General features: G+C 43.2%; 2 protein-coding genes across 2 annotated transcripts in view; both read right to left on the bottom strand.

The window, feature by feature from the left end:
- LOC307126931 (stonustoxin subunit beta-like) overlaps positions 1-1,569 on the bottom strand; it is a 19,752-nt gene extending 18,183 nt beyond the window's left edge. The window contains exon 1 of the mRNA XM_079817810.1: positions 1,503-1,569. The gene's annotated coding sequence lies outside the window, so the exon portion shown is untranslated. The remainder of the gene's footprint in view (positions 1-1,502) is intronic.
- Positions 1,570-34,210: 32,641 nt separating this feature from the next.
- LOC307126357 (verrucotoxin subunit beta-like) lies at positions 34,211-52,004 on the bottom strand (the record flags this gene model as incomplete). The annotated part of the gene is made up of 9 exons (XM_079816823.1): positions 34,211-34,263; positions 34,358-34,462; positions 34,547-34,813; positions 39,569-39,604; positions 42,005-42,052; positions 46,079-46,203; positions 46,785-46,905; positions 49,981-51,714; positions 51,914-52,004. The coding sequence occupies 9 exons, from the start codon at positions 52,002-52,004 to the stop codon at positions 34,211-34,213; spliced, it is 2,580 nt and encodes an 859-aa protein (XP_079672949.1).
- Between the last annotated feature and the right edge of the window lie 20,085 nt (positions 52,005-72,089).

Raw genomic sequence — 72,089 nt, 5'->3', positions numbered from 1 at the left:
ATAACCATCTCAAAGCTGAGCTTACTCTGTGTTCATATAGCCAGAATGTCTCAATGTCAAATGTTGTTTAAAGGAAAGGTACAAAAACAAAATCCTCCCTTTTTAAGGACTTTTCAGTGAATCAATGTATTTTTCTTTCTTTCTTTTACAGATCCAGCTGATTATTGGAGATTTGGAAGAGGATTGCTCATTATCTGCTGTGTCTGTCCCTTCTGGTGCAGAATCATGGACCTGTTGTATGTTTGGATTTATATTTCTTATTACACTATATAGCTTGGATTCTGAATTAAAAGGCAAATGTTTGTCCATATATATTATCAGAGCTATATGGAGCCCTCGGGGGTCAGTTGAATATAGAGGAAAACAATATAAAACTTATTTGGAAAATACAAAGTAAATACAAAACAGTAAATGGCACAATTTGTTATTTTGTTATAAGGTGAAATCATGACCTCATCATGATATTAGTAACCCTAACTTACAAGATAAATGCGATTTTTAGTTTTTCAATTCCTCCTGGGGGCTCTGAAGAATTTGTTTACATAAATTTACATCTGAATAATACAAGTTTTAGAATCAATAGTGAATCCGTGACAATCTTGTAAATGTATCAGTTTAGTATTTTTTTTTTCAGTTTGAAATTTTATTCAACTTTAAAAATTTGATGAAACTGTTCCACTGTTACCTGTATTTGAAATGTATTATGTATTGTATTGTTTACAGACTGTATTTTGTCTTCCAAAATAAAACTGTAAATTCAACACTTTATTGAATGTTTTTTTATTGTAATAATCTGTTAAATAACAGTGTTTTTCTGCAGAATTTTTAGTACCATCACTTTATTGAAGCTGTTTGATCATAATAATCTAGGAAAAATCAGTCAAATAACAGTTTACACTGTTAAAAAATGGTAAATGACTGGCAGCAACGGCTGCCAAACAAAAAACTTAAAATTAAAGTAAAATATCTTAATTTAAACAAGGAAAAATCAGTAAAATAACAGTTTAACACTGTATAAAAAATGGTAAATGACTGGCAGCTACGGCTGCCAAACAAAAAACTTAAAATTAAAGTAAAATATCTTAATTTAGACAAGGAAAAAATCTGTAAAATAACAGTGTTTTTCACTAAAACTTTTAATGTAAATTTCTGTAAAATTATTGTTTTTGCACTTTATTTGAATTAAGATATTTTACCTTAATTTTATGGTTTTTGTTTGGCAGCCGTAGCTGCCAGTAATTTACCTTCTTTTTACGATTTTTTTTTTTACAGTGTGGTTATCCAGTAATTAGTAAATTGCTCTGAAAGAATGTTTGCATTAATACCGCTGAATCTTATGATTTGTTTCAGTCTTTTTGAGTGGAACTTCCCCAAACCGGGAGAGCCTCCCATAATCTAACACACAGTCTGGCTCAATCGATATAATCTCATCTAATGCAGACACACACACACATCACAACATCATGTTTGAGTTATTATGAGGAGGACATCACTGAACTTACCAATAATTATGATCTGATGATGTTCACGGGTCTGAAAACGGCTCGTCTTGTCAGAAGATGAAGGAACACTTTCACTTTTGATTTCTTCTTCCTCTTCTTCTCTTGTGAAAACAGCTTTTGGCCACCACTGGACGAGAAGCAGAAATGAGAGTTTATATAATCACAGTTCAGACGTTATAACTCATCTCATAAATCATATTTCTGAGAACCAAAGGTCCGAATTATGAGATAAAAGTCACAGTTACATATTTTTACAAGCTTTGAGACACGTATCTGTGGTTAAACAGTGATGATTCTTTCTTAAGATATTATTAATGTTTGCTGACTGTGTTTAAGAAGACACGCTGCTGATGGTATTACCACACGCTAATGTTTGACTCGTCTGTATTGTTTAATGCTGTTATGACAGCTGCACTAATACATCTACAGCATGTATATTGATTTGGTTTCATAAAGCAAGCTTTAAATAGTTCAAACTTATGCTAGGAAACTCACCTGGTCCAGGGCAGGCTAACCGAGTTGACCCAGATCCTCTAACACTGACCGACAGGAACACAGTGATGTTACCACGGACTCTCTTCCATACCATTATTTGACTTTATTAACCACTATCAGTCCAAGAATACATATACAGTATACAGAAAATCAGCATAAACGATACAAGATCCATGAACCTACATCAATTATATTGTATAACATCAATGTTTATCCATAGCGGTCCATACGGCAGTATAAGAATACATAGGGAATGTGAGGAGCATATATTGAGTGTGTTATGGTACGTGTGTTGATGATAAAAAAGTTATCAGAAGTTATGCCTCTTCCTCCATTATAGAGGTCATCAACACAGCAGCTTTGGCATCTACGCTCTGTTGTGTCGTCATCACTGTCCACCAATCTCTCACCCAAGAGGAAAAATTAGCTGTTGCTGCCAGATCTCCATCACAGAAAAGCACATTGTATTTGATGCAAAACTAACAAGACAAAATCAGGTGAAAAATCATATTTTCCCTTTCGAAAGGGAACTCGCGCTGCGTCAGCTGACGCTACGGGGAACGCCTCCAGCGTGACAGGTGTCTGAACTACTATCGAATCACGGCAATCCTATTGACCGGCGACAGCCAATGATGTCATCAAGGCGCGACCAAGAAGTATATAAGGGCGCCTTGCCAACATGACACCGCTTCTTCGTCTTCAGGGACTGTTTTGTCTGAATTGCTTCGAGTTCAGGTAATCCAAATTCATTATTGTATACACACGAGCTGTGTGTTTCTGCCTGGGATCAAGAGCATGCACAGTCAGCTCTTATCAAGTTGTTTGTTTGTTGTATAATGTGCGCATTTGTCAATCCGAGATCGCTCTGCTCTCGTCTAATTCTCTTCCTGAGGGAAGAGGGTTTGGCATCCGAGACTGATGATGCGGTCCCACTCATGCCGAGGCTGAGCGCGGACGCACATCACGGGTTTCCCGGGCAGAGCCTGCTGAATCGTCACGGGAAGGCATTCTTCCCTTTGAAGATCTGGCGGCTGACAAGACTTGTTTGCAAGTGCTCTAGGGATGGCTGTGAGAAGGAGGATTAATCTTCTCAGCCATCCCGACTGTGTATGCTGAGCCGATGAATGTTATGAAAGGCGCTGCAGGCGGGCTGCGGCCGCCGTGTTGGTGCTTTAGAGGAGATATTGTTCATGTTGGACTAAACGATCGATTTCTCCCCAGCCATAAACATCGACTCAGTTGGGCTTTCATTCCTTCCTGATCTTCCTATTTAGATCGAGAGGGTATGGAATAACCTATATTTGGTTCATATTCACTGACATCAGCGGTATGACATCAGCGGTATGTCGCTGATGTCGGGAGGATAGGAGAATATGGGTATGTGTCGTCGATCCGATTAACGGGATGTGTGCAATTTCCCATCTGGGAAGCTGAGAGCTCCAACCCTGCAACCTAAACGATGTGTCGCTTTGATGGCAGGGCATACACGGCAGCAGGTCAGCCCGGTGCTACTTCTAACACATGGCAGTGTTTCATGCGCACCAGGCCGGTTTGCTGAGGGATCTCGATCAGGGGATGTTTCCCTGATGCGGTGGTTGCGCAACAGGCGGAGACTGGGCCCGAGGGCCAGCATCGTGGAGGAATAGAGTATTTGGCAGCGTCTGAGGACCTGCATACCACTGAGATCCGGGTCCCAGGCAGGCGGGAGGCGTCACAGTCCGAGGACCGGAGACGGGGCTCAAGGGCCAGCATTGCCTCTCGCGTGCCCCCCACAGTCGAGGGTGGGGCACAGAGAGGCGGACTCCCGGCAGAAGTAGGAGCTGTGTATCACAAAACGCAGTCAGCGTTCATGATGGGTCCCTCCCTGAGGGTGAGCTAAGAATTATATTGACCCTCACTCCTCTTCTTCATCATCTCCCCAGGCGCTTCTTACATCCGGCCTAGGTGGGTCCGCGATGATGTGCTAGGGCCCGCCTGGCTGGTCTGTGAGTGCGCCCCCTCTGGCCCATGGTAGTGGTACACCTAAGCATACATGTTGTGAATTAAGCTTGTGGGTGGATATCATGGCGCTGCAGGCGAGCGGGTAAGTCCCCTATAAGAGGGAAAAATATTAATATATTTTCTGACTTATGCTCCCTGTAGAGGGCTTTGGGGATCGCTGTGGATCGTTGGATATTTCTGTAGGGCCTGTAGTGTCCCTGTTAGGATGGCTAGAACGGTCATTATACATTAGTTGCTTGGGCTCCGTGGTGAGCTAGTGTTGCTAGTAGAGAGCCAGCAAAGGATATGAGTCATATTTAAGAGCTGTAACTGCTCGCTGTGTGGAATACAGTTTTTTACCTCCCGGGGTAAAAAAAAAAAAAAAGAGTATCTCTGGGAAGGCATCGCTCATTTCTGCGGGTATGTAGCCAATTTGCTAGGCGTGTATTCTCTCCTAGTTTTAAGCTGGTAACTGGTAGCTGCCTCGGGGTAAGGCGGTTTGTATCCTCTCTCAGTATACGTTTTTTGAGAATGCAGGATCAGACTACGCTAGAACTACAGTTAGTTCTAGAGCCAGATCTAGTATACGACTGGCACTTCTGCCCGAGTGTCCTTTTGTCTGGTGCAATAGGAGTGGCCCTATCGGGCCTCGGGTATAGATCTAGATTGCTCCTGTCTGCCTGCTGTGTCTGTTGCTCTGTAGCTCAAGTCTGTAGCTCTGTAGAGCCTTGCTTACGTTTGAATCTTTATTTTGATATTTCCTCTTTCTTCTACTGCTAAATATAACTTACTCATCACCATACATTGCTTAAAAATTGCCTATCACGTTAAATTTGACATCGCTAGCTTTTAATCTAAATCACCATCACACGTTAGCATTTTGCTAGCCTGTTAGCTTGTTATCTCTGCACCCGGGCCTCCCTTTTTCTGAGTTCATAACTTGGATTAGTAAATTGTGTCCAGCAAACGATTGTGGTAAGTGGTAAATTGGATTAATCAACAAACACGGTAAGTCATGTCTTCTCCTGTCATTATCACCTGCAGTGCATGCCACATGTTCAGTATAGGCTTCTCCGCTGGCGAAAAGGGCTTCACATGTGATAAATGTAAGGAGATAGTTAGGCTGACGGAGAAGATTTCAGAATTAGAAACACGCATCCATACTTTATCTGAGAGTAGTGAGGATGTAACAGCTTTAGACACTGATTTGGATGCGAATAGCTTAGTGAACTCTGTACATTCTTCGGTTCCGGCTGCAGGGCCCTCGCAGCAGGGAAACTGGGTAACAGTGAGGCAGCATAGTCGCAGACCAAAGAACCGCTTTTCCGTTCCGGTTAGAACATCAAACAGGTTCTCCCCTCTCAGTGAAGCACCCACTGAGTATCCTGTTGAAAGTGCCCTAGTCATTGGCGATTCTATTACACGGAACGTGAAGATAGAGACACCAGCTACCATAGTCACTTGTTTACCGGGAGCCAGAGCACCTGACATCAAAGCAAATTTAAAAGTGCTGGCTAAAGCTAATCGTAAATTCTCTAAGATTATTATTCACGTCGGCACTAATGATGTTCGACTTCGCCAGTCGGAGATCACCAAAATTAACATTAAAGAGGTGTGTGAACTCGCTAGTACGATGTCTGAGGCTGTTTTTTGTTCTGGACCGCTCCCGGTAAAAAGGAGTGATGAGATAGTTAGCAGACTATCATCACTCAATGGCTGGTTGTCTAAGTGGTGTCTGCAAAATAACATAGGGTTCATAGACAATTGGAAAAGTTTTTGGGGCAGATCTGACCTGTTGAAGAAGGATGGCATCCATCCCTCTTGGGGTGGTGCCGCTCTTCTATCTAGTAATCTGGCACATAGTCTTAGAGCTAAACCTTGACTCACTAGGGCCCAGGTCAGGAAGCAGACAAACTGGCTAAACCGACCGTCTGCTAGCTGTCTCACGTTACCGGAGTCAGATAAATCCCAGCACATAGAGACTCTTTCACCTAGATATTATCATATAGAGACTGTGTCTGTTCCCCGAATTAGTAAATACAAAAAAACATCAAAACCATTCAACAGTAAAAATTTAATTGACGTCCAACAAATAAACAAAATATATAATACAGATGAACAATTGATAAAGCTTGGGTTGCTGAATATTAGATCCCTTTCCCCAAAAGCGCTTATTGTTAATGATATTATTACAGATAATAATCTAGATGTGCTCTGTTTGACAGAAACCTGGCTAAAACCTGACGACTACATTACCTTAAATGAGTCCACCCCCCAAGATTATTGTTATAAACATGAGCCGCGTCTGAAAGGTAAAGGGGGAGGGGTTGCTGTAATTTATAATAATATCTTCAGTATTACTCAGAAGTCTAGTTTCAAATATAATTCCTTCGAAGTTTTGGTGCTTTATGTAACGCTATGTAGTGTACATGATAAAACCCGTTCAACATTTGTGTTAGCTACTGTATACAGGCCACCAGGGCATAATAATACAGACTTTATCAAAGAATTTGCTGATTTTCTATCAGAGTTAGTACTGGCCGTAGATAAAGTACTAATTGTTGGTGATTTTAATATCCATGTTGACAACGGAAAAGACGTATTGGGATTAGCATTTAAAGACACACTAAACTCAATTGGAGTTAGGCAACACGTGTCAGGAGCCACTCATCGCCATAATCATACTTTAGACCTAATATTGTCACATGGAATAAATGTTGATACCGTTGAAATTCTGCAGCAGAGCGATGACATCTCAGATCATTACTTAGTATCATGTATACTTAATTTAGCTAAGGTTGCAAAGCCGCCCCCTCGCTTTAAAAATGGCAGGACAATCACTGCCGCTACTAAAGATTGCTTTTTAAATAATCTCCCTCATCAGTATCATCTGCTCAGCATCCCAGATAGTATAGAAGAACTCGATGTTGCAACAGAAACTATTGACTCTCTCTTTTGCAGTACTTTAGACACAGTTGCTCCTCTGCGCTTAAAGAAGATTAAAGAAAATAGTCCAACGCCGTGGTACAACGAGCACACCCGGGCCCTTAAAACAGCAGCCAGAAAAATGGAGCGCAGCTGGAAGAAAACAAAATTAGAGGTATTTCGTAATTCGTGGAAAGAGCACATGATCACATACAGAAAGGCTGTAAAAACTGCTAGATCTGCTTATTTCTCAACTCTCTTGGAAGAAAACAAACACAACCCAAGGTATTTATTCGATACAGTGGCTAAATTAACCAAAAATAAAGCTTCAACTTCTGATGATTGTAAACAGCACAGCAGTAATGACTTTATGAACTTCTTCACATGTAAGATTGATAATATTAGGAAAAATTTTTTAACCATGCAGCCGTCTAATACAGCATCACATCAGACAGAGCATTGTAGTGTCACTGAGGAAAAATTACACTCATTCACTGCTATAGGAGAAGAAGAATTGGCTAAACTCGTTAAATCATCAAAATCGACAACATGTATGCTCGACCCTATACCAACTAGGCTATTAAAAGAGATGCTACCAGAGGTCATAGATCCTCTTCTTAATATCATTAATTCATCTTTGTCATTAGGATATGTACCGAAAACTTTTAAGTTGGCAATTATTAAACCACTTATTAAAAAACCGCAACTTGATCCTACAGATTTAGTCAATTATAGACCAATCTCAAATCTACCCTTTCTGTCAAAAATACTTGAAAAGGCAGTGTCTTCACAATTATGTTCCTTTTTAGAAAGAAATGGTATCTGTGAGGATTTCCAGTCAGGATTTAGACCGTATCATAGCACTGAGACTGCTCTCGTCAGAGTTACAAATGATTTGCTCTTATCATCCGATCGTGGCTGTATCTCTCTATTAGTGTTACTCGATCTTAGCGCTGCATTTGATACTATCGACCACAACATTCTTTTGAATAGACTCGAAAATTATGTAGGTATTAGTGGAATTGCATTATCATGGTTTAAATCATACCTATGCGACCGTTATCAGTTTGTAGTAGTAAATGAAGATATGTCACACCGATCGCAAGTTCAGTATGGAGTACCGCAAGGCTCAGTGCTAGGACCGCTACTCTTCACCCTGTACATGCTACCACTGGGAGATATCATTAGGAAGCATGGCGTTAGTTTTCATTGTTATGCTGACGATACTCAGCTCTATATTTCTTCACGCCCTAAAGAAACTTACCAATTCACAAGATTAACGGAATGCATAGCTGATATAAAACATTGGATGACTGGTAATTTCCTGCAACTCAATTCAGAAAAAACTGAATTTTTAATTATTGGACAAAAAAGCTCCACAAGTAGTAACCTAGAATACTGTCTAACACTTGATGGCTGTTCTGTCAAGTCCTCGTCGTCAGTGAGGAACCTGGGTGTGCTCTTTGATACCAATCTTTCGTTTGAAAGCCACGTTTCTAGCATCTGTAAAACTGCTTTCTACCATCTTAAAAATATATCTAAATTACGGCACATGCTCTCAATGCAAAATGCTGAACAGTTAGTTCATGCGTTCATGACCTCAAGGTTAGATTATTGTAATGCTCTACTGGGTGGTTGCCCTGCTCGCTTAATAAATAAACTCCAGCTGGTCCAAAACGCAGCAGCTCGAGTTCTTACTAGAACCAGGAAGTATGACCATATTAGCCCAGTTCTGTCAACACTGCACTGGCTGCCTATTAAATATCGCATAAATTTTAAAATCTTACTTATTACTTACAAAGCACTAAATGGTTTAGCTCCCCAATACTTGAGCGAGCTCTTAACATATTATACTCCATCACGTCTACTGCGGTCTCAAAATTCTGGCCAGTTGATCATACCGAGAATATCCAAATCAACTGCAGGCGGTCGATCGTTTTCCTATTTAGCACCTAAACTCTGGAACAGTCTTCCTAACATTGTTCGGGAAGCAGACACACTCTGTCAGTTTAAATCTAGACTAAAAACACATCTCTTTACTGTGGCATACACATAAAACACTTTTTCAATGAAATGATTGTTAGGCTGCATTAACTAGGTCAGCCGGAACCGGGAACACTTCCCATAACACCTGATGTACTCGTTACATCATCAGAAGAATGGCATCTACGCTAATGTTAGTCTCTCTGTTTTATCCCGAGGTTTACTGCAGTCAGCCGGATCCGGGCCGTATCCAGATCAGATGGTGGACCTGCGCCCAGAGAAGACCAACACAGGACCCCGAAGTGTCTGGGAGACCGTGATTAGACTCCCCCTGAAACTGCCTCATCGGCACGGCATCTCAATAAACCCGTCTCCTGCGTGTTGCCTCCGATCATTCGAATATTGCACCTTAATAATTATTTAATCAACATCATCCTCAATAAACCCGTCTCCAGCATGTTGCCCCCGGTCCCTCGAATATTCTGATCTATTATGACCTCCGAGCTGTAAAACTGCCTGAATAATAATAATAATACGCTGTTTGTTAATTGACCAGAGGAGAACTGGCACCCCGACTGAGCCTGGTTTCTCCCAAGGTTTATTTTTCTCCATTAGGTCACCTAATGGGGTTTTGGTTTCCTTGCCACTGTTGCCTCTGGCTTGGCGTGCTCAGTTGGGGACACTAAATTTTTCAACTAAACATCGAAATACATCTAAATAATAAACTAAATTAACCATTTAAACTAAATTACTGATCAAATTATTGATCTAAAGCCCACACTGTCACTGTATGATACTTGAAATTTTTCCAGAATGGCTATACAGCTGAATAAAATTATGCTGCATTATTTTCCTGTTTAACACTGTAAAGCTGCTTTGAAACAATCTACATTGTTAAAAGCGCTATATAAATAAAGTTGACTTGACTTGACTAGATTGGCCTAGGCTTTCTAGGGATTAAGGAGGCATCCGCTAAATGCGTTGGCGCCCCGGGTAGCTATTCAATAAGTGAATTAGTTTTTTAATATCTCTAATGTAAGCCTCCTCTCATGTAGAGTCGTCCGGCCAAGGCCCACTGCCTTCTCTGCGTTCTGGGGTTTTTCACTAGTAATGCAGGTTGGTGCTGTGCAGAATTGATAGCGACTTAGCCAGTGGTCATGTTTATATGTCCTGGCCAGGTGGCAGTACTCCTCTGATAAGGCAGGGTAGATTTGAGTATCCCACTCCTAGCTCTGTATCATTCTGCCTCACACATGGCTCGGGTTGAGCAGCACTTCGTAACCTTTGTCATATGTTGGTTTGGTAGTGAGCTCCCTTGAAGCCAGAGCATTGCCATGGCTGACGCCCTTGCAGTAATGGTAGGCCGCTTTAATGCTAGGTCCTTCATGAGGTGGGTGGCGTACATGGTACTCCCCCCGCTTAGGGGGTCCAGGGCGTTGTTTTTGCCGAGTACCCAGTCATGAGTAATGTAATTAGGTTCCAGAGCTTGTAGGCGCTGCTGGTAAGACTCCACTGTCATACAGTAGGCCCGAAAGTAGGCCGCTAGGATGGATTAGGCCCAGGTTGAGACATTGGGGAAGCCAGTTGGCTGTGAGCAGCCAACTTGGGCAGTCTGGGCAGTAGACTCCGGGTCAGGTGGTAGGCCTCAGTAGGCCTACCACCTGCGAGTGAGTCCCGACGTTGGGGAGGTTAGCGATTAATAGCTACAACCCTAGATAGGTAGTCAGCCTTGGAAAGTAGGCCTTTTGCAAAGTCGGCCCCTTTTGTATTGCTATATGTGTTTACTCCCCAACGATGCCGGCCTCAAGTAGCAGAATTCCCAACTAATAACCCTTCTTAGTAGTTGGATGTTATCTTGTCAGCCAGCAGAGAAGCTACTGTCAGTCCAGGAGTTATAGCAGCCAGTTTCTCATGCCGCCTGCCACCAGGAAGCCGTCCCTGCAAGTCTTCTGTAAGGTCCACGGACGCCAGTCGCCAGTCAACCGTGACAGTCAGCGTGGATTGTGAGCAGGCAGCAGGCCCCTTCCAGGCCTCCCTGTGGCTCGCCACCGGGTAGTAGGCCTCACCAGGCCTCCCCTGGATGTGAGTTCCTAACCGTCCCTAGGGGTGAGCCCCAGGACCAGGATGCCTCCGGCAGCAGACATGTGGGATTACCAGGTAGTAGGCCTCACCAGGCCTCCCTGAAGGTTTGCCATGGGTGGCAGGCCTCAAGCTGGGCCTCCCCTGACGGCAAGTCCCAGGGCTTCAGTCATGTGGACCAGCATGGACTGTTGGCAGGTGGTAGGCCTCACTCGGCCTCCCTGAAAGCTCATTACCAGGTGGTAGGCCTCACTAGGTCTCCCTGAGGGTGAGTTCTTGAGCCAGGGTGCTCGGGCAGCCAGCCTGGCTTGCTACCAGGTGATAGGCCTCACTAGGCCTCCCTGAGGGTGAGTTCCCGAGTCGGATGCTCGGGCAGCTAGCATAGCCTGCTATTAGGTAGTAGGCCTCTCCAGGCCTCACTTCAGCCGAGTTTCCGAGTTTGGATTCTCGAGCATTTGGCATGTACTGCTATCATATAAAAGAGGGGTTGGGTTCTCAGTTCAGGAACTGTTAACTGGCATATGCTGACAGCTAGTGGGGACCTTGCTGTCAATATCTGGCCCTTATTCGGCAGCATCTGAGGATGGTCTTACCGTAGTGCAACTGAGGTCGCTTCTGATACTTGGTTCCCAAGGGAGGGAATTTAGCCTACAACCTGGCTTACCTACCGGGCAGCCCCTTTTTAAGCTCCCCTCTCTTCGAGGGTCGTCTGTGAGCCCGAAGCTGCCTGGGTCTGATCAGATGGTCATAGGCCCCTCGCGAGGCCTCCCAATTAGATCAGCTTATAGGCCAGTCTGGCCTCCTGAGTGTTTCTACTTGATAATAGCTCAGTAGATTCTAGGATCGAGCTGATTAACTCCCCTCGCTGGCAAGGTAGGAAAGCGCTATGCTGAGTACTGCTCTCCGGGATGCCCGTCTCTGAGATCCGGTCTGAGGAGGACACTGCCAATCTGCAGTCCCTTGGACTGGATGCCTCTCCAGGAGGCGAGTATCCAGAGGCTCTGTTCTCGAACAGACAAGGATGGCCCGGCCGAAGTGCCCGTTGAAAAAGGCACCAAGCTAGGCCTCCTTGGCGGCGTTAGTGGCTGGCTGGGGCGCCCTAGGGCCCCCTAGCCACATTCCCTTAAAGGAGCCCCCTTCTTTTGAATAGGTGGGATCCAGGCCTTTTGAGCGGCCTGAATAGGACCTCGTGCAGCCGCACTAAGGTTCCTGACAAGGCTTATAGCTTGGGCTATGACCGTAGGGAATGCTGTCACTGACAGCCTTGTGTGACCAGAGGGGGAGTGGTTCAGGCAATTCAATGGAATTTGCTTGTCCTGACACTTGTCACTGCCAGTGGGCATGCACTCCCCTCGGCATGGCGTTCCCCGTAGCGTCAGCTGACGCAGCGCGAGTTCCCTTCCGAAAGGGAACGTCTCCAGTTACGTATGTAACCTAGGTTCCCTGAAAACAGGGAACGAGACGCTGCGTCACTTTGCCATGCCTCAGAACTTGCCTGCCAAACAGTCCCTTCAGACGAAGAAGCGGTGTCATGTTGGCAAGGCGCCCTTATATACTTCCTGGTCGCACCTTGATGACATCATTGGCTGTCGCTGGTCAATAGGATTGCGTGATTCGATAGTAGTTCAGACACCTGTCATGCTGGAGGCGTTCCCCGTAGCGTCAGCTGACGCAGCGTCTCGTTCCCTATTCTCAGGGGCCCTCATTTATCAATCTTGCGTAGAAACGGACGTATATGTTGGCGTAAGATTATGCTTACACTCCTCTCACCGCCTGATTTATGAAGCTGTGCGCACCTCTGAAATCCAGGTGTATGCAAAACCTGCCCTTGATAAATGCCACGGCTGTAAACGATCGTCATTAGAATAACACGCCCCTATATATTCAAGTCTCTGCCTCCCCCACGCCCTCATTTTACACCATGGACACACGGAAGACGGCAAAGAAGCGAAACTTCTCTGACGCGGAGATCGAGATCATCACCAGGGAAGTGGGAAAAAAAAAAATTTGTTTTATTTGGGAGTTTAAAGAGTGGGATTAAAGGCGCCCACAAAAAGGTGTACGGTGGAAATCCAGTTTAAATAGCTGTTTGGATGAGAAATTACCTATCACAATTCATTATTTTACAGAACGTGTTTTGAAATAATTATCATTTAATTTTGTATTACGTCACATGTATTGGGGTGTACAATAGTGATGATGATGTGATGTGGAGTACCATTCATTCACATTAATATAATTGCATGACAATTTGTAAGATTCTTATTATTATTATCATGAATTGTATTATTAATGACGCTTATTGTTATTTAGAAGAAGAATGTCGTTATTATTATTATTTATTTTATTATTATTTAAAAGAAGAAGAATGTCATTTTTATTATTTTGTCAGTCTGAATTATTTTCAGTCCCAGTGCGTGCGCAGCTGCCGGGCCTAACCAACATCAGGTAAAGGCACAGGCTCACAACTGGAGGAATACATATGCCTACAAATCAAATGCTTTGGTAAAGTCACACAAATTAAACATTGAAGTCCATGTTGCACAAAAATAAACACTGAAGTTTATAATTACTTCCCTATTCGCACTGGATTAGTATATGTGGGGACCTCTGGTGATTTGTAATAATTGCAGAGAATGTCTGTGATCTTAATCCCGTGCGAATCGGCCATGTCTGTAATATGTAAATGACAGAAATGACACAAATGACCTACCATATATCGCCAAACACGAGGTCCTGTGATAACATTAGTCCCGTGCGAATCGGCATCTCTGTGATTTGGCCGGGATTAAGCGGATCGTATATCATTTTTGCAAGGTTTTTGTGTCCTGTGCGCATTTCTATCTTTATCTTTCATGAAGAATGGAGCTAGGCTGCATATAATGCGCACCGTTATGAATTCCCGTGCGGCCGCGCGGATTATACTACTTTCACTTTAGAATGAGCACCAATTTGCGAGTAAATTGCTTGAATGCTGTGTTTAATATTTTTCTTAATGAAAAACACAAAAACAGAACAGTACAATGACAACTCGCTTAAATGGGCACTTTTACATTTAGCTTTGAAACTGAATCTTCCGTCGTATATTAATTATATTGCTCAGTTACGTTTTTAATTGCGTCTGTTCTCTAACTGAACGAAATTATTTATATTACTATAAAACAATGAAAATGATATCGATACAACTGTTTATAATTTCATACAGCTATATCTATAACGAAAAAACATTTTCAAGTCTTTACATCATATCCGGGAGATAAGTCAGTAAATTCGAGTAAAATCACAGCTTATCCCGTGCGAATGCGCCACGCAAAATTCAGATGTGGGGAGTAATTTCTAAATCACACGAGGTCCCCAGATAGTAGTGTACTTACCCCGTGCGAATAGGGCTTTAATTGTTGTTGTTGTTTTTTTTTTCACAGTGGGTCATAATATAGCATATCTTTGTCAGTGCGTTTTGTGGTGTTAGGAATTGTTTTTCTGCATTTTCGCACTAACTCAAAACGTGCGTACACCACCTCCTGAGCTGGCGTAGGATTTGAGCGTGCCGTACGCCAACGTCCATATTGATAAATCTCAAAGTCACCGTGGTTTTTGGTGTATGCTGGAAATTTGGTGTACGCACTTTTGATAAATGAGTGCCAGGGAACCTAGGTTACATACGTAACCGGAGACGATTTCATAGTTTATATAAACTGTTAAAGACAGACACACTGTCTGTGTAACCTAGAGGTTGTTTTCTTTCTGACTGCAGAGCTGCCAACTCTCACGCATTGGCCGTGAGACACACGCATTTGATTGGTTTCACACGCTCACACGCCACACCCCCGATTTCTCACGCTGAAGTGCCAAACCGGTCTGTCAAATGCCTGAAAGATGAGTTTATCTATATATCTATATCTACATGTTGAGCCGATCATGCTTTCAGGGAGGGGGTTCAAGATAAATGGGCAAATAAATACGGTGTTGCGCAACCTAAAGCTACATTCCGTTTTGGGTTCTGCCGAGAACGAGCCTGTAATGAGCGAAGTGGAGTGCTGTGACGCTCAGAGGTGCGTTTCCCGAAAGTGTCGTTCGCTAACTATGGTCACAAGTTCCGTCATTATAAGCATAGTTAAATGAGTCGTGTTTCCCGAAACCATAGTTCCAACGAACATTCGCAAACAGCATCGCAAAGTTGATTTGCATACATTTTGTTCTTGCACTGATGTTAAATTTGTAGCCATTTTGCACTTGGGCAGCCAGTTTGAGATATAGGCTATATTTGAGTATTGTGTGTAATAATTCTGACAGTTTTTTCCATTGAAATGACGAGGGAAAAGTGTCCCAATAACCCTGAATGCCTATACTCTTTGAAATCATAATTACATTGCATTATGAAGCTTGAAACCCCAAATATTATAACATTCTTCATGAACAATTATTCAGTTATTTGTAACAATCTCATTGTAAAAAAGAAGAAGAAAAAGAAGCATGGTTTCAATGTAGCCAGCTACTTTTTGATAGTAACTTGTAGTGTAGCTATTTTCAAAAGGGTAGCTTGAATATAACTTAACTACTCAAAGTAGTTTTTACTACAACACTGTTTTTTTAGATCAGCCACAGCAAAAAAGAACCACACAACAGACAGAAGAGCAACAGACAGGACAGACAGTTATTTTCCTTTTTCTTTCCTGTAAAAGTATGCTGTAGGTTGATGTATAATCAATTTGTTCTATTTAGACAAAACCATGCCTCTACATAGTGCTTTAAAATTGTGTGTGTGTGTGTGTGTGTGTGTCTATAGGATATACTGTATACAAAGCGTCATATAGATGCATTTTGTCTTAATAGAAATAATTAATTATCAACCTTATCTATCAAAGGCAAAAAAGAAATCAACAACAAAAACCAATACTTGTTTTCTGTGATGTGTGTGTGTGTATATAGCAATTTTTTTTAATATATATATATATATATATATATATATATATATATATATATATATATATATATATATATATATATAGATATAGATATAGCTATTATTATAATATTATTATTTATTTTATTTTTTGTTGCAATTTTTGCTTTGTTTGCGGCAAAATTTTGGTTGGCCCCACCAATTCTCACTCTAAGTTTTTTTGAAAAGTTGGCAGCTCTGTGACTGAATGTTTTAAAATATATGAATACATTTCTCTCTGGTTTTGTTTGGCAGCTGTGGTACATTTTATGGTTATTAGAAGAACCTTAGAACATTTACACTGTATTACAGACATGATAAATAGACTTTTTTATTTCCATTTCAGAGGGATAGGACATTACTCATTACAGTACAAGAACACATTCATAGATGCAAACAAAGTATGTGGTCATAACTAAACAAACACATTCAATGTAACCGGAGAGGGGTCATCAGAACAACTCACGCCTCTCCTTGCTCTCCTTTAGAGCCTCGGACAACACTTGGGCCTCCCAGATCTTTTGCCCTGACTCAACCACATTTGTACAGCCTCTTTGGCATCAAACTCTTCCAAGCTACAGTAGGTCCCTCCATACGGATTCTAATCAGGTCCTCAACTGTGTCTACATGCAGACATCAGATTAAATCCCCTCTCACACACAGCACAGGAGACAGGGAGGATGTGCACAATATTACATTTACATTTATGCATTTGGCAGTTGTACAATATGTAGAACATTAGTTTGATTTAATCAAGAATCTGATTATACCGTTAGCATCTCGCTTAAAGATGACCAAAGAGTTTGCATATGTTTCCTATTTAAAACTGGATTTCACAGAGGATTATAAAAAACAGCTAAAGAGTGAGTTTAATCGTGTTTCATGCATGGTTTATGTTGAGTGACATGTTTATCAGGCTGAAATATTGAGTTCATGTTGTATTGTTTAAAAGTGAAGGGATTGAAAATAATCAAAGATATTTGATATTTGAAATCCAACAAAGAAATTTGCTTTACTGTTGTCAACACATTTGCTTATCAGAAGGGCCTGGAAGACAAAAGACAGGCCTGTAGGCCACAGGGGGTGCCACACCTTTACCGTGGGGGAAGTTTGGTCTGATTGGTCAGTTTGAATGTTATGTGTGAGTTTGGTCTGATTGGTCAGTTTAAAAGAATACATTTGGTTTCAGTCACATGGTCAAGGAATAGAAAAAAGAGGATTGGAACTGTGGCTCTCTCTCTCTCTTTTTCCTCTGGCTCTTGAAGTCTTTGGGGCTTCTTTGCTCTCTTCTTCTCTCTCTCTCCCCTACTCTCTCTCCCTCTCTTGCTCTCTCTCTCTCTCTCTCTCTCTCTCCCTCTCTCTCTCTCAGGTAACATTGTATTCATGCTGTGTACGATTAATGGTATAAGTTTATCATCTCATTCATCCATTTTGAAACTATTTTAAGTGTAACCATAACCAGATTTTGTCATTAAATCCTTTCTATTACGAATACTGTGCTAACTAGTTTTGATTTATTATTGACTTTGAAGTGCTAGACTTTATACTCTCCCCAAAGTCCACCCCAAGTTCAAGGATCGGCCAGGAGTCGAATTTCAAATTAAAAGTATTAATTTATTATGAATAACAACAACGAGTAAAAAAGGTTATCTGAGCTCAGGATTCAGAACAGCAAAGATCAGCATCTCGGCCGTTCAGAATGCCTTCACAACTTTTTCATGCATATTTATATTCTTGATCTTCCGTCCTCATGCATTGTCTCCTCCAATGGGGGTTTTACAGCGTCACCAGTCTCTAGGTAGCATTCTCTATCAAAAGGATAAAACATGCACAAAAGGCAGCATAGCTCTGGTATTTTTCCATACCATAAGTCATACCCTTCTATGGGTTTGTTTATTCATTCTCAGTTCCTTCAGAAGTGGCTATGCAGTTTCTTGGAAATCCCCCACCCCAGCAGTTTCACCTCTACTTCACCCCGTACCATAACCAGACATGTAAACCCAACAACACATATCAACCACAATCTTTCACACCTCCTACGTAAAGTAAATTATAAAGATCAACATCATCAGTAATTCAATTCATAGCAAACAACAACTATAGCAATTTGAATGCATCATAAAACTATCATTTAATACTTTGAGTCTTTAATGCATAATAAAAACATTGTTAATACTTTGAATCATAATGAGAAATAATAAAAATATCCTTCAGTGCAGCAGGTGACAGTGATCCGATCCCAGTAATCAGTGACCACACCTCCAACACAAACACAGAGAGAAAAGAGACGATGAATCTATGAACCGTGACAGTACCCCTCCCTATAGGAGCGCCTCCTGGTGCTCCTAGGAGGACCTACCTGTCGATTGTAATCATCAATAAGGGAGTGATCCAGTATGTCCCTTGCAAGAAACCAACTTCTCTCCTCTGGACCGTAACCCTCCCAGTCCACTAAGTACTGCAATCCGCGTCCCCTCCACCTAGAGTCCAGAATACGATAGACCGTATATGTTGGTTCCCCCTTTAAAGACGCGGCGGGGGAGGAACCGGAGTCGGCAGATTAATATGGTAATGAAAAACGGGTTTTAATTTGGAAACATGGAACACGGGGTGAATCCTCCCGTATGCGGGAGGCAGTTTGAGGCGGACTGCCACCGGACGAAGGATCTAGGTGACAGTGAACAGACCAATGAATTTGGGAGATAGTTTATTACTCACAGAACGGAGAGGAATGTTTTTGGATGAAAGCCACACTTTTTGACCCACAAGGCTTAGACCGGTGGCGATCGGCTTCACACAACTTCAGCTTGGGTCTCACAGGCTCTGCTCCATGTGTGACGACACTTCTGGACGAAGGCGTGAGCGGAGGGAACCGCGACTTCGGATTCCATACTGGGAATAATCGGTGGCTGGTACCCTAAAACGGATGGTACACTCAAACGGAGATAGGCCCGTAGCCGACACTGGTAACGAGTTCTGTGCGTACTCAACCCAAGAAATCAGCTGACTCCATGAAGAAGGATTCTTAGAGACCAAACATCGCAACACTCTCTCAAGATCCTGGTTGGCCCGCTCGGTTTGGCCATTGCTCTGGGGATGGAAACCCATAGACAGACTAACCGTCGCCCTCAGTAATTTACAGAATTCACGACAGAATTTGGATACAAATTGGGGCCCCCTGTCGGAGACCACATCCATCGGAAGGCCATGTAAACGAAAGACGATGTAAACAAGCTACCGCTGTCTCCTTGGCAGAGGGTAATTTGGGCAAGGGAATAAAATAAACCATTTTCGAGAATCAGTCCACAACGGTCAAAACGACCGTCTTGCCCTGGGAGGGCGGTGATAAAATCTAGCGCTATTTGGGACCAGGGTCTCGAAGGAACAGACAGAGGTTGGAGTTACCCATCTGGGGAGCGATTCGACGTCTTACCCATGGCACAAACCGAACACGCCAAAACAAACTCCCGAATGTCGCAAGTCATTCCGGGCCACCAGATTCGTTGCTTAACCAAAAACTTGGTTCTATTAACTCCCGGGTGACAAGCTACATTGGAACTATGACCCCATTGTATAACGTCGGACCTTACTCCCTCAGGCATAAAGTCTTTGGGGCTTCTTTGCTCTCTTCTTCTCTCTCTCTCCCTCTCTTGCTCTCTCTCTCTCTCTCTCTCTCTTTCTCTCTCTCTCTCTCTCTCTCTCTCTCTCTCCCTCTCTCTCTCTCAGGTAACATTGTATTCATGCTGTGTACGATTAATGGTATAAGTTTATCATCTCATTCATCCATTTTGAAACTATTTTAAGTGTAACCATAACCAGATTTTGTCATTAAATCCTTTCTATTACGAATACTGTGCTAACTAGTTTTGATTTAGTATTGACTTTGAAGTGCTAGACTTTATACTCTCCCCAAAGTCCACCCCAAGTTCAATGATCGGCCAGGAGTCGAATTTCAAATTAAAAGTATTAATTTACTATGAATAACAACAACGAGTAAAAAAGGTTATCTGAGCTCAGGATTCAGAACAGCAAAGATCAGCATCTCGGCCGTTCAGAATGCCTTCACAACTTTTTCATGCATATTTATATTCTTGATCTTCCGTCCCCATGCATTGTCTCCTCCAATGGGGGTTTTACAGCGTCACCAGTCTCTAGGTAGCATTCTCTATCAAAAGGATAAAACATGCACAAAAGGCAGCATAGCTCTGGTATTTTTCCATACCATAAGTCATACCCTTCTATGGGTTTGTTAATTAATTCTCAGTTCCTTCAGAAGTGGCTATGCAGTTTCTTGGAAATCCCCCACCCCAGCAGTTTCACCTCTACTTCACCCCGTACCATAACCAGACATGTAAACCCATCAACACATATCAACCACAATCTTTCACACCTCCTACGTAAAGTAAATTATAAAGATCAACATCATCAGTAATTCAATTCATAGCAAACAACAACTATAGCAATTTGAATGCATCATAAAACTATCATTTAATACTTTGAGTCTTTAATGCATAATAAAAACATTGTTAATACTTTGAATCATAATGAGAAATAATAAAAATATCCTTCAGTGCAGCAGGTGACAGTGATCCGATCCCAGTAATCAGTGACCACACCTCCAACACAAACACAGAGAGAAAAGAGACGATGAATCTATGAACCGTGACAGTACCCCTCCCTATAGGAGCGCCTCCTGGTGCTCCTAGGAGGACCTACCTGTCGATTGTAATCATCAATAAGGGAGTGATCCAGTATGTCCCTGGCAAGAAACCAACTTCTCTCCTCTGGACCGTAACCCTCCCAGTCCACTAAGTACTGCAATCCGCGTCCTCTCCACCTAGAGTCCAGAATACGATAGACCGTATATGTTGGTTCCCCCTTTAAAGACGCGGCGGGGGAGGAACCGGAGTCGGCAGATTAATATGGTAATGAAAAACGGGTTTTAATTTGGAAACATGGAACACGGGGTGAATCCTCCCGTATGCGGGAGGCAGTTTGAGGCGGACTGCCACCGGACTAAGGATCATGGTGACAGTGAACAGACCAATGAATTTGGGAGATAGTTTATTACTCACAGAACGGAGAGGAATGTTTTTGGATGAAAGCCACACTTTTTGACCCACAAGGCTTAGACCGGTGGCGATCGGCTTCACACAACTTCGGCTTGGGTCTCACAGGCTCTGCTCCATGTGTGACGACACTTCTGGACGAAGGCGTGAGCGGAGGGAACCGCGACTTCGGATTCCATACTGGGAATAATCGGTGGCTGGTACCCTAAAACGGATGGTACACTCAAACGGAGATAGGCCCGTAGCCGACACTGGTAACGAGTTCTGTGCGTACTCAACCCAAGAAATCAGCTGACTCCATGAAGAAGGATTCTTAGAGACCAAACATCGCAACACTCTCTCAAGATCCTGGTTGGCCCGCTCGGTTTGGCCATTGCTCTGGGGATGGAAACCCATAGACAGACTAACCGTCGCCCTCAGTAATTTACAGAATTCACGACAGAATTTGGATACAAATTGGGGCCCCCTGTCGGAGACCACATCCATCGGAAGGCCATGTAAACGAAAGACGATGTAAACAAGCTACCGCTGTCTCCTTGGCAGAGGGTAATTTGGGCAAGGGAATAAAATAAACCATTTTCGAGAATCAGTCCACAACGGTCAAAACGACCGTCTTGCCCTGGGAGGGCGGTGATAAAATCTAGCGCTATTTGGGACCAAGACCAACACACACTGGACAGAATATCACTCAGCACAACCCACTGTAGATAAACACACATTATATACACATTTATTTATCATACAGCATCTATTGCACTTTGGATTTCAATTTTTCAATCTGTGAATAATATTTTATACTGTACATTGTATATTATTATTACTATTATAGCGTAATGTATATTGTTTAGTGTATGTTTAGTGTATATTGTTTAAAGTATATGTATATTGTAAGTATGTGTATATTGTTTAAAGCTGTGAGAACTACACTCACATTGTGTAAATTATTTATTGTTTATTGTAGAGTTTACTGTGCTGTGAGTAATTGTGGGCGCATCAGTGTAATCTGATGCTGCTTTAAATGTTGTACATGTCATGTCATGACTACCATGTTGCTCGGAACTGCACCTAAGAATTTCACCTACTGTTGCACTTGTGCATATGTAGAGTGACAAATAAAGTGATTTGATTTGATTTGATTTGATTTGACCAGGGTCTCGAAGGAACAGACAGAGGTTGGAGTTACCCATCTGGGGAGCGATTCGACGTCTTACCCATGGCACAAACCGAACACGCCAAAACAAACTCCCGAATGTCGCAAGTCATTCCGGGCCACCAGATTCGTTGCTTAACCAAAAACTTGGTTCTATTAACTCCCGGGTGACAAGCTACATTGGAACTATGACCCCATTGTATAACGTCGGACCTTACTCCCTCAGGCATAAAGTCTTTGGGGCTTCTTTGCTCTCTTCTTCTCTCTCTCTCCCTCTCTTGCTCTCTCTCTCTCTCTCTCTCTCTTTCTCTCTCTCTCTCTCTCTCTCTCTCTCTCTCCCTCTCTCTCTCTCAGGTAACATTGTATTCATGCTGTGTACGATTAATGGTATAAGTTTATCATCTCATTCATCCATTTTGAAACTATTTTAAGTGTAACCATAACCAGATTTTGTCATTAAATCCTTTCTATTACGAATACTGTGCTAACTAGTTTTGATTTAGTATTGACTTTGAAGTGCTAGACTTTATACTCTCCCCAAAGTCCACCCCAAGTTCAATGATCGGCCAGGAGTCGAATTTCAAATTAAAAGTATTAATTTACTATGAATAACAACAACGAGTAAAAAAGGTTATCTGAGCTCAGGATTCAGAACAGCAAAGATCAGCATCTCGGCCGTTCAGAATGCCTTCACAACTTTTTCATGCATATTTATATTCTTGATCTTCCGTCCCCATGCATTGTCTCCTCCAATGGGGGTTTTACAGCGTCACCAGTCTCTAGGTAGCATTCTCTATCAAAAGGATAAAACATGCACAAAAGGCAGCATAGCTCTGGTATTTTTCCATACCATAAGTCATACCCTTCTATGGGTTTGTTAATTAATTCTCAGTTCCTTCAGAAGTGGCTATGCAGTTTCTTGGAAATCCCCCACCCCAGCAGTTTCACCTCTACTTCACCCCGTACCATAACCAGACATGTAAACCCATCAACACATATCAACCACAATCTTTCACACCTCCTACGTAAAGTAAATTATAAAGATCAACATCATCAGTAATTCAATTCATAGCAAACAACAACTATAGCAATTTGAATGCATCATAAAACTATCATTTAATACTTTGAGTCTTTAATGCATAATAAAAACATTGTTAATACTTTGAATCATAATGAGAAATAATAAAAATATCCTTCAGTGCAGCAGGTGACAGTGATCCGATCCCAGTAATCAGTGACCACACCTCCAACACAAACACAGAGAGAAAAGAGACGATGAATCTATGAACCGTGACAGTACCCCTCCCTATAGGAGCGCCTCCTGGTGCTCCTAGGAGGACCTACCTGTCGATTGTAATCATCAATAAGGGAGTGATCCAGTATGTCCCTGGCAAGAAACCAACTTCTCTCCTCTGGACCGTAACCCTCCCAGTCCACTAAGTACTGCAATCCGCGTCCTCTCCACCTAGAGTCCAGAATACGATAGACCGTATATGTTGGTTCCCCCTTTAAAGACGCGGCGGGGGAGGAACCGGAGTCGGCAGATTAATATGGTAATGAAAAACGGGTTTTAATTTGGAAACATGGAACACGGGGTGAATCCTCCCGTATGCGGGAGGCAGTTTGAGGCGGACTGCCACCGGACTAAGGATCATGGTGACAGTGAACAGACCAATGAATTTGGGAGATAGTTTATTACTCACAGAACGGAGAGGAATGTTTTTGGATGAAAGCCACACTTTTTGACCCACAAGGCTTAGACCGGTGGCGATCGGCTTCACACAACTTCGGCTTGGGTCTCACAGGCTCTGCTCCATGTGTGACGACACTTCTGGACGAAGGCGTGAGCGGAGGGAACCGCGACTTCGGATTCCATACTGGGAATAATCGGTGGCTGGTACCCTAAAACGGATGGTACACTCAAACGGAGATAGGCCCGTAGCCGACACTGGTAACGAGTTCTGTGCGTACTCAACCCAAGAAATCAGCTGACTCCATGAAGAAGGATTCTTAGAGACCAAACATCGCAACACTCTCTCAAGATCCTGGTTGGCCCGCTCGGTTTGGCCATTGCTCTGGGGATGGAAACCCATAGACAGACTAACCGTCGCCCTCAGTAATTTACAGAATTCACGACAGAATTTGGATACAAATTGGGGCCCCCTGTCGGAGACCACATCCATCGGAAGGCCATGTAAACGAAAGACGATGTAAACAAGCTACCGCTGTCTCCTTGGCAGAGGGTAATTTGGGCAAGGGAATAAAATAAACCATTTTCGAGAATCAGTCCACAACGGTCAAAACGACCGTCTTGCCCTGGGAGGGCGGTGATAAAATCTAGCGCTATTTGGGACCAGGGTCTCGAAGGAACAGACAGAGGTTGGAGTTACCCATCTGGGGAGCGATTCGACGTCTTACCCATGGCACAAACCGAACACGCCAAAACAAACTCCCGAATGTCGCAAGTCATTCCGGGCCACCAGATTCGTTGCTTAACCAAAAACTTGGTTCTATTAACTCCCGGGTGACAAGCTACATTGGAACTATGACCCCATTGTATAACGTCGGACCTTACTCCCTCAGGCATAATCTACGTTACCCCTTCTAAGGCCGCTTTGACCTTCGATTCGACCTCCCATGTAAGTGTAAAGATAATAAGTCTCTCAGGAAAAATGCACTCTGGAGTAGACGGACATTCGGAGCGGTCAAAAACGCGAGATAAAGCATCGGTAGGGCTGGGTGATAAAACAATAACGATATGTATCGCGATAGACACGTAGTCGATATCAATAAAAAATGCGTTCGATAAAATGTTAAATTATTATTTTTTTCTTTGTCGGAAGAAACCAGAGGTTGCGAAGCAAGTTTGGTTGCATGAACAAAGGCACTCGCTCTCTGGTAACCAAGCAACGTAGGGAGTGACAGGCTAACAGCCAATCAGGTAACTGTATCATGTCTGGTTGCACCATATCGTTGTCTCATGTTGGATTCATTCTTCAGTTAACAGAACTGGTGTGGAATGATAAGTGGAAAATGAGTGCTGCAGTGAATGGGGAAATTGTTGATAAAACAGGAAAACAAGTCAGCTCACCAGTATGGCCATTTTTTGGATTTTATAAGTCTGACCGTCGCCCCCATCAAGACTGGTCAGTGCAAGCCTCCGCTGACAGCGCGCGCACCTCGTTCGTTTGTGCTATTCTTTACTTTGGCTGAATCCGAAATCGCCCCCTAAACCCTCAATCACTATTCCCTACTTTAGTCCACTGATACAGTTCACTTGAAGGAGTGAATGTAAACAAGCGAGCGAATTCAGACAGCCGTTGTGTGTTCATCAGCTGTACACTCGTTATTGCGGTGCAAAGTGGGATAGAATGAGTGCACTCAATAACGTCCACTATTGTTTTGGACACCACTACAAATGGCTTTCCCTTCAAATAGCGCCCTATTTTAGATTAGATTAGATGATTAGATTCAACTTTATTGTCATTACACAAGTACAAGTACAAGGCAACGAAATGCAGTTTAGGTCTAACCAGAAGTGCAATAGCAGCAAGTGCAGGATATACAATGGTTGCATAAGTGCAGGACGTGGAAATATACTGAATATATATAAATATATATAAATAGAGAGATGGTTATTACTATAAACAGAACTGAATTTACAGGTGAGTATGTACAGTGAATTAATATACAGATGGCTATTACTATAGACAGAATTTACAGGTGAATATGTACTATGAATATAATATACAGATGGCTAGTACTTTAAACAGAATTTTTACAGTTAGAGGTATACAATAATATGTTCGGCAAGATGAGGAATATAGCAGTGGATTAAGGTAGTGCAATAAATTATGGACAGAGCTATCCGAAAAAAAGTGTAAAAGTGCAGTGGAAAGTGGTTGCATATTACAGTTAGAAGTACGGTGCAAAATGCAAATGTAAACATTGGTACTATAAATACAGTCGGCAGTGCAAATGAGCATAATCCAGTTAAGATATGGTAGTGCAGAATGCATAAGTAAACAGTTGTTACTGTAATAAAGAGTCGGTAGTGCAAATAACAAAGTGAAGGCAGATGTGAGGTAGGAGAGTTATCAGTATATGAGGGAAGTGGATCAACGGGGGTTTGAGTTCAGTAAAGAGACAGCTCTGGGGAAAAAACTGTTCTTTAGTCTGCTGGTTCTGGTCCGGAGAATCCTGAAACGCCTGCCGGAGGGCAGGAGAGAAAACAGTCTGTGGGCTGGGTGAGAGGAGTCCTTGAGGATGCTGCGAGCTCGATGCAGACAGCGTTTCCTCTGGATGTGCTCGATGGCAGTGGAGTCCCTGTGATGCGCTTGGCAGTTTTCACCACCCGCTGCAGTGCCTTGCGCTCCGCAACAGAGCAGCTCCCATACCACACTGCCACACAGTTGGTTAGGATGCTTTCTATTGCGCAGCGATAGAAGTTCACCAGGATAGCCGAGGAGAGCTGATTCTTCCTCAGTGTCCTCAGGAAGAAGAGGCGCTGGTGAGCCTTCTTGACCAGGCTGGAGGTGTTGGTCGTCCACGACATGTCCGCCGAGATGTGGATCCCCAGGAACTTGAAACTGGAGACACGCTCAACAGCCATTCCATTGATGTGGATGGTGTCGTGTGTGCCTCTTGACTCCTTCCTGAAGTCCACGATGAGCTCCTTCGTTTTGGTGGTGTTGAGGAGCAGGTTATTATCAGCGCACCATGTGGCCAGGTGCTGGATCTCCTCCCTGTAGGCAGTCTCATCGTTGTTGCTGATGAGCCCAATCACCGTAGTGTCGTCCGCAAACTTGACGATGGAATTAGATCCATACACAGGCTTGCAGTCGGCGGTGAAGAGGGAGTAGAGAAACGGGCTTAGCACACAGCCCTGTGGTACGCCAGTGTTGAGTGTGATGGATGTGGAGCAGGTGGATCCTGATCGAACATTCTGGGGTCTGTCAGTTAGGAAGTCCAAAATCCAGTTACACATTGAAGTGTTGATGCCCAGGTCTCCAAGTTTGGCTATTAACTTGGTTGGGATGACAGTGTTGAATGCTGAGCTGAAGTCAACAAACAGCATGCGTAAGTGTTCTTATTGTCCAGATGAGTGAGCACAGAGTGCAGTGCCATGGAAACTGCATCCTCTGTGCTCCTATTGCTGCGGTAGGCAAACTGGTGTGAGTCCAATGTGGATGGTAGAGAGTCTTTTAGGTGTTCTAGGACCAGCCGCTCAAAGCACTTCATAACGATGGGTGTGAGTGCTACAGGGCGGTAGTCATTAGGGCACCTCGGGCACTGGCACAATGGAAGTGCGTTTGAAGCATGTTGGTACAGCTGCTTGGGCAAGAGACAGGTTGAAAATGTCCGTAAACAATTTAAGGGTATAGGGGGCGATTTCGGATTCAGCCTTTGAAACTACATGGAGAAGTAATGTTACTCTGCATCAGTGCCTTATGACAAAGCATCTAAATGGTAACCGTTACAAAGAAATAACGGAGGCACTGCGCCTTAATGTTAAGAGATAATTGTTAAGTGTTCATTGTGATTTTAGACTTGTGTTTATATTTTAATTATTTGAGTGTTTTCCATGGTTGTGTTGACCTTTCTGCCTTTATAACTGAGGGGATTATAATCACGTTTTTTTTACGTTTAAAATAAAAATGTTTAAATGTAAAATATTTTTCTCCTGGTCCTTATTTAAATGGGTCATAAAACATAAATAATTATCGATATCGACCGATATGATATGCTTGTATCGTGATACAGTTTTCAGCCATATCGCCCAGCCCTTAGCATTGGGTTTGATGTTTTTAGAACCCGGGCGATACGAAAGAGAAAAATCAAAACGTCCGAAAAAAAGAGTCCACCGAGCCTGCCTGGAATTGAGTCTTTTAGCAGATCTGATGTAATCCAGATTCTTATGATCAGTCCAAACGATAAAAGGAATCCCCGATCCTTCTAACCAATGACGCCATTCTTCCAATGCGAGCTTGACTGCCAACAAGTCTCTGTTACCAATGTTGCAATTGCGTTCGGCTGGCGACAATCGATGGGAAAAAAATGTGCAAGGATGCATCTTCTCGTCTGAGGAAGAGCGCTGGGAAAGAACCGCGCCTACCCCCACCTCTGACGCGTCCACCTCCACCACAAACTGACCTGATGGATCATGGGGCGACAAGAATGGGTGTATCTAAAGAGTCAAGCCGGGTTGGTGCGCCATACTCTGGGCATAGAGAGGTCCCAGAGGGCCTCTTCTATCTCCACTGTCCAAAGCTCCTGGGCTCTTCCAGTTCCAAGATACGGCCACTTCCTGTCCAGCTTTGGCTGGCTATAACTCGGGAGCCAAACCAAATTTGAGCTGCAAACTCTGGGTGTGTGGAGGTACCTATAGGTACGGTACCATACTCCATACGGGAGTCAAGCCCGTATGGAGTATGGAGCCCCAACTCGGCTTGGTACCTGAGATACATCCAGTCAAATTTCCATCTTGGACCAACTGTGATGCATCCCACCTGTGACCTAATTGACATGTAAGCCATCTCTGGAGAGGTCATTTTTAGGACTCCATTAATAATTTTATCTGACTCCAATTTTTACATTACATTTACATTTAGTCATTTAGCAGACGCTTTTATCCAAAGCGACTTACAAATGAGAGCAATAGAAGCAACTACAACAAGAAGCAACTACAATTTTATGTGACTCCATAAAGTGTGTTACGTTTAGAGTTTATCAGCTGATTTTAAGATTAGTTGCGATTTAATTTAGATCGTTGATTTGTCTTAGTATCACTTATTTTCAAATATTCGTTCCTCCATGGGACCCGGAACCGCTCAGAGGCTAGTGTCGCGACCCACTAGCTCTCACGACACAAATTAGTTAGTTCTGATATTACAGAGGATTTGCAGAGTGAACTATTTTAACTTTAAATGAGTCCCACAGGTTTACTCATAACAAAAATGTATTTATAGCCACGAAGCTGCAATGGCTCAATGCTCCCGCTATGGAGTCCTCAGTATATTCTGTCCCAACAGAGAGATTTGCAGTAGCCCCCTCTTACTCCTCATGTGACTCTACTAAAATAATGATTTCAGAAAGATACAGAATAAATCAAGATTAACATTTATTTTGGCCAGACAGGAAAATTAAATAAGTAAACAAGAATCCATGGTACACAACTGATCAGCGTAAAAACATAAACACAATCGCAAAGTAAGATGCAAAGAGTCATCATGTCTGGCACAATACATGCAATGTGTGTGTGTGTCCCAAAGACACTCACACAGACTGCATGGGGGTTCTGGTTACAGATTTTTTTCCCACTGAAAGCTTGGTTACCCTGCCTTAAATACACCAACTAGAACAAAAGGGTTGTAAATATTTGCAACACAACCACCTGGTTTTGGGGGAGTGGATAAGATATCTTTGAAGATACTCCTCAAAAGGAGAACTGAATTCTCCTTAGTTTTCAATCTTTTGTAAATTTCCACCCACTGGCTCAAATTTCGAAATCCAGCAGCTGATTGAAGGACTTCTGCGTGTAAGCCTTTTCAGCCTTTCGGTGAAATTCTCTTAATTTATTGATATCTAATTTTTAATCTGACTCCATTAATAATTTATCTGACTCCAATTCTAAGTGACTCCATAAAGTGTGCTACATTTAGAGTTTATCAGCTGATTCTACGATTAGTTGCGATTTAATTTAGATCGTTGATTTTCTTTGTATCTTCCTAGTTTTCATATTCATTCATCGAGAGACCCAATATCGCAGAGAGACAGATGCGTCCGGACCGCGCGCTCACGGGCACAAAATAATACTTCTGTAATTAGTCAGAGGATGCAGAGTGAATATTTTACCTTTAAGTGGTTGCACATGCTCACTCAACAAAAACGGACTACAACGTGCTAACCCAGCGATAGTCAGGAATCGGAATATCGCGCACGCTGCGCTCCATGCTTCAGTCGTGGCGTCATCGGTGTGATCTATCATAACCCTAGATTTTGCGGTAATAAAGGAGTATACATCGATCCATACTAGAATAATGATTTCAGAATCATACAAGATAAATCAAGATTAACATTTATTTTGGCCAGACAGGAACAGTAAATAAGTAATCAAGAATCCATGGTACACAACTGATCAGCGTAAAAACATAAAACACAATTGCAAAGCAATATGAAAATAATTTAAAAGAGTCATCATATCTGGCACACTACATGCAGTTTGCACAACACGGGGGGGGGGGATTATCTGGGGGGGTATGGGGGGGGATATTCCCCCTGAGAGTTAGATTATCCAGCCTTAAATACTTCAACTAGAACAAAAGGGTTGTAAATATTTGCAACACCCCCACCTGGTTTTGAGGGAGTGGATCAGATATCTTTGAAGAAATTCCTCAAAAGGTGGACTGAATTCTCATTAGTTTTCAATCTTTCTAATACTACTAGTGACTGCAGTGAAACTGAGACCATTTTACCATTTGCACCGAGACCTTTAAAAAGACATCAAACATGAAAGTGATAAAACAATAGATTTACAAGATACATCATCACTGGTATATCTGCATTTGGTGACTTGAAAACAGGGCAAGGAGAGGGCAAAATGGGGAGGGGGGAGGAATTTTTGTCAGGGTGTTGTCACAAAGTTTCTGTGAGATCTTTCTCTCAAGATTAGTGACTTTTTATTGTTCAATTGCTGGAGTGTGTATCTCAGCTTTTGTCTTAGCACCAAAACCGACTCTTACAGGCGGCCCCTGGCCCATTGGGACAAATTCAGATTAGTTCCCAAGGGGACATACTTGGACATTCCTTGTTTCCATATTTTGGATGTAATTTCCGAAGTGTTCATGGTGCTGATCCTTGAGTTAACAGCACAAGTCAATGAGTGCCGGAGTCAAGTAGTCACCTGAAATAACAACATTAAGACAGGCTAAACCTGAAGATGAAAACACTGCTGAAATACACCTCAGCGGCACAGTCCCTTTAGGTGTAGGCGTACTGTGCTGATTGGATGCTGTAGCAATTAGGCAGGATCTCTGTTATCTCGTTGGTCAGGTTTGTTTCCACCTGCCGATGATTGTGAGGGTTTTCAGTCTGTAGAATGACTTGTTGTCCCAAGTCAGTTGCGTTAGTCAGCATGAGCAGAAAGTGTCAGTGGAAAGTGTCTTTATACTTTGAGGAAACATCCTCTTGAGGAAATGTCCTCCCCAGGATTCTTATCAATAGCTGACCCTTAGAGAAATCCTCGGTCACCTTCAAGCAGAAGGTTTGGTATGCCGGGCAGGTCAGATCTCCATGGGTGAAGGAATCATTTCACTGATGATGCTCCATTGTGTGTTAGACACCTGAACAAATTCTGAATAACCATGCAATAATTGAACACAGATGACTTTGTGGTTATTGTGAGATGGAAAATGAGAGTTGTTGGATAATCAAAAGAACATCAAAATAACAACACATGATAAACTCCTGTCAGAAGTTCGAGTGGTAAAAACGGTCTCATTTCTCATATAATATATTTAGTGCGCAAGTCTCATTTGATTGCCAGATTCTTCAATACCACTAGTGATATTGAAGTGGAATTTAAACATGGTCTGGATGAATTGAAGGAAGGGTATCAAAACCATCAATAGAACAGTATTGTGGCGAGGGGGGCGTGGTTTAGCAAAGTCTGTGACGGGAGAGAGAGTCAGAGGACGAGCGGCACGTAAGTGGATCAAGCACAAATGATGAACACCTGTCTCTTGTTGCAGTAATTGGCGTGGAGAGAGTACATAGAGCAGGAGGAAAGGAGAGAGAGCTGGAGACGGAGTGACACACTGGGACTCGGCTGGCCACAGAGCAGAGAGGAACTGCTGGAAAGAAAACCGACGATTGATACTGAGAATTTATGAGTGACTTTTGTTTGTGCGATGTGCACAGTGTTGTAACCTGAGCGAATTGAGTTATTAAAACCCAGTTGTGAGTCCCAGTAAGCCGACCCCTTTGTCTTCTTCCTTACCATCCCACGAACATCACTACAAGTATATTTACCAGCAGTATGCATAATTAAAATATATCACATAATTAAACATGGAAATACACAATTGAATAATTGCCATTATAAAATTGTTTGTATCAGTTGTTTTAAATGCAAATCATTATTGAATTCTTATGTTTCAATCAGATTACTTAGAGAATGAGATTTACAAAAAAAGAGATTTAAAATCAAACTTTTGTACTCATCTTCTGCGCATTTGATGTACAGGCTAAGTCACACTCAATGATGCAGGTCTGACTGAGAATTGTTTACATAATTTATGGAAATGCCTGCATCCCAGATCTAAGTCTTTAGATATATTTGTATTGTCATTAGTCATATGTTGGAAACTAGGGGCCCTTCCAGTTTTCAACAATGCTAAGGACTGGACATATTAATAAATCTTTAAAAGAAAAAAACCTAGCGCATCATTTGTATTATCTACGTGAATGTTCAAATCACGACAATTGGTGCTTTATCGACAGTAACCATTAGGTCTGATAGAAAATCTGCAAACTCTTTTAAAGAGCACCTATCATGGCATTTAAAATGTTCCAAATATTGTTTTAGAAGTCCCCAACAACAGTTTTGCATGCATGCAATGACAAAAAAGAGTTTTCTTATAATATGCATTTATTTTTACCTGTTTTGACAGCGATTCTCAAATGATTCCTTTAGTGATTCACTTTTCAAAACCCTGCCTTTACGTGACTCTAATCTGCGGTGATTGGTCCGATGACCCAGTCAGTTGTGATTGGTATAGTCTGTGCAGATATTTTCGGAAACGGAACGCCCATCAAAGTCTTATAGTGACAGTAATTTGTTAATATGTGTCAGGAGTTATGAATATGAAAACCGCGTCGGAACCGTTTGATTGTAATATGGGCCTCAGCTGATCTCATTCATAAAAAACTCCTCTATTCTCCTCACGAAGACTCGCGACAAATAAACATCCCTCAGGGCTTTTAGTTCAAAAGTGTGCAGATGAGGAGACATATTGATAGATTCTCATATGTCTGTGTCAAATTTCTAAACAGAGGAGTATTTTTTATTCAATACTTCCTCAAAATGCGCAGATGTAGCCTATTCATGAGCGATGGAGACTCTTATGTGTTGTTTTCAATTCATACTGGCAGCCGGAGGGCGCTCTGTGCACATGTAGTCCATATATGGTACAGATAGACGAAGAAGATACCATGTGCCATAATAGAAGTCCATAATAAAAGCTTCCTGAGATCGCGAGACATGCAAATAGAGACATTTGACGATTAAATAAACACACAATCGCGACAATGTATGGTTTGTCTTCAAGCCACTTAGTCTTCAAATGCTCATCCTTGGGCAGATGAAAAAAGTTTGCTTTTGAGTCGCACTTCAGAACTCAGCGTCTTGTCGCCATGATGTTTTCTAGTTTTCACTGGCGTCTTGGAGCGCAATAAGTGGGCGTATCGTATTCAAATAACTTGACAAGTTGACGTCATCTAGTCAGAGAAAAAGCTTCGGTCTTCTAACGATTCTTAAAAATGACTCAGAGTCGACTCTTACTTTTGAAAGAAAATAACTATATATACGGTGCACTGTCATATTTCAAAACTTTGCAGGATGTTTTTGTTCACTTAGATCTATGTTACACACTACATGAAAGGTAAATTTCAAAATTCCATGATAGGTGCTCTTTAAGAAATCAACATAGGGCCCTGGCGGTCTATATATGGTAGCCAAAGCAAAAGATAATTTTTTTTTTTTAAATAATTTTTTTCTAATATCTGAGAGTGTAACATTTAGCACAAGCACTTAGCACAACCTGTGTCCTGTTTTCTGAGTAACATTTAGAATATCTCTATAGATAGTTGCAACACCGCCGCCACGGCCAGTCAGACGGGGCTCGTGCGTATAACAGTAACCTGGTGGAGTAGACTCATTTATACCAAAATAATCATTAGGTTTAAGCCAGGTTTCAGTCAGACATAGTAAATCAAAGCTATTATCTGTGATCATTTCATTTACAATAACTGCTTTAGGTGTGAGCGATCGAATGTTAAGGAGACCTAGTTTTAGAGAATGTTTTTGTTAATTTCTTTTAAGATTATCTGGTTTAATAATGATCAGATTTTCTCTAGATCCTGCAGAGGATTTTGACATGAATATTCGTGGAACAGACACAGTTTCTATACAATGCACTACAGAACAATAACTGTCAAGTGTAGTTTGACTTACTAGTCATACGGTGTGTGGAGTCTTGGAGATGTTGTCCGACAGAAGATCCTGCACTGGGATCCACATACACTCCTACTCTATTATAGCCAGTGCTGATTATGGGCTCTACAGGGAGATCAGCCTCTATGTTATTGTGTCTGAATGAGTAACTGAAGGGAGAGCAGATCAAACTCCAGGACTGATCATTACCTCCAAACACACACTCATCACCCTTTCCCTTCCTGCAGATGCTCTTATATGACACTGATATAAACACACCTAACCCACTGCACTCAATCTCCCAGTAAGAGCGTCCACACACACTCTCACTACACAACACCTGAGACACATTCTTAAATCTGTCAGGATGATCACGATACGACTGGACTGTGTGAGTGTATGTAATCACTCTGTTCCTCTCAGTCAGACTGAGGTCTTTATTCACCGTGTTCCGGTCTGGATTTAGCTGAAGTGAGTCTGATGAAGAGAAAACACATCAGAATGAGGGATGAGGAATCTGATCTTTTAATGTAGCTGAAATCTTCATGTTCAATATATCATACTCAGTTCAATATATCATCTCAGTTCAGTTTTGTATGGACCTGTTTTACTGCTAAGACAAAAGCTGAGATCCACACCTCAACAATAGAACAATAAAAGTCACTAATATTGAGAAAGGATCACACAGAAACTGTGGGACACCACCCTGATCAAACATTCCTCCCCGCTCCCCATTTGGCCCTCTCCTTGCCCTGTTTTCAAGTCAAGTTGTGTTTTATGTTTTTACGCTGATCAGTTGTGTACCATGGATTCTTGTTAACTTATTTACTTTTCCTGTCTGGCCAAAATAAATGTTAATCTTGATTTATCTTGTATTATTCTGAAATCATTATTTTAATATGGATCAATGTAGACTCCTTTATTTCCGCAAAATCTAGTGTTATGATAGATCACACCGATGACGGCACTACTGAAACGTCTTTGTTACGGATGTAAGCCTCGTTCCCTGAGGAGGGAACGGAGACGTAACGTTAGTGACTAACGAATGGGGGTTTCGCCTAGAAGCCAATCATCTTCGAGATCTTAGAAAATGCCCAATGGCAGTGCCAATGCCATGGGCACGCTGAATTTGCATACGTAACTCCGCCCCACCATGTGGGTATATAAGGAAGTACGTGGGCAATATCGCATTATGTTACCTGCTGAGGAGCCAAGACTGAACTCCCTGCCGTTCCAGCAGTACAGCGGATGTGGCAAAGGGACGTTACGTCTCCGTTCCCTCCTCAAGGAACGAGGGTTACATACGTAACCGAGACGTCCCCTTTCGTTCAGTCACTACGACGTAACGTTAGTGACTAACGAATGGGGGTCCCAATATAATCACGCCACTCAGCTGTCTTCCAGTGCCCTGCGTAAGTTTGAGTACCCTGTCGTAAGACTAGTACGGAAAAAGGACTCCCACTTATCACAGGAATACCAAGGTACACTGGGAAGCATATTCCAGTGAGGAAATGCCAAGATGCCTACCCGTATGCATATGCTGCATATGGAGAACTCTGGGGTACCAGCCGAAGGTGGATTTTTAACCCCAAGGGTGGCAGGGACTTGCCAAGGGAAAGACACCTGCTCACAGAGGAGGCTTACGGTGGAAATACACGTGTGGGGGTCGCCGGAGGGGAACCATGCACACGGGGCACCTGGCCGGACACGAGGGTCTGGACTTGAGAGAGGGCAGACTGAACTGGCGTCAGCGTAAACAGTGCTGGAGGAACTCAGGGCTTTCGGGAAGCTCACCTGAGGAGATAATCGCACGTATCCAGTCCGTGGAATGGAATGGCGAGCAAGCGAAGACACTTGAGCCTGGTCCATTACCGGCCACTAGTAGAGGCGAGTACATAGTCAGACACTGGGGTGGAGTGAGCCCGAACCCCAAGGGGACAGGGTCGACCTTGCTGCTGGTAAGCCAAAACAATGGTGTCCACTATCCAGTGAGACAGCCTTTGCTTTGAGAGAGCTCTTCCCTTCTGCTCTCCACCATAACAGACAAAGAGCTGGTCTGAGGTCCTGAAACACTGTGTCCTGTCTACGTAAGCGCGGAGAGCGCGTACTGGACAGAGCAGTGCCAAGGCTGGGTCTGCCTCCTCCAAAGGCAGTGCTTGCAGGTTCACCACCTGGTCTCTAAACGGGGTGGTGGGAACCTTGGGCACATATCCGGGCCGGGGTCTCAGGATCACGTGAGAGTTACCCGGCCCGAATTCCAGGCATGCTTCATCAACCGAAAATGCTTGCAGATCCCCTACCCTCTTGATGGAGGCCAATGCGGTCAGTAGCGCTGTCTTCATAGACAAGAACTTAATATCGACCGACCGCAATGGCTCAAAGGGGGACCTCTGCAGCGCATCTAACACCATTGAGAAGTCCCAAGAGGGTACGAGGGGAGAACGAGGCGGATTTAGTCTCCTCGCTCCCCTCAGGAACTGAATGACCAGGTCGTGCTGACTTACCTTTTTGTCCCCCAAGAGATTGTTGTGGGCAGAAATTGCGGCCACATAAACTTGGGTGGAGGGTGGAGGGAGACAGCCTTCGTTCCAACCCTTCTTGGAGGAATGAGAGCACGGACCCGATCAGGCATTTCCAGGGGTCTTCTTGGCGGGAAGAACACCAGGTGACGAAGAGGTTCCACTTCAACGCATAGGCATGCAGAGGGGACTCTGCCCTAGCGGAAGTGATGGTAGCCAGCACAGCAGGTGGTAGGGTACTCAAACCTGCCGCGTCCCATCCAGGAGCCACCGTGGAGGTTCCACAGGTTGGGACGCGGGTGCCAAAGGGTGCCCCGTCTCTGATTAAGGAGGTCGCGTCTCAGAGGAATAGGCCAGGGAGGGACTGTCGCAAGGAGTAAGAGTTCAGGGAACCAGGTCCGGTCATGCCAGTAGGGGGCGACCAGAAGGACCTGCCATTGGGCGTTTTCTAAGATCTCGAAGATGATTGGCTTCTAGGCGAAACCCTCATTCGTTAGTCACTAACGTTACGTCATAGTGACTGAATGAAAGGGAACATGGAGCGCAGCGTGCACGATAATCCGATTTCTGACTATCCCTGTATTAGCAGGTTGCAGTCCGTGGATATTACTAAAATTACACTTTTTGTTGAGTGAGCATGTGCAACCACTTAAAGGTAATACATTCACTCTGCATCCTCTGACTAATATCAGAAGTAAACATTTTGTGCTTGTGAACGCGCGGTCCGGACGCGTCTGTTTCTGTGCGATATCGGGTCTCATGATGAACAAAGGAAGATACTAAGAAAATCAACAATCTAAATTAAATCGCAACTAATCTTAAAATCAGCACACTTTATGGCAGGGTTCTTGCAGGTTTCAGTAAGTCAAATTTAAGACATTTTTAAGACATTTTAAGACCATAAAGATTGAAATTTAAGACCTATACGATGCATTACCAAAATTATTTAAATCAAAGAAATAATAAAAAAAGCAATAAAGCAATGACATTAGTAACCCTCCACAGCCAACAACGTGCCAAATGCCCAAAACCTTTTTTTTTTTTACAATTGAAAAGTGTATGCATATAACATTTTATATATTAATGTTTATATATTAACGAGACTAATAATAATGATTATATTCAATAAATACAAATATTTAACAAAATTAGAAATATTACTATTACAATAACATTTTAATTATTAAAAAATTTATAATAGAGTATTTAAGAATAAATATAACAATATAATAATAATACTAATAAAATAATATTTATATTTTACAGAAAACTTATTTTACAAAAAAACCCTGCTGGGTTACCTGTTAATATGCAGACAGCCTATGACTAAAAATCATTAGAAAGGTCTAAAGATTTATTGTAAAAAATAAATAAAAAAATAAAGAAATTCTGTGCTTTTTATCTGTTATATACATTTCTTAAAGTCTATGTATTTAATATGAAATATGAGCCTCTTATGCATCCACGGTTTGGGAAAAACTGTACATTGGAGAAAAACATATGGGTTGTCATTTATTTAGAGAGAAGTATTATTTTTCATATTTGTTACCCAAACTTTCATTCATACTGGAAGCCAGAGGGCGCCCTCGAGCAGAAACTCCACATTTCCCTCAGAGAAGTCATCCTTAGCCCTAATGTGAAGCTAGCGATGTAGGATAAACTGAAGATAGAAACGCTTTGACTGATGAAACGAAGACAATAAACACGACTGCATCAAGATATGGTGTATTTGAGTTCTTCAAGCCTTCACTATTGTCATAATAATAAGGTATGCAGTGCTGAAGCTAGCGATGTAGGATAAACTGAAGATAGAAACGCTTTGACTGATGAAACGAAGACAATAAACACGACTGCATCAAGATATGGTGTATTTGAGTTCTTCAAGCCTTCACTATTGTCATAATAATAAGGTATGCAGTGCTGATTGAGTGCAGACTTTATCACTGTTTAGAATAATATAAAACAATGCATGTCTGCCTCATTCTGTCCAGAAAAATACAACGTTATTTAATGTAGACGTATTTTGCGGGCAAGTAATAGCATTTATCACGGGATTTGTAGTTTTATCACCGAGTACGTGTACCAACACCCCCAGAAAGAACTACAACACACCGAACGAACGCACTGAGGGCGGCGCAGCAAAGACTCTAGAGCTCCGCTTTGAGCTCCGCTTTCGCGATTCGATACTTTTTTGCTACAGTGTAAAGTTAATAACTTTCTGCAGCCAGCATTTCTGGAAATGAACGAGGACAACACTTTTTTTAAGACCTCGGATGAAAATCTGGCCGTTTTTAAGACATTTTAAGGCCTTAAATTTAAAATTTTTTATTTTAGACATTTTAAGACTTTTTAAGACCCCGCGGGAACCCTGTTATGGAGTCACATAAAATTGGAGTCAGATAAAATTATTAATGGAGTCAGATTTAAAATGAGATATCAATAAATTAAGAGAACTTCACCAAAATGCTGAAAAGGCTTACACGCAGAATTCCTTTTGACCAAGCCGTTAGCATCTGGTTTTGGGCTAATGGATGGAAGTTTACAGTTTAATAATTAATCACATGATCAACTCTAAAACTTTTCTGTCATGTTTTCTTTCCTCTTCTCCAGGAAGAACATGAACACACTCATGAGTTCATGTTCTTCCTGGAGAAGAGGAAAGAAAACATGTTGTGATTGTGTTGATTTCATGATTGTGTTCTCAGTGACTTACATTGTAGGAAGTCGCTCCTGGTCTTGGGATCAGGGACTGTGGAAATCAACAGACATGAAGAGTGTGATTATCATGACAAGAGAAAATTATCCTGATAACACATGCAGAAATGCACAACACAGAAGATATTTAGAGAAATGTTCAATTTCAGTAAAGCCAACTCAAGTATGCAAGAGAACAATAGTTTATATAGTAACAAATATATCAATAAATGTCTCAATCATGTGATTACACTATATTATAATTCTACGGTTAAGTATAAAGGCTATGATGACGTGATTAATCTAGCTAATTTGTTAAAACATGCTAGCAACATGCTAATTTGTGCTAACAACATGATAGCAACCTGCTTACAACACATTAAAACATGTTAACAATGTGCTAACAATGCTAGACTGTGCTAAAACATGTTCGTAACATGCTAATTCTTGCTAGAAACATCAAAATATGCTAACAACATGTTAAATCATGCTAGCAACATGTTAAATAATTTCAGCAACATGTTAAATTATGCTAGCAACATGTTAAGTCATGTCAGCAACATGTTAAGTCATGTTAGCAACATGTTAAATAACGCCAACAACATGTTAAATAATGCTAGCAACATGTTAAATCATGCCACAAACATGTTAAATAATGCTAGAAACATGTTGAATAATGCCAGCAACAAGTTAAATAATGCCAGCAACATGTTAAATAATGCCAGCAACATGTTAAATAATGCCAGCAACATGTTAAATAATGTCAACAACATGTTAAATCATGTCAGCAACATGTTAAATCATGCTAGCAACATGTTAAATAATGCCAGCAACATGTTAAATAATGCCAACAACATGTTAAATCATGCTCGCAACATGTTAAATAATGTCAGCAACATGTTTAATAATGCCAGCAACATGTTAAATAATGCCAACAACATGTTAAATAATGCCAACAACATGTTAAATAATGCCAACAACATGTTAAATAATGCTAGCAACATGTTGAATAATGATAGCAACATGTTAAATAACGCCAACAACATGTTAAATAATGCTAGCAACATGTTGAATAATGATAGCAACATGTTAAATCATGTCAGCAAAATGTTAAATAATGCTAGCAACATGTTAATTCATGCTAGCAACATGTTAAATCATGTCAAAAACATGTTAAATAATGTTAGCAACATGTTAAATCATGCCAACAACATGTTAAATAATGTTAGCAACATGTTAAATAATGCTAGCAACATGTTGAAATCTGACTCCTGCTGCGTCTGTGTCATGACTTTCGTTCGGCTCACTCACACTTTTATTGAAAAGACACGATCAGTTGTTAATTGTAGTGTCTATTCTCTAACTGAACGAAATGATTGTATTTATCAAACCGACGGCGGGGACTGTGTATGTGGGCAAGTAGCCGTGGCTTTGGGAGTGGCCTCGTAGGGCAGCGAAGCAAGTGCATTCTGGGAGTTGTTGTCTTTTATCCATTTGAGCCAAAAATAAATTTTCTGTCTTTTCTCAGTCTAGAAGGCACCACATTCAAAAATAATTCCACATTTCTACTACATAAATGACCCAGTTTAAAGGTGCTATAAGCGATGTCACACTTTTTTTAGGCCAAAAAATTGTTTGTCACATACAGCAAACATCTCCTCACTATCCGCTAGCTGCCTGTCCCCTGAACACACTGTAAAAAAACACGGTCTCTGTAGTCAGCACAAGCTCCACAAACGCAACAAAAACAAGCGTGGGCAGTCTGGACAACGAAACATAATAAACAGTGCTCCAGCCCAATAACCGACAAGAATTATTTGGGGTTAGGCGTCAGAAAGGCTTCCAATCTAATGAATGTTTCAGGAAGCATGGAGGGAAGGAGGAGGAGGAGGAGGAGGAGAAGGAGGAGGAGGAGGAGAAGGAGGAGGAAGAGGAGGGAAGGAGGAGGAAGAGGAGGGAGGGAGGGTCTAGCTAGCCTCTGTTTTGTTCCACAACACTTCGAACGTCAACAAGAAGTTACTCTACCCAGGATCGCTTAGCAGAGGTGTAAAGTAAAGAGTAATTTACTTGATCACTGAAAGATTATATGTGTATATATTCTGAGTATACGTTTTCTGCAAACTTCATTTTCTGAGCATGAGAAAGGCAACAGGTGTCTCCTGTTTTTTCAGCTCTTGGTGTGTGCGCAAGCACATTCCATTCTCAGGCCGTGTGTACAGAAACGCACAAACCTAGCTGTTATCATTTCTATGCGACCAGTCTGTTCCTATTTTTTGCTACTACCAAGGACGTTCAACCGTTGAACTTATCTCTACTCTTCTGTTCTTATAACGGACACACACACCTAACTGTAAGGGCGTGGATGAATGGTATAAATATCACTGTTTTTTTGCTGTATCTCTGAGAGCTGCATTCTGAATAAACCATATTGACTTCATTCGTGTGGTTCGTTGACTTGCACTCTCCCAAGATCTTGAAGCTGTAACTGATTGCTGAGCAGAGACTGAAACACACAAAGACACAGGGAATCAAATTTCTTACAGTGTTCTGGGGGCTACGTCCGGGATACATCCAGACAGGTAAGAGATAAATTTAATTTTTTACCTGTTCTGGTTGTATCTCAAACTTAAGGGAAAAATTGTGTAAATTCTACACGTACAATTATAGACTAAGTAAACTGTGTGTGTCAGTGCCTGGCCAGTTAATTTGGGACAATGGGTCAAACATATCCAGAACCAGAACCAAGCGAAATCCCTAAGGGATGGATGGAAAGATATAGTTGGGGATATTACACAAATCCATATTTGGATAATTTAGCCGGCTGGACAGAGGGTACACAATGGCGTAGTTATCCCAGGGAAGGAACTTTCGACCCTGGATTCCTACGAAGTGCGTTCGACCTAATTTATGGGCGACAGGGCGACCCAAAATGGGATTATGACTACATAAAAGGGGAATATGACGTGTGGTATAAAATGGCTGATATATGGCGAGACAAAACTCGAGCATATGTCCCAAAAGCCGTCTTAAAGACTGTTCCTAACCCTGAGAAATTTAAAAAGAAAAAACCTACAGCTGATAAGTCAGAAGATTTTGCCTTGTCACGGGAAAATCCTCCCCCTTATGTTCCACCGCCTAATTTAGTGTGTGTTTCGAAATCGTCGACGTCTGCGCCTCTAGAGAAATACCAAAAATCTACCCTTCAATTCTTACAATCAGGTTGAGGGGGGATTGTGTACCAATGTTTATGGTCTTACAAAAACAGATCAGTTGTTAAACTTAAAATGACGAAATAGGTCGACAAACCTGGCAATGTTGGGAAAGAGTTGACCAGGTTTGATGAAAGTATTATAAAAACTCTGTTTATCCTGTAAACCCCGGCGTAATGAAAGATAAAAATGTCTGGAGTCAAAGATCTCAGTGTGTGTCAAAAGTGTGTCAAAGTGTGTGTATAATTTCCGCATTTGAGAGGTTTGAGTGCTGCGCACCTTCTCTGGACCGTCACTTAAGTGTGACCTGGTAGGAACGGACGCAGTACTCGAGCAGCTCAGAGAGGAAGAGAGATTGATGAGACCTCTTGAACTAAGAGGGTCAGAGTGAATGTAATAAAACCGAGTGATTGAGTGTGTGTGAAGAGATCATAAATAAATTGTATTAGAAGCATTGCTATCAAGACAGACAACGCGTATCAAGAATGCACCAAAGTGTTGGATGTGTACAGGTTATTAAGGTTAAGTATACTTGGGTGTATACAGGTCTGAGGAATAAAAGAGAGAAAAACTAGGTGACACAGGTGCGTCAAATATAGGGCAGGTTGCACTGGTGTGCAGTTTTAAAAAAAAAAAAAAAAAAAGAGAAGAGGGAGCAGGAATTACAAATTGTTGGAATGAATTAAAAATTCAACACAATTGGTCAGATGAGACAATAGGAAAAGGTGATTTGGCTGAAAATATTAGGTAGGCAGCTGTTATTAGCGAAACGAAATTTGGATGAGACCAAAAGGGGGAACAAAGGGTCATTCTTATGATAACACGAAGGAAGCCAGAGGCAACTCCTTAGCTGACAAAATGGCAAAAGAGGGGGCTTTATCAGGAAAAATGCCTCCATGGTTAAACATAACTGCTGTATCAGCTGACCCACAGGTCCTTACCTGTGGCATGATACCAAATACAGACTTAAGAGCAATGCAGGCCTCGGCATCTGACTCTGACAGGGCTTATTGGGACTACATGGGTGGTGTTGAAAATTCGTTAGGTGTTATTATTGACGGTCATGGCCGCGTTTGTGTGCCAGCCTCATGTGCTTACTTCCTTATTTGGGAGTTTCATGGTGTCACACACCGCGGCCAAAGAGGGGTATATGAGGATATGTCAAAATTTTTATGTATTCAAGATTTGGCAGCAAGAATACAGGACACATTAGGGAGATGTGTGACATGTGCAATGAATAATACTACGAAACCAGTAGCGAAACATCAAATTTTACCGCTACCTGATAGTCCATTACAACAATGGCAAGTAGACTTTACACATTTACCTAAGAAAGGTCCGTACAAATACCTATTGGTATTCATTGATAAGTTTTCAAGGTGGATTGAGGCTTTCCCGTGTGCTAAGGAGGATGCGAAGACAGTTGTAACACATTTAATGTAGGAAATTATACCTAGATATGGCATACCACTCGCCATAGACTCAGACAAAGGCCCTGCTTTCATCGCAAAATTGCTAATGGACAAATTGAGAAAAGCAATGCACACAGCTGGTCATAGTGACTGGCCAAAATTGTTACCTGTTGTCCTAGCCGAAATGAGAATGGCACCCCATAAGGGTCTAAAAGGGTTATCTCCATATGAAATGGTGATGGGTCGTCCATTCCCCGCCCCCTGGAAAGGAGGTGGGATTCTTGGAGGTGTTGGATGTGATGTGCCCCTGGGGGAATATGCTAGATTATTATGTGAGGTACTCCATGAAAACTGGAGGAAGCTGCATTCGAGTTCTGCACCACTACCATTAGACCCAACACACCCATTCAAAATTGGGGACGAAGTGATGGTCAAACAATTCTTAAAGATGGGGGATTCTTTTGAAACTACAAAGTATAGCTCCCCGACAAAAATTGTGGCGGTAACTCGAACTGCAGCACTAACTGAATCTTTTCTACAGTGGATCCATGCTACGAGAATGGAAAAAAATCCCTGGACAAACTGCTAACTCATTTTGTGTGTTACAGGTGTCCCAGGACGTGTGCATTAATGGAAATGCAATAGCAATAATTGTAGGGAATAACCATGTCTGTCTAGGTTTACTAGAGCTGTCCAATACCTGAACAAGGGGCCACTTGGGTAGGGTTTGAAGAAACCACTACTGCGTCAAAGGGCGGAGAGGCTGGGGCTGTGCGTGACCTGGACTGACTGGGACTGACCACGATTCTTTGCTGGCTGACTGTCTGTTATCGCATAGCAGAGGAGCTGAACACGCAGCGCTGCTCATGAAATAACACTCATCAGCACCAATATCTTTTCTGATTTTATTTTTTTGCTTTGGTACCATTTTAGCATCATCATCATCATTATTTTCTGTATTGTTATTATTGTTGTATTGATATTAAGCATACTCTCAGAATGCAGCCGTATTATGTGTATGTAATTGTTCTCTGTATGACATGTACCTTGGCTGTAAAGCCAACGGATAATTTGTTTTGGCAATATGCTAGTTCTGTCGCTCGAGACGTCACCGATGAATCATGTTACGTATGTCAACAAATAATGTCATCTGTAATCGGTATCTCTATGCCCGTGCTAGACCAATCTTTATACGATCATTCATGCACATATGTGTACGTATGGCCTGGAGGAAGAGATTATGCATGGCTCCCTCGAGCCCGATGCATGGACCACTCTCAGAATGGCTCCCGGCCCCAACACTCCTTCCTACCTGAACATATCAAAATCAGGCCCGTCTTTCCAAAGAATTTTATATTTACTAAATGTTATCAAGGTATTAGCACCAATCCATCCGACCCCAGGGATTAGGCGAGAGATGTGTAAAGAGGTGATCCGTGAACAACCACTCTGGACCTCTTTCAATGCCACCACCGTACACGTCAACACGATGAAAAAGACATTATTAAAGGTACTTGAGTCATATGGTAATATTACTTTCAGATTACACATTGATTGGTGGTGGTATTGTGGCCCAGGAGACCTATCCAAAGATATACCGGAAAACTGGTCCGGTCTGTGTGCCCCACTTCAGTTATCTTACCCAATCCAGATATTCCAGCAAACTAACCAGCCTAGGCCCACGCATCGTTGACTGAGAAGGGACGTATCCATGGATGAAGTCCCTAAAGACCACCGCCTGACCTCCCACTGGACTCGTTGGTGGACCTCTATGTTCCCCCAAAAGGGAACTGCAGATCAATGGGTTCACATCGAGGTCCTTCACTATCGACTGGCAAAGTTTGTCAATGACACCACTGATGGTATGACCGGGGTGAGAAAAGAACTAGGTGCCCTGCGCCTGATGACCATGCAAAACCGCCTGGCATTGGACATGCTCCTGGCTGATAAAGGGGGCGTCTGTGCCATGGTGGGGGATCAGTGCTGCACCTTTGTTCCAGCTGAGGATGAAGCTGAAGGAGCTGTGGGCCATGCTGTGCAAGAAATGAGAAAAACAGCGAAGAAGTTATATGAGGATGAAACTAGAGAAAAGGATTGGGGTTTTATGCATTCCGTATTTGGTTGGGTCACGCCATTTGTAACTATGTTAATGCCAATATTGCTGATTCTACTGGCTGTCTGTATTTTTGGGCCATGCTTACTGCAATGTTTGATGAATTGAGTGTACGCTACTGTCTCTAGCTTGACACCATCACATCGTTATGAACCAATTGCTAAACGTTAAGCTTTCAGCTTAAAAGAGGGGATTGAAAGATTATATGTGTATATATTCTGAGTATACGTTTTCTGCAAACTTCATTTTCTGAGCATGAGAAAGGCAACAGGTGTCTCCTGTTTTTTCAGCTCTTGGTGTGTGCGCAAGCACATTCCATTCTCAGGCCGTGTGTACAGAAACGCACAAACCTAGCTGTTATCATTTCTATGCGACCAGTCTGTTCCTATTTTTTGCTACTACCAAGGACGTTCAACCGTTGAACTTATCTCTACTCTTCTGTTCTTATAACGGACACACACACCTAACTGTAAGGGCGTGGATGAATGGTATAAATATCACTGTTTTTTTGCTGTATCTCTGAGAGCTGCATTCTGAATAAACCATATTGACTTCATTCGTGTGGTTCGTTGACTTGCACTCTCCCAAGATCTTGAAGCTGTAACTGATTGCTGAGCAGAGACTGAAACACACAAAGACACAGGGAATCAAATTTCTTACAATCACTGTACTTAAGTATTATTTTGGGGGATTTTTACTTTAATTGAGTACAATTAAAAATCAATACTTTTACTTAATTACATTTTTTAAGAAGAAAAAAAGTACTTTTTACTCCTTACAAATTTACTTACTTTTTTTTAGATCACTTCCTTCTATTTTCCCTTGCTATTACCAAACCAATTGAATTGCGCTGATGCCCAGTTTAATTTAAATGTTATTTATTCTGCCAATGAGATCAGCTTCTGCTTAAAGGAACAGTGGCGGAACAAGACGTTTATACATGGGGTGGCCGGGCGGTGGCCAAGGCTACTTAAGGACCGTGAAAGGATATAATGTGTAATGCTTATTTGTTTTCATTGTTTTGACCGATGTAACATTGTATTGTAATAAATAAACAACCAAAATTGTAGAAATTTCACAATTCTTGATTCCAATGGATATTCTACAGCAAAACATACATTTTAAAATAAATACATAAATTTAAAACATTATTGAATACAACAATGTGAATACAAGTGAACAGTCGGCCATAAAGTGAAAACAGTGCTAATAATGAAGTGTTTTAAATGAAGGTTTAGGTCTAACATTATTTCAGGTACAGAAACTGAATAATCAAACGTAAAATAATGCATAATCTTCACTGTATATGAATTCAATATAGATAAATGCATGTTAAAACTACAAAAATTATTCAGTACAGATCAGTGGGTGTTATTTTTTTTCTTTTGTTCTTTAATTCACTTTAATGACAGACTGAAGGAGGTGCGGTCACTTTAAGACCAAATGCACAATGTTGAATCCAAAATCCGATTTCATCCGAAGACATAACCGACTGTATTAACTATGATACTCGCTATTTTTGGTTTACCTTTATGCATATTTATCCGTTAAAGCGCAAGACGTGCTCTCTGTGTTCGCGCTATTGATGAAGTGTCATATGCTTCAAATTACTGTCACTATAAGACGTTGAGCTAATTTGAGCTAATTTAAACAAATAAAGTTTGAGGGCGAATGCGTCCTCAATCCGGTTAAGAGGTTAACATTATATATTAACAAAATTTTAAGACAAATTGTGTCATTTAAAAGAAAACTTTGAATGGCGGTGCAGGCTTGTTAACAACTCTGCGCTTATGCTTAACCCCTTTTATTATTAATCATCTGTTTGGCAACTAACGTTAATATTCTCTTAATATTCAACGTTAATATATGAACAATGTGCCGCGCCGCTGCATGTCAAAATACACGCTTCTTTCAATAGATATGGAAGTAGCGACTAGCGATCTAAATATTGGGGTGGCACCCAGGGTGGCCAGTCAGATGCCAAGGCTACGCCACTGTAAAGGAACACTCCACTTTTATAAAAATAGGCTCATTTTCCAACTCCCCTAGAGTTAAACAGTTGAGTTTGACCGTTTGCGAATCCATTCAGCCGATCTCCGGGTCTAGCACTAGCACTTTTAGCATAGCTTAGCATAGATCATTGAATCTGATAAGACCATTAGCATCTCGCTCAAAAATGACCAAAGAGTTTCCATATTTTTCCTATTTAAAACTTGACTCTTCTGTAGTTACATCGTGTACTAAGACTGACGGAAAATGAAAAGTTGTGATTTTCTAGGCCAATATGGCTAGGAACTATACTCTCACTCCTGAGTAATAATCAAGAACTTTGCTGTCGTACCATGGGTCCGCTCTCTGTGGGTTGACACGTTGGCTATGTTTACGGAAGTCAGCATATTTTCAGGCGCTGAGTAATATCATTGCGCCGCTGAACTAATGGGACGGTAGCAAAGTTCCCTGATTATTATGCAGAGTACAGTTCCTAGATATATTGACCTAGAAAATCTTAATTTTTCATTTTCCATCTGTCTTAGTACACAAAGTAACTACAGAAGCGACAAGTTTTAAATAGGAAATATAGACCTGGTGATCGGCTGAATGGATTCGAAAACTGTTTAACAGTTATTTTAATTGGTGTTCCATTAAGTTAAATCCAAGGTTTTACAACTTTACAACTTCATGTTTTTAGAGATTAAAAGCTTAAACAAGAATCTCTAGTTTTCATTCTTGCTGTTACAATTTTAATGTGGTACTTTTTTACTTTTACTCAAGTATGATTCTGGCCAGATTTTAATTGAGTAAAATTTTCACTCAGTACTTGTACTTTCACTTGAGTAAGTACTTTTTAAACCTCTGTCGCTTAGAGCACCTTTAAATACACATTCATCTTCCCAGCGCTGAAGTACCCCTTTAATTAAAGCAAAAGTAAAATGCGCAGGCATTCATAACGGTGCAAAGCAATTGAGTGTTTTCAATTAATCTCTTTGGCACCATAAGGACTAAACTGAAAACGCTCAATCTGCTCTGTGCCAGTGGACACGCACCACCATGAATGGCTGTGCACATTTTACTTTCACTTTAGAATTAGTGCCAATTCGGGAGCGGGTTGCTTGAATGGAGGGTTCATTGTTATTCTTAATGAAAAACAACAATAACACAGTACAATGACAAACTTTTACAAAAGCTTTTACATTTCGCGTTGAAACCAAATCTTCCACCGTCATCTTGTCATTCAGCTCCTCGCTCTCATGATGAATGAAAATCTGACTCCTGCTGCTGATGTGCTGAGACTCTCGTTCGGCTCACACTTCTCGTTCAGTTTTTAATTGTAGTGTCTGTTCACTAACTGAACTAAATTATTCTACTACTATAAAAAAAAATCTAAATGACGGTGGGGGCTGTGCGGTGGTTGGCAAGAACACCGGTAGTAACACGTCAACACTGACTATCGCAGCAAAGTTTCTAAACTGTAGACTAGCATGACTCTCTGAACAGTGAGTTTTTCTTGCTTATGCTCTGACCGAGCCATTCATGTGGATTTAGATCTCGCTCAGGACATTCACTGTCTGTGGAGGCCTGACTAATCACTCCAACTTGTAGCAGAGCTGACGGCTCACATCGGGAAACTCCATGACCACAATAAATATGGATAACATACATAAAGATAAATGCAAAGGAATGTTCATATGACACTTACATGAAGATGGCATGGGGCCAATAGTGTCACTGGCTTCACTCACTCCCACTTTACCCACTATCCTGTAGCGGATCAAGTACCGCTTTCCAAACTCCAATCCAGTCAGAATAAAGTCTTCATCAGGTGTGTTTATGACATGCCACTGTTCCTCTTTCACCTGCTGGTACTCCACTCTGTACTGCACAGTTTCTCCAGTTGGGGACTTCTGCAGTTTCAGGGACAGACTGCGCTCCAGGACCTTCTTCACTTCTGGTGAGGGAGGCTTTGAGATGGGCTGGAACTGTGTGTCTGTCAGCTTCCCTTTTTCGTACAGACGGATGGAGGAGCCTGGACTGGATGGATCGGAGATGGCAGAAATAATGAATCGGTATCTCTTTTCATCTTTATTAGCCTCTGAAAAACTTCTGAAAAGAGATAAGGTCTCTCTCATCTTTGAGATGACATCAGGATTGTTGAACCACTCTTCTGATGCTCGAAACATGATAGAAATTGGTTTCTTTACCACATCGGAAACCATGTTTTGTTTCCCATCTAGCTCTTTAAACTCTTCAGATTCCAGAAACTCCTTCAGGGTTAAAATATGCAGGTCTTCATACTTCAGAGATGTGAAGGTCAAGCACATCACAATATCAATATTAGGATCAAGGAGGATGGAGTTGAGACGGTTTGAGTCTTGAGTTGTGATTCCCTCCAGCACATTGGTGTGAGAGCTCAAGAGGTTAAGTTCAGACTTTGCACCATCTAACCACTGGTTAAGCCTGTCAGCTTTAAAAGGGGAGCTGTAGTGGATCTTCAGGACGTCTTCCAGCGACTTCTCCTCCATCTCTCCTCCTCGTATAGCAGGCAAGACCCTGGCCACTGCTTTCATGAGCACTGTTTGGTAATTGCTGAATGAATCCTGAAATAAGCGCAGCCTCTCTTTGATGTCTCTGAAAACATTTACCAGTGTTTTTCTGGACAGGTCGTTGCATGTCCTCTCTACTTCTCCCAGATCCTCCATTATATCTTCAGTTTTGGAAACCAGACGTGTGGTGATTTCTCTCTCCAACCGAGCAGCTTTTGAATCCAGTTGAGAAAGAGGATAGAGCCAGACTCTTATTGGAACTGCATTCTGTGGATTCTTCTTCAGGTGATTGGGGAGCTTCTTGAACACCTCTATGGCCTCTGTGTAAGTGGTGGGGTTCTGATCAAGGTGGAAGTCACCATGAAATGTGCAAGCAATGCTCTCAGCCTTTTTCTTATCACCATCTGTCATTTTTACAGCTCCTTCTCCCTCAATAGAAAATCCAGGGATCTTCTTGACCATGACATTCAGATGTCCCTCAATCTCCTGCTTTTTTTCCTCTTCTGAAAATGTCCGATCAAACACCATGAAGGCCTGAGCTCCGTAGAGTACAGCCGTGACCACATGAGTTGCAGTTTTCTGGTCAAACACCTGAGGGTAGGTGATCTGGCCCAGATGGCTCATAGTGAGCTGATCAAATCTTGAGGTTTCACTGTAATACATTGTTACTCTGGACTGTTGGTTTGAGGATTTGGTGTCACGCAGAAACTTGGCAGATCCTCCCACCTCCACCAGCCCTCCTAAGAAGCTGGCCTTCAGGGAAGTACTTACATCCAGGAGACTGGACTTACTAGAGAGAGAGTCAGAGCTACTGAACTTCAAATCTGTCATGGGCTGTGGACGGGTGTCCAAATCTTCACTCAGTGACGTCTTATCCCACAGAGTAACACCTGAAATGAGAAAATGGCTTTAACAGTCATGTATGAGGACACAATGTACTGTTGAAGAAACATGCAGATTTTGTATCTTTAAGACTATTAATTTAATATTTTTGTGCTTCATCTTATGTGTCCAAATGAGCACTGATTTGCTGATTCACATTTGGTGAAAAGGGGAATAAAAAGAATTTTATAGGGTACTGTACAGCACCTGGAATGAAGGTATCGTTGCGGCAGTCATACAGCATCCCAGGATACAGAGGTCTTCCTAGAGCTGCCACTTCAATGGTCTTTGATGCCATGGCTGCAGTAAATAACAGTGAACAATGGGGATATTTATACATTTGAAGTTTAATGGTAACACTTTAGAATAATGGTCCGTCATTAACTCCCTGAGGTCGGCAAAGTTGCTGGCGACTTTACCTCACTTTTTTCTTATCTGTGCGAAATAGACTCAAAATACTCAGTAGATTTTGGTCATTCAGGCAAGTGTTATACATAATTATAATCTGTTAAGTGTCTACTTTTATTTGTGTACACTAAAAAAAAGCCAAAATGTTATGCATTTTGCAAAATAAAGAAAACAAACATGATACACGATGCCGTCTTTCTCTCTCAATGAAGTTCATTCTGATACTTTTCAGAAAATTAACGGTAACTTGTCTCTCAAACTTGAGACATATGTCTAAAGAAACATTGAAATGTCAGGTTTTAAATATTGAAAATCAAATATTCTCTGTCAATGTAATCTGTTTGAAAAGAGAGAGATGTCAGTCGTTTACGAGCCTCTTCATTATCCACTAATGTGGCCACACCCACGGAGTGTGCACTCTTTTGAAAGTCAAATTCTGACGCAATCCATGCGAGTACCCCTTCCCACATCGACTCGAAAAACGCATCAAGTTTACTGAATGTACTTAACATCATTTTGAAACGTGGTGAGGAATAATTTAGCCATTTAATTTCAAATAGCAATGGATCCAGCCAAAAGCTGTGAGGTAAATTTAATCTGTTAGTGTCTGTGAATATAAACGCAAAAAGACAGTTTAAATATGAATCCTGCTGCAACATAAAATGTCATAGACACAAGACTGTTTAAACAAGATTTATTTGGCCTGTTTTGGACACATTATGATGTGTTTACTGTAAAATAGCCTAGTGTCACATCAATAAAGCTTTTGTTTGCAAAATTTCTGCTCAGATGCTATAAATACAGTGCCAGTCAAAAGTTTGTACTCATTACTATTTTGAATTAATGTTTTTGAAAACTCTCTTATGCTTATGCATTTTCATCAGCCATTACTTAATTTATTCATCCAAGAATCCTGAAAAAAGTATCAGAACACTTATAGAAGGTTATAAAAATTATTAAGAAGCACAGCAGTTTCCAACATTGATAATAAATCAGCATATAAAAATGATTTCAGAAGGATTATGTGACACTGAAGACTGGAGAAATGATGCTGAAAATTCAGTTTTACATAATCAAAATAAATGACATTTTAAAGTATATTATCATAGAAAACCATTATTTTAAAATGTAATAATAATATTACATTAATAATGTAATAATATTTCACAATATTAATATATTTTTCTGTATTTTTGATCAAATAAATGCAGGCTTGATGAGTATGAGAATTTTAAAAACATTAAAAATAGTAATGTATAGTCAAAAAAATGTGTTCACATGCTGTGCAATATCAGCAATCATGTTCCCTTTCAGTCGGTCACGTTCGACGTACGTCGGAACTGACCGACGAATTGGGATCTGTCTTCAGAGACCAGTCTACTTCGAGTGTATTAGAAACGAGCCAATTGTATTGGCATGCGGTCCACGCACCGCACCGCCCCGCACCGCGGGTATAAATACGGAAGTGGAGTACCGCATATTGCTTTTAACTTCGGAGCCGAACGGTTTGCTGTATCAAGCTGTTTCTGCGAAGAGTGTTTAGACGAGTCTCGAGGAGGATCGCTCTCTTACCTGGGTGCTGGTGTGACGGCGCGAGTCAGCGAGTGGCCGCTGCAACATACACTTGTTCCTGTGTTGGTGGGCTGGGCGTTTCCGTTCTTGAGTGCTCACACGCAGGCTTGCAATCGGACTGCTGTGAGCCGCGGTCATCTCCCTGAGTGCTTCAGCACTTCTAAAAGAGCATTTCCTTCTAAAAAGAGCAACATGGTTTGATCCTGCGTCTTTTTCAAGATGTCATTCAAACCGTGTGTTTCTGGATGCGGTTGTTTCCTGTCCTCATTTGACGGCCACGATCTCTCTCGCATATAAACATGTGAGATTGCGTTCGTGGGTGATCCGCGTTCTCCCAGGAGAACGTGGTCACGTCGGCGGGTTGTTCGGGCTCGAGCGTTCAGCGCGCCGTGTGCCGTCTGGCGCCGACCAACAGCGGGGGTTGCCACGGCAACCCAGCGCGTCACTCGGTCCTCTGGTGCGCGGTCGAGACTGATACCTCAAACGGGGTTGAGTCCCATTGCTTATTCCCCGATCTAGTTCCTTTTCTGGTGCACCGGAAAAGGTCTACTTTGGCTAATAAGTCTTGGTGGCCTGAGGATTATAGTGGGGCTTCCCCGCCGGGTAAATCCCCCGTGGGCCCCCACTCCTCTATTGCATCACAAGCATGCTGATACTTTGTTCGTGGGTGGTTCATGTTCCCTTATGAGAACATGACCACGTCGGCGCGTTGTTCACCGTGCCTCTTTCTTGGAGGCTTGAGTGTTCAGCGCGCCGTGTGCCGTCAAGTCGGACGGCCACGTTCATTGTCTCACATGCCTGCTGGTAGCTTACGGATGGGATTGCTGGTCCTTTTTTGAAAAAAGGGGGGACCTAGCATTTCATTTGGGGCTCTGGCGGAGGACAGATGTCAATTGCTGCATCGGAGAGAGGGCTGTTATGCGCTGGAAATGATGATGCTGAGTTTCCCACTATAATAGTGTGCTCATGCTGAATCAGATTCAGAGTTGAAAGCCATGCTTTCTGGGGTGGCTGCCCGGATGTGCATTGGAAAAACTTAGCAGTGTGGAACTATTTGGTGCCAAAATATGGAACGCTAAAAGGGCCATAATGTTGAAGTTTTTTCCCTCTCTCACTGCCCTCTGTCCTGCATGCACAAGGGTAGTCCCGACCCTGGGTTTATGCAGGAACTGCGTGTTGTGATGGACCTCACCCTCCGGGTGACGGAAGTCACTGCACGCTCCCTGGGTCAGGCGATGTCCACACTAGTGGTCCAGGAGGACCGGGGGGAGAATATATTTTTTGGTTTCGGTCCTGCCGCTGGCTCTCCGGAGTCCAGCGGTACCCACGTTCTCAGAGCAGTTTCCTTTGTCCCTGGGCCCAGAGAGGCTCAAGCCGGCTGTGTGTGACGCCCCCGGGCCTTGGCACTCCTGGCTTCCCCTCTCTTCTTTGCCAGGGGGCGGTGTGAGGCTAGAGGACGCCCCCGGGCCTTCTCTCCCACACACTGCCCCACCCTGGAACGATCAGACACCACTACGGGTCGCCTCCAGGCCGTCCGGGTTGGGTCTGAACGTTCCACCTCGCTGTCCCACCCCGGGTACGTCTGTGGTGCCGTTGGTCCCGCTTGCACGGCTTCTGGGGGCCTGGCTAAGAGAGCTCCCAGACCGTCTCGCTGGCTCATCCGTACTATTAGACTCGGCTACGCGACTCCGTTCGCGTACCGGCCTCCCAAGTACAAGGGCATCCTCTTCACCTCCGTGCGGAGCAGTGATGCCCATGTCTTGCGGTCAGAGATCAATGTCCTACTGGCGAAGGACGCGGTCGAGTCGGTTCCTCCAGCCGATATGAAGTCGGGGTTCTACAGCCCCTACTTCATTGTACCCAAGAAAGGCGGTGGGTTACGGCCAATCTTGGACCTGCTTGTTGTGAATCGGGCCCTGCACAAGCTTCTGTTAAGAATGCTAACGCAGAAACGCATTTTCGAATGCCTCCGTCCCCAAGATTGGTTTGCAGCGATCGACCTGAAGGACACGTACTTTCATGTCTCTATTCTCCCTCGACACAGACCGTTCTTATGCTTTGCGCTCGAGGGGAAGGCATATCAGTACAAAGTCTTGCCCTTCGGGCTGTCCCAGTCGCCCCGCGTCTTTACGAAAGTCGTGGAGGCAGCCATTGTTCCACTCCGAGAACGCGCCGTTCGCATTCTTAACTATCTCGACGACTGGCTTATACTCGCCCAGTCTCGGGAGCAGTTGTGCGAACACAGGGACCTGGTGCTCTGTCACCTCAGCCTGTTGGGCCTTCGGGTCAACTGAGAGAAGAGCAAACTCTGTCCCACGCAGAGGATCTCTTATCTCGGCATGGAGCTAGATTCGGTCAATCGGACTGCGCGCCTCACAGAGGAACGAGTCCAGTCAGTGTTGAACTGCTTGAATACATTCAAGAGCAGGACGGCGGTCCCACTGAAATTCTTTCAGAGGCTCCTGGGGCATATGGCATCTGCAGCCGCGGTAACGCCGCTCGGACTGCTTCATATGAGACCGCTTCAGCGCTGGCTACACGACCGAGTCCTGAGGTGGGCGTGGCAGAGCGGCCAGTATCGGGTCCCAGTTACCCCGTACTGTCGCCAAACCTTCAACCCTTGGTCCGACCCCTCGTTCTTACGGGCCGGAGTGCCCTTAAGACAGGTGTCCAGGCATGTTGTGGTATTCACAGATGCCTCAGCCACGGGTTGGGGGGCCACGTACAACGGGCATGCAGTCTCGGGTCTGTGGACGGGGCCCCAGCTGCATTGGCATATCAATTGCCTGGAGTTAATGGCAGTACGTCTTGCGCTAAGTCGCTTCAAGAAGCTGCTTCAGCACAAACACGTACTGGTCCCCACGGACAGCACTGCGGCCGTTGCATACATCAACTGTCAGGGTGGTCTGCGCTCCCGTCGCATGCTCCAACTCGCCCGCCACCTCCTCCCGTGGAGTCAGAAGCATCTGAGGTCGCTTCGTGCCATTTACATCCCTGGTGCGCTGAACCAGACAGCCGACAAGCTCTCTCGTCAGTGTCCACTTCCGGGAGAGTGGCGACTCCACCCCCGGAGCGTCAAGCTGATATGGGACCTTTTCGGAGCCGCACAGATAGACCTGTTTGCCACTCCGGACTCGTCCCATAGCCAGTGGTACTATTCCCTGAACGGGGGTACCCTCGGCACAGATGCACTGGCGCACAGCTGGCCCCGGGACCTACGCAAATATGCGCTTCCCCCAGTGAGCCTTCTAGCACAGTCTCTGTGCAAGGTCAGGGAGGACGAGGAGCAGGTCTTGCTAGTTGCGCCCTACTGGCCCAACCGGACCTGGTTCCCCGAACTTACACTCCTCGCGACAGCCCCACCCTGGCCGATTCCCCTGAGGAAGGACCTTCTTTCTCAGGGAGGGGGCACTCTATGGAACCCGCGTCCAGACCTCTGGAAACTCCATGTCTGGTCCCTGGACGGGACGCGGAGGTTCTAGGTGGCCTGCCACAGGCAGTGGTAGACACCATCACTTCAGCTAGAGCCCCCTTTACGAGGCGCCTCTATGCCCTGAAGTGGAACCTGTTCGTTGAGTGGTGTTCTTCTCGCCGCGAAGACCCCCGGAAGTGTTCGATTAATGTTGTGCTTTCTTTCCTGCAAGATGGTTGGAGCGAAGGCTGTCTCCCTCCACCCTGAAAGTGTACGTCGCAGCAATAGCGGCGTATCACGATGTAGTTGAAGAAAAATCCTTAGGGAAGCACAACTTAATCGTCAGGTTCCTCAGAGGTGCGAGGAGACTAAATCCTCCTCGTTCTATCTCGCTACCCTCTTGGGACTTAGCCCTGGTGCTAAGAGCACTTCAGGGCCCTCCTTTTGAGCCTTTGCAGTCCGTTGAGTTAAAAATCCTGTCTATGAAGACGGTACTCCTGACTGCATTGGCCTCAATCAAGAGGGTGGGGGACCTGCATGTGCTTTCGGTCAACGAATCGTGCCTAGAATTCGGGCCCAGTAACTCTCACGTCATCCTGAGACCCCGGCCCGGATACGTGCCCAAGGTTCCTACCACTCCCTTTCGGGACCAGGTGGTGAACCTGCAAGCGCTGCCCTCGGAGGAGGCAGACCCAGCCCTGGCTTTATGTCCCATCCGCGCTCTTCGCGCTTACGTTGACCGGACACAAAGCTTTAGGACCTCAGAGCAGCTCTTCGTCTGTTATGGAGGCCAGCAGAAGGGAAAGGCTGTCTCCAAGCAGAGGTTAGCCCACTGGATAGTGGATGCTATCGTCTTAGCGGACCAATCGCAAGATGTGCCTTGCCCGTTCGGGTTGCGAGCGCACTCCACAAGGAGTGTTGCCTCCTCCTGGGCACTGGCTCAAGGCGCCTCGCTGACAGACTCTGTAGAGCTGCGGGCTGGGTGACACCTAACATGTTCGCTAGATTCTATAGCCTCCGTGTGGAGCCGGTTTCTTCCTCTGTACTCGCCTCCAACGGCCGGTAGACGTGAAGTGCCCGTTCCTGTGTCGGCTCTGTGTCGGCTTGCTACGCCACTTCCGCCTATGGCCGGATTCGTGCGTTTATCTTCTCCAGTTGTGTTCCCCAGAAATGGTGAACCCTGTCGAGCTCCTCCGTCACCCCTTCGGTGTGAGACGTTGCGGCCGTCTGACGCCAGGCCTGCACCCGTATGCTTGTGGAACGTGTGTGTAGGCTGGGTTCCATATGTGTTGGTCCCCTCACGGCGACCCCATATGTGTATTTCCACGGTACCTGCTACCCTACTCGGCTAGCCCCGTGTCTTTCCCTTGACAGAGCCCGCTCTGTCGTCTCTGGGTGTGTTCTTCCCCCCTGAGACCAGGTTGGATCCACCCCAGAGACTGCCATATGTTGCACTACCCTGATAGGTTAGTCCTTATGAGTATTCCACCTCTCCTCCCTTGGAGGACGTGGCTCCGCTGCGTTCCATCTCCCTGAGACTGGCACGCTTCCCAGCGTTATCCAGTAGTCACGCTGAGTGGGTCTTGCAGGAACAGCAGTGACTGACCTTCCCTGCCGGGAGCCCTGACTCCCACTCCAACATAGGAATGGTCCAGTGAGCTCAGGCAGGGCGCTGGAAGGGCCAGCATCCCTGGCGTGTTGGTAGGGATCCCAATTCGTCGGTCAGTTCCGACGTACATCGAACGTGACCGACTGAAAGGGAACGTCTCGGTTACGTATGTAACCCTCGTTCCCTGAAGGAGGGAACGGAGACGTACGTCCCGTCGCCAGGTGCTGTGCTTCCGCTGAAGGGCCGAGTCACTTATTCGGCTCCTCAGTTGGAAAAGCAATATGCGGTACTCCACTTCCAGTATTTATATCCGCGGTGCGGGGCGGTGCGTGGACCGCATGCCAATACAATTGGCTCGTTTCTAATACACTCGAAGTAGACTGGTCTCTGAAGACAGATCCCAATTCGTCGGTCAGTTCCGACGTACGTCTCCGTTCCCTCCTTCAGGGAACGAGGGTTACATACGTAACCGAGACGTTTTCTGTTACGAGCACACATTATATTAAGGTTAATACAATAGTTGATCCTGTTATCAGTATCCTCACAGATGTTTTTTTTTTCATCTCACAGATTTGAGAAACAAAGGTGACCTGATACTGGTCCACATAGGACATTGTGCCTTTGGCTGTCACTTTATTTTGTTAACTATATTCTAAATAAACTTCAAATAAATATATTTATTTTGTCCTGTTTTGTCCTCATATTCTTTCTTACAGTTTCCTCTCACATAACTGACTCAAAGGCTCATTCATTATGCAGCTCATTATGTGGTTCTTTTGATTCCTCTGTTGGTATTAACAGCATTATTCATGATCGTTCACGCCTCTTCACATATGGGCTTTATCTTACAAAATGTAAATCAATATATTGTTTTATGTGAATGAGTAGGCTCAAATGATTCTCATATCAATTTGAAGTAAAACCTCTAGGCAAGAACATCCATTAGTCAAAAGTCTTGTGGACACATATCTACTGTGTGTTTTGTGGCCTTAGTTCAGACTTACATTTTTTTCAATAAACGCACATAAACGTTATTCTCTCAAAAGTAAAAGCATGTACATACATGTTGCTCACATATTATGGTAGCCCTGTTTGTGTTGAATACAGTGTAATTATACTTTTGCCATTAATGTGTTTATAAGCAACTGAAAAAAACACAAATGTAAGAGCATGTCAAAACATCTAAAGGGCCCCATAACTGTCTCAGACCTGTAGGGGTTAATATGTAACTATGCAGGACTAATGAGTAGTAGATGAAGAAGATGTTTTTCACTTTAAAATAATGGTCCATATCACTAGTATTTCCTGCATAGTGACTAGGTAAAACTTGAGTAATTAGTAATGCATTTTACGACTTTATTCAGAGTAAAAAAAGACACACAATAATGTTATTTAGAATTTGTCCGTTAGTTATTAATGAGGCTAATCTCATTCAGTAATTATTGATGACCTAATAAGTCACTATCTCCTAAATTAGATATTACTTATTGATTACCCTGGTGTTTATTGTATTTCAAGTATATTCTCTTTTTTAATAGTATATTGTAAATATACTAACAAAAATTGTACCATCTTTAAATATATAAAAAGTATATTAGCTTTATATTTTCACAATGTAACTTTTAATGCACTTTAAAATAATTGTATTTTAGTATATTTTAGAAAAATATATTTTAGAAAAATATACTTAAAATGAAAGTTCTGTGTACTTTTTAAAAGTGTACTTATTTGAACATTACTTTAAATATATTTTTAGTATATTTTAAACTGTGCTCAAATTTGTCATTCTAAAGGCCAATTTATACTTCTGCGTCGAGTGTACGCCGTAGGCTACGCACGTAGCCAACGCCGTCATGAGCATTTATACTTCTGCATTGTTGTCTGCGTCAATGTGCAATTCCACATGCAGACACTAGTAGGCAGTGTCCTCGGGCATGTTGGTGTAATCAAGACAACAGCCGAAGAAGAAGCAGCTTGTTGTGTAGAATGTGTACATTCATGTCGGAATATCAGCAGCAGTGAGAGAGCAGCTTTTCTTGCAGCTTGAGTTGTTGTATCTAATACAAATGAAGCATCTCTAGTTGATTTGTAGAGTTAAATAAGGCGATCTGGCGCTGGAATGCGTTTGTGAAATCATGCAGTGCTCGTGGCCGCTGTTTTCACTAGCGGTGGCTCGAGCAATCAATTGCTGTTGTGGAGACTTCATTCACGAAATGTACCCTAATGTGTCCCTGTTCTTGATATACAATTACTGATTAACATCTTTGGTTTTAATGAGAAAATAATAAACTATACTCAGCGGATCTATGTATTTATTTACTAGCATAAAGAATCGCTGGACTACAAAATATTGTGTTATAGCAGTAAGGAACTATCATCCCATTTCTGGACACACACACTCCTATCGCAGATTTTTTATTTATTTATTGACCTGAGGCGGGAGGGTTCTGGCAGACCAATCACAGCGCTTGCGGCCCGCGTAGAATTGACGCGTTGTTACATTTTTGGAGAGGTGCGTGTCAGGGTACGGGCGTATCACACAGCCCACGGCGTAGCTACGGCGTAGGTCCGACGCAGAAGTATAAATTGGCCTTAACAATGCACTGAAAGCACATTTTAAAATTACATATTTAATATCCTTAATTTGTAGTATTTAAAGTTAAATTTGAGTAATGTTTAAGGTTTATTCATGCTTAAGTGTTCAAATTAAGCATGAATAAATAAGTGTTAAAATATGACTAATGCATTAAAAGCCCATTTTTAAATATATGCAGTGTACAAGCCCTACTGTAGTTGTGCTTTAAGTGTAAATATGTTTAATGAGTTTACACTGGCAGAGAAGAATCGTGTTACAATCGTACACACAGTTCTATATTAAATCAACAGCACACTAAAATACAACGCAAGAAAATATGAGTTCAGTATTATCGGAATTCAAATGTCTCTTCAACTTGGTCTGTGACCAATCAGATTGTGTTGTTTACGGCCTGCAGCCAATCAGAGGCAGAGCTGCTGTTTGTCTGTCTGATGCTCCCTCCCTCGTCACTCACTCACGGGAGGTTTGTGTTACGATATAGGTTAGCCAATAGGTGGCAACAGTGAGCTATCAGGAGATGGGGAGGACACGAGGTGAAGAACTGTGTGAAAACAGAGAGATGCATGTGGAGTACGAGGAAAAGTGAGTGGAATAAAAGCTAGTGTTTGACCCATCCCAAGTCTCATTTATGAACATGAAACATGGTGTCAGAAGTCAGAACCAACAAAGACCACTCAAGCCGAACAAGCAAGTAAACGGACAACGTATTTGTTAATCAAGTTAATCGTTCAGTCAAGTCAGATCAGCAGCTAGCAGCCATGGCATACAGCATCCCGGTTCCAGAACCCATGGACATGAAAGGTGATACACTCAGCAACTGGGCGTTTTTCCGTGCACAATGGGACAATTATGAGATTGCCACTGGCCTGGATAAAAAAGACAAAAAAATTCGAGTGGCAACACTACTGACAGTGATGGGAAAAGAATGCCATCAACTTCAACGCCATCTACACATGCCGTCGGCAGACAGGGAGGATCCGACTAAAATACTAAATGCATTACAATCACATTTTGAACCATGCAAGAATGTGATCTACGAAAGGTTCGTGTTTAATGACTGTAAACAAACTCAGTGTGAGACAGCAGAACAGTTCATTGCAAAGTTAAGGAAGCTAGCAGATACATGTGAATTTGGTGAATTAAGAGAAGAGCTGATCCGTGACCGGCTGGTCATAGGCACAAAGGATTCAAGTGCTCAAGCACAGATGTTACGCGAACCAAAGCTCACACTAACCACGGCTATAGACATGTGTCGCGCGAGTGAACAGGCGCAACTGCAGATACAGAAAATAAGCGGAGCGGAGCGGGATGACGTCATCAATTTCACTTCCCGATAAAATTACTCTGAACGCGGCAGGCAGTGGTATAAACAGACAAACGTTTCTGAGGATCACAAAAAAAGGCAACATAACAACTCATGCCATTACTGTGGATCACTGCATGCAAAAGCCAAATGCCCCGCTTATGGTGTAACCTGTAAAACATGTGGCAAGCGAAATCATTTTGCACGCGTGTGCAAACAAAGACAACACAAACCACAGCTGAACTTAGTAGAGGAGGACATCCAGTCTGAAGAACAAGCAGATGCAATGTGGTACATTTCACATGTAAACTGTATGCAAGCCAACCAAAGTAAATGGTTCATAAATTTGAAGCTGACCCCACACAATATTAAATCTGTCAATGACGATTCCCATTGTACCCTGAAGTGCCAGCTAGACACAGGCTCCACAGTCAATGTAATCGGTTTTCGTGACCTCCAACGCTTACTGCAAGATGACAATCCAGCTTTAATGCCCAGCAAAGCCACACTCAAGCTGTATGATGGCACGCTAATCAAGCCTAAGGGTGAATGTGACCTCAAAACAGACCATGAAGGGCACAAATACATCCTCAGATTTCAAGTAATGGAGACATCACATATACCACTGCTTTCAGCTGAAACCTGCCAGAAACTCAATCTACTTCAAATAAACACCAACCATGTAATACACAACATTGACACGAAAGAGTTGCCAGGCGCACCCAACACAACGGACGAAATCATCTCTAGGTATGATGATGTGTTTGATGGATTAGGATGCCTCCCAGGGGAGCTACACCTTGAGATTAACCCCACAGTCCAGCCTGTACAGCAGTTACCAAGACGGATTCCTATTCCCATCAAATCAAAAATCATCAAAGCCATTCACGAAATGGAACAAAAGGGGGTCATTGCTAAAGTTACGGAACCGACTCCGTGGATAAGCAACATGGTAGTTATTGAAAAGAATGACAAGCTGCGCATATGCATTGATCCTACCCCATTGAACAAAGCTTTGCTCAGATCACACTACCAGATTCCAACAATTGAAGAAATCCTTCCAGAAATAACCAATGCAAAAATATTCACAGTTCTTGATGCAAAGGATGGCTATTGGCAAGTAAAGCTAGATGAGGCCAGCAGCTACCTCACCACATTTTGGACGCCTGAAGGAAGATACAGATGGCTTCGGATGCCATTTGGAATCAAACCGGCAGCTGAAGAGTACCAAAGGAGACAGCATGAAGCATTGCAGGGCCTCAGAGGAGTCAGTGTAATTGCAGATGACATTCTCGTCTATGGGTGTGGCAACACTACAAAAGACGCATTGGCAGATCATGACAAGAACATTTCAGCCCTGCTACAGAGAGCTAGAGAAGTCAATTTGAAGCTGAACAGAAAGAAACTCCGGCTAAAGCTCCCTAGTGTGACGTACATGGGTCACCTCCTCACGAATGAAGGCTTACGCCCGGACACGCAGAAAATAACCGCAATCCAGAACATGCAAACACCGACCGACGTCAAATCCCTCCAAAGGCTTTTGGGGTTTGTAAACTACTTGGCAAAGTTCCTGCCCCGTCTGTCTGACATATGTGAACCTCTCAGATGCCTGACAGACAAGGATGTTGACTGGACGTGGCTACAAGCACATGATGCAGCTCTGGAAAAGATCAAAGATTTAGTCACTCACTACCCTGTACTTAAATACTATGACGTCAAAGAGGAGGTCACACTGCAATGTGATGCCAGTGAGAAAGGGTTAGGGGCAGCCCTCCTACAGAATGGACAACCTGTAGCATTTGCATCCAGGACGCTGACCCCAACAGAACAACAATACGCACAGATTGAGAAAGAGTGCCTTGCCATTGTCTTTGCATGTGATAAATTCGACCAGTATCTACATGGAAGAGAGCACATCACTGTGCACAGTGATCACAGGCCACTTGAAGCAATCTTCAAAAAACCCTTGCTGACAGCACCCAAGCGATTACAGAGAATGCTACTGAGGCTACAAAGATACCAGATACACTTGCAGTACAAACCAGAAAAGGATTTGCATGTTGCCGACTTTCTCTCGAGAGCGCATCAGGCGAGCATGACACACTCACAAATGCAGATGCCAACCTCAGTATATGCAATGGGCCTTACCTCACAAGACTTTGAACAAGTTAGCCATTCCAGCTGTATCAATATTTCCACAAAGACACTGGAAACCATCAAAACACACTCTGCCAAAGATGCACTGTTCCAAAAACTACATGCTTGCATTAAAACTGGGTGGCCCAACCGCAAATGTGCTGTCAACAGCTTATTGCGACCATTCTGGACTTTCAAGGAGGAACTAGCCAGTGACAGTGGCCTAATATTCAAAGGACAGAGGATCCTCATTCCTGAAGCTTTACGCCCTGTTTTTTTTAGAAAAAATCCACACTGGTCACTCTGGAATTGAGGCTAGCCTGAGAAAGGCTCGTGAGGCAGTTTTCTGGCCTGGCATCACAGAAGACGTAAAAAACTTTGTCAGCAGTTGCGCCACATGCAACACTATCCATGTGAAACAGCAAAAAGAAACATTGATTCCACACAAACTACCTCACCTCCCATGGTCTAAAATAGGAATGGACCTATTTACTGCAAATGACTCCATGTTCCTAATTATGGTGGATTACTATTCCGACTACTGGGAGATAGACAGAATGCCAGATTACACCTCATCCACAGTCATCGAATGCTGCAAAAGACAGTTCAGCAGACATGGCATTCCCCTTGAAGTCTTCACAGACAATGGACCACCATTCAGTGGCATGGACTTTCAAGAATTCGCAGAGGAATGGGACTTGAACCATGTCACATCATCACCATATCACAGCCAAAGCAACGGTAAAGCAGAGTCAGCTGTAAAAATAGCAAAGACACTTATAAAAAAAACCTCCACCTTGGAAGGGGGAGACCTGTGGAAAGCAGTTCTGGCATGGAGAAACACCCCAACAGAAGGCCTCAATAGCTCTCCAATTCAAAGGCTCATGTCAAGGAGAACACGCACCACCCTGCCTACTGGAGAGGCCCTTCTGCATCCTAAAGTAGTGCAAGAAGTTGTCACAAGAAAAATAGCCAACCGAGCAGCAGTGAAGCAACGCTATGACACTACAGCACGAGACATGCCAAGCATAATTCAAGGACAGACAGTGCGGGTACTTCTTCACCCCAATAACCCAAACCAGTACATGGGCACTTGGCATCTGCATTGATCAACTCAGTGACCGGTCCAACATACTGCTAGTGAAAGGCAAAAAATACCGTCGCAACAGAAAAGACATTCGTCCTGTGCCTGAACAGCTCAAAGTCACCTTACCGGCAGACCAACCCACCGTAATTGATGATTACTGGGTGACAGGAGAGTCTTCAGGGAGCACCACACAGCAAATAACAAACAGAGATGCTACCTCGCCACCCACAGTCCCAGTTCTAAGACACACAAGAACCAGGTCCAACATCAAAATTCCTGCTAGATACTCTACGGACTATGTTATGTAAAAAAAAAACAAAAAAAACAAAAGGGAATATTATACATATGCAAAAACAATGTCATGCTTATTTAACTATTCATTAAGACATTCGCAGAACAACAGATAGTTTTGTTCAACCTGTTAATCTGTATAAGGGGTTTTCTAATTGAGTTGGGTTATGTTGTGTAGTGTTCAATTTCAAGAACTTTCCTTTGTTATGTGAAGGGGGATGTTACGATATAGGTTAGCCAATAGGTGGCAACAGTGAGCTATCAGGAGATGGGGAGGACACGAGGTGAAGAACTGTGTGAAAACAGAGAGATGCATGTGGAGTACGAGGAAAAGTGAGCGGAATAAAAGCTAGTGTTTGACCCATCCCAAGTCTCATTTATAAACATGAAACAGTTTGCAGCCTGACCTTGATGGCGACTATAAACTGGCTCGGAATGAAATGGCCTAACTTTACGCAATGCCGAAAAGAACTGGAGAAAAAGTCCAGGTTTTAGGAGGTAAGTAATAAGTAAGACTAATGTAAACGTGAATAAAAGTTGTATGAACGCTGTTTGATCTTATGTCTTGTATATTCTGTGTACAGATGCTGTTTCTTCATGAGTATTTGCTGTCAACTGCCTCTGATGTGCAAGTGGCCATCAGACGCAAGTGTAAAATTGAGCAGCTCATCAGAAAAGTGAATAAAATGTGTCATTTATATTTGTGTATAGAGGGTCAGTGGAGTTGGTCCAATAATATATATAAAACAAGTTTTTGGGCTTGTTAATGGAATTTCTCTTCACAGCCTTGGTAGCACATTTAAACTACTGTATTGTGTGACATTATGTAATTCAAAGTGTATTGTACAATGTATAGCTTAGTAATAATACATTATATTGTTATTGACCAAAGTGTATATTTGTTGTATTTAGGGAAGGTAAAGTAAATAAATAAACCTGAAAAAATAATATATTCATAGTATATTGCTTGTGTGTTCTGAAGACACTGGTAATTAATTTGTAATGTACTTATAACACACACAAAAAAAAATACTTATAATAAAAATAAAGTATACTTATAATACAAATAAAGCACATGTATATCACTAATCAAGCATGTAATTAGTCCCTATACTTAAAGCACACTAAGTATACTTGTAACGGTTTTCCACTGACGAGGCAAGTTGTAGACCCAAGTGCAGTTCTTTTATTTAAACATAAGTCTTAACATAAATCAAAACATAAAACAAGGACTTGACTAGAAACTAAGACTTGCCTGACAACGGGTTACAATGACAATAACAGACAAGGACACACGGCAAACATGAGGGCTTAAATACACTGAGACTAATGACAAGACAAGTGACACCTGTGAACCGGGATTAAACAATGAACCAATGACAGACAAGACACGATCACATGAGGGCATGGGAATCACATGACAATGAAACATGACAAAACAAGGAAGTGAATGACAAGACTAACTTAGAAACATGACACTCAAACATTACATGAACATGATAAAACTAAAAACATAACTAAGAACAATGAACGTGTACCAACACCAAAACACCCTGTGACAGATCCCCCCCTCTATGGGCGGCCCCTGACGCCCAAACAACACCAAAACACCACTAGCCTAACGAGCTTGGGCGGACCTGGACCCTGTGGCGTGGGAGGACCTGGACCCTCAGGCAGTTCAACAGGCCATGACGGTAACGGCGGTTCAGGGGGCCACAGAGGCGTGGCCTTCAATGACAATAACAGCAATAACAACTTACGACCAAGATGGCGGCGCGAGTAGATCGCGAGGCTCAGCGTCTCTCCAGATTCTGCAATTTTGCGGTATTTTTCTTGTTCATCTCGGGTCTGTTCGTACAGAACAGTTGTGCTTTTACATCGTACACCCGTTGTGAGCTTTTGGATATTGGTTTGCGAATTTCCGACAGTTTTATGGACAATCTTCAACTCCTTCCTGAGATCGCTCGGACGCCCGAGGCGATGCGCTCTGCCCGGCCGGGCGGAAGTGCTCGGAGGCGGCGTCGAGATCGTAAACAAAGGCGGGGTAGGCGTGGAGGTCTAAGAGCTAAGCTAAGGCTAACTCCTTACCGGCTCTCTTTACCCAGCATTTTCCTTGCCAATGTACGATCGCTAGTGAACAAAATGGAGGAGATTCGACTCAGCATTTCACACAGTAAGAAACTTTTGAACTGTAACGTCCTAATCTTCACTGAAACCTGGTTAAACAGCGGAATACCGGACACCGCTATTGAGCTAGCGGGACGCCACACACTCCGGGCGGATAGAACACTAGATGGCTCCGGGAAGAGCAGAGGGGGTGGATTGTGCATTTAAATTAACAAAGCTTGGTGCACAAACTCTGCTATTGTTGGGAGTCATTGTTCAGCTAACCTGGAGTTTCTCATGGTTAAATGTAGACCGTTTTATCTACCGCGGGAGTTCACCTCCACTATTATCACTGCTGCCTATATTCCTCCGGATGCTGATGCCAAACTTGCTATGAAAGAATTTCACGCAGCCATCAGTAAACAACAGACTGATCACCCGGAAGCTGCTTTTATTGTTGCAGGTGACTTTAATCACTCAAACTTAAAGTCAGTGCTACCCAAGTTTCACCAGCATGTTTCCTGCCACACCAGAGGAAACAAAACCTTAGACCATGTTTACACAAACATGGCTGGCGCTTACGTTGCGACACCCCTCCCCCACCTGGGACAGTCAGACCACCTCTCTTTGTTTCTATCACCCAAATATTCACCCCTCATCAACCGTGTGAAGCCATCAGTAAAGACCATCAAGGTGTGGCCTGCGGGGGTTGACTCCACACTCCAGGAAAGGTTTCTAAACACAGACTGGAGTATGTTTGCTTCTCAAGCCACCAGTGGCGCTCACACGGACATTGACTCATTCACTTCCTCTGTATTGGATCATATCAATACCACCATCGACAGTGTTACAACCCAGAAACAGATCACCACATACCCTAATCAGAAGCCTTGGATGAACAGGGAAGTTCGACTCCTGCTGAAGTCACGCAACACTGCCTTCAGATCAGGTGATGCACAAGCCTACAGTACATCCAGAGCTAACCTGAAGAGGGGCATCAAAAAGGCCAAGCACTGCTACAAGCTAAAGATAGAGGGTCACTTTTCCAACTCTGACCCTCGACGCATGTGGCAGGGCATCCAGGCCATCAGTGACTACAAACCCCCCCACTCCACCCCCGCAGCCACTGATGTCAACTTCCTGAACGAGCTAAATTACTTTTATGCTCGTTTTGAAAGAGACAACAGAGAAACTGCCACCAAGCTCAAACCCTCAGCTGACCCACCAATCACACTCTCCTCCACAGATGTCTGCAAGGCACTGAGCCGGATCAGCGCGCACAAGGCTGCTGGACCAGACAACATCCCTGGTCGTGTTCTCAGGGCATGTGCGGAGCAGCTCGCTGGGGTTTTTACAGACATTTTCATCCTGTCTCTTGCCCAAGCAGCTGTACCTTCATGCTTTAAACGCACGTCCATTGTGCCAGTGCCAAAACACTCTAACCCGAGGTGCCCTAATGACTACCGCCCTGTAGCACTCACACCCATCGTCATGAAGTGCTTTGAGCGGCTGGTCCTGGAACACCTAAAAGACTCTCTACCATCCACATTGGACTCACACCAGTTTGCCTACCGCAGCAATAGGAGCACAGAGGATGCCGTTTCCATGGCACTGCACTCTGTGCTCACCCATCTGGACCATAAGAACACGTATGCACGCATGCTGTTTGTTGACTTCAGCTCAGCATTCAACACTGTCATCCCATCCAAGTTAATAGCCAAACTTGGAGACCTGGGCATCAACACTTCAATGTGTAACTGGATTTTGGACTTCCTAACTGACAGACCCCAGAATGTCCGTTCAGGATTCACCTGCTCCACATCCATCACACTCAACACTGGCGTACCACAGGGCTGTGTGCTAAGTCCGTTTCTCTACTCCCTCTTCACCGCCGACTGCAAGCCTGTGTATGGATCTAATTCCATCTTCAAGTTTGCGGACGACACTACGGTGATTGGTCTCATCAGCAACAACGATGAGACCGCCTACAGGGAGGAGATCCAGCACCTGGCCACATGGTGCGCTGATAATAACCTGCTCCTCAACACCACCAAAACGAAGGAGCTCATCGTGGACTTCAGGAAGGAGTCAAGAGGCACACACGACACCATCCACATCAATGGAATGGCTGTTGAACGTGTCTCCAGTTTCAAGTTCCTGGGGATCCACATCTCGGCGGACATGTCGTGGACGACCAACACCTCCAGCCTGGTCAAGAAGGCTCACCAGCGCCTCTTCTTCCTGAGGACACTGAGGAAGAATCAGCTCTCCTCGGCTATCCTGGTGAACTTCTACCGCTGCGCAATAGAAAGCATCCTGACCAACTGTGTGGCAGTGTGGTATGGGAGCTGCTCTGTTGCGGAGCGCAAGGCACTGCAGCGGGTGGTGAAAACTGCCCAGCGCATCACAGGGACTCCACTGCCTGCCATCGAGCACATCCAGAGGAAACGCTGCCTGCATCGAGCTCGCAGCATCCTCAAGGACTCCTCTCACCCAGCCCACAGACTGTTTTCTCTCCTGCCCTCCGGCAGGCGTTTCAGGATCCACCGGACCAGGACCAGCAGACTAAAGAACAGTTTTTTCCCCAGAGCTGTCTCTTTATTGAACTCAAACCCCCGTTGATCCACTTCCCTCATAAACTGATAACTCTCCTACCTCACTTCTTCCTTCACTTTGTTATTTGCACTACCGACTGTTTATCACAGTAACAACTGTTTACATATGCATCTTGCACTGCCATATCTTAACTGGATTATGCTCATTTGCACTGCCGACTGTATTTATAGTACCAATGTTTACATTTGCATTTTGCACTGTACTTCTAACTGTAATATGCAACCACTTTCCACTGCACTTTCCACTTTTTTTTTTCCCGGATAGCTCTGTCCATAATTTATTGCACTACCCTAATCCACTGCTATTCCTCATATTAGCCTAGCATATTATTGTATACCTCTATCTGTAAAATTCTGTTTATAGTAATAGCCATCTGTATATTGTATTCATAGTACATATTCACCTGTAAATTCTGTTTATAGTAATAGCCATCTGTATATTGTATTCATAGTACATATTCACCTGTAAATTCTGTTTATAGTAATAGCCATCTGTATATTTATTCACTGTACATATTCACCTGTAAATTCAGTTCTGTTTATAGTAATAACGTCTCTCTATTTATACATATTTATACATATTCAGTACATATCCATGTCCTGCACTTACGCATCCATTGTATATCCTGCACTTGCTGCTATTGCACTTCTGGTTAGACCTAAACTGCATTTCGTTGCCTTGTACTTGTACTTGTGTAATGACAATAAAGTTGAATCTAATCTAATCTAATCTTCGTGACCTCCATGTACCCCTTGCCCCCCAAAAAAATTTCTTGGCAGGACAGCGGGCTCGTGGGCTGGAGCGGGCTCGTGGGCTGGAGCCTGGGCGTGGGCTGGAGCATGGACGTGGGCTGGAGCGGGCTCGTGGGCTGGAGCCTGGGCGTGGGCTGGAGCCTGGGCGTGGGCTGGAGCCTGGGCGTGGGCTGGAGCCTGGGCGTGGGCTGGAGCATGGACGTGGGCTGGAGCATGGGCGTGGGCTGGACTCGCTGGTGTGGAGGGTTCTGTGGGACAGTGGAGCTCCACATCCACCGTTCCCACATTAAAGCCCGAGCCGCCCAACAAAAGGGCCTGTCTATATATTGGGCCATGGAAAAATGTATCTTCCCCCCTGGCATCTGTGAGCGGATAGAGTCATTAAGCCCAAATCTAAAAATGTTCTTGAGGGCCACATCATTAAAGTTAACCACATGACAGAGTTCAATAAAGTCCTGGACATAATTCTCAATGGCCTGATGGCCTTGACGTAGG

The sequence above is a fragment of the Gobio gobio genome (genome assembly GCF_949357685.1).
Source record: "Gobio gobio genome assembly, chromosome: 5".
In the NCBI taxonomy this organism is placed as follows: domain Eukaryota; kingdom Metazoa; phylum Chordata; class Actinopteri; order Cypriniformes; family Gobionidae; genus Gobio; species Gobio gobio.
Note: the sequence above shows the minus strand (reverse complement) of the source record. Positions and strands in the feature narration are given on the sequence as shown.